The following is a 68,432-nucleotide window of genomic DNA, read 5'->3' as shown; positions in this document are numbered from 1 at the left end:
AGGTAAGAAAGACTACATTGTTCCTCTATCTGGCAGAGCAACCGCCAAGGGAGAGAGAGGAGCCGGGGGAGAATGGAGGGGAGCGTGTCTTACATAGCAAGTGACCATTACAATCCTTAACAAAAAATCCCCTCATTGCCCTGATCTGCAGCACTGTGAACAGTGAATTCACAAAGGCTGTGTGTTATAGAGAAACTGCCCCATTGTGCAAAACTTTTCACACAATTCCCGATGATAGAGATGCATATTTATCGTGTTGTAGAGTAATTCATATTTATTGTGTTGTAGTGTGTGTACAGCACTGGCAGCCTCACAGTGACAATGATGATTTTGGAACCAATCTGGGCCATATTAAATATTTGGCATCTTTCTTCCTCTGTTGCAGACCCCTTGCCGCGTACATTGTGTACAACACAATGGTTAGATTCACTCGTTCATCGATGGCACCAAATCACTTGAAGCTGTTATTTCAGCTTCTGTGTCAGACGCATATGTTAATACTTTGTATAGGATTCAAGTATTTGTTAAAGCAAGCAGAAGTAAACACATGCTTGGAGAACTGCTCGCAGAATTTCTCAGAAATGTGAATCTGAAAACCGATGTCACAGTCATTTCTTTCCTCGAACTGTAGTCGCTGAATTAACTTGTTAAACAGAAAGCGGGAAAACACACACAGACACGCATGCACACACACACACACACACACACACACACACGCATGCACGCATGCACGCATGCACACGCACGTCTATCTATCATCGTACAAAACATTTTAAATGAAAATGAAAATTTTACACATCTGCACAAACATCCAGAGAAAAGTTGTAAATGTGATGATAACTACATTTGAGTTAATTAATATAACATTAAATATACACTGATGGGCTACAGTTACAAATTTTATTCAGCTGTACATTCACAAGCTTTGGGAACATGGATGGTTTTGTATGGCCCAATATAATATCACATCCCACTGAGACATAAATCACAGTGTTTTCTCATTGTTCTAAGATGGAAAAACTAGGTGGCTGACTAAGTCAAGAAAGGTGAATGTCTACCAGGAATCAAAGAAGGGACTTCCCAACCCAAGTTCCTAGCACCCAGCCCCTGACTCAACCACTGCCACAGCATGCCAAAGAGCACCCTGTTATTACTGCAACCACAGTGGTTTTGAATCTGGACACAGTTCCCAGGTCAACGCCCACATTCCCTGTTTGTGTTTGTTTGCTTCAATTAGTCTTTGACATCTCTGCTTTCCAGCTTGCCTGAACCTTTCATGGCTGTCAGAGTTTACTTATTGTGTAGCTCAGTTCTCCAAACAACTGTGCTTAAAAAACAGGCCAGAGGTGCTGGCTGGGAACTGCCCACAGTTGAGTCGCTCAGGCTTAGATTTGCTTCATGTGTGTTACGTTTTGTATTGACGCTAATCTGAAATGATTTGTCTGCTGTTCTTTACGTGGTCGTTAAAATGTTCATTAAAAATTAAGGATTTGTGGTATCTCTGGTTTTTTTGTAGTATTCAGAAAGCTTTAGCAAACATGAGTGGGAAAAACCGCCTCATGACCAAAAAAAAAAAAAAAAAAAAAAATGGATGTGTGCAATGGGTTGTGGTATCAAAAGGGGAATATTTTTGGAGGCAGTTTCTGGGAAGGGAAAAAAATAGAGAGGGCAGTTTAAGTTTTTTCTTTTTTTATATTGATTGAGAAAAAACTAAAAAGCTAAAAATTACAAAAGGGGTGACATGTATCAGGTAATGTGTGCAGCCGTTAGTGGGAATATGCAGATCGGTATCTGACTGAAAATGCAACCCATGTTATAGGATGTTGTTACACAGGTATCGCTGATACCGATGTGGCAGACAGAATGAAAAAATGTGCATGAAAGTTGAAAGATTAATAATCGTTTTGGAAATTAACTGGAAGCGCAATGGTCTGTCGTTCACACAGCATCAGTAGCTCTGTTTGTCACGATGGTCACACATTACCAGACATAAGAACGAGAAAATGAGGAACCTGAACATGCAGCATCATTCTTCTGAATGTCTCAATAGTGCCTGTGCTTATCTCAAGATGTTCAGATAAAGATAATGTTTTGCAACAGCAGTATTGCGTTGCCTGATTATTTATTGAGAGCCTCTTTTATTTTTGTGCAAGCGTGTTTCTCAAAAAAAAAGTTGACATGCCCTGTACAGTGTGAACTAACAGCGAATGCAATGTGTTGCAGTTTTTGTACACATCTATATTTGACTGAAAACGTTACAAAAACGACATAGTTTCAAGTACTAAACCCGAGAAATGTTACTGCTGAAGAATACAAAGCAACGCTTTTCCAAAAATATCTCGACGGGGTGTTGCATCACCGGGTCTCTTCAAGAGATTCTTCAAGCTCTTGGGAACGGAGGGGATGAATTGCTTTTCTATTCTTACTTCATATATGATTCCATTTGCTCAATTGCTTGGAGCCTCCTTTGTGTTATTCTTTGTTTAATAATACAGTAAGTATTTTATGTGCCATGTATGGACAAGCAGGCCAGTTTAGCAACTGTACTCTTTTACTATGGAGCCATGCTTTTGTAATAGTTGCTGAATGTGATTTGGCATTGTCTTGCTGAAATAAACAAGATGTACCTGAAAAACGGAGCTGCACTGGCCGTATATGTTTCTCCAAAACCTGCATATATCTATTTGAACTGTGTGCTGATAACAAGCAGAAAGAAAATGGTGCACATTGCTGTTTCTGGATTTTTTTAAAAATTTATTTATTTTTTTGAATGGTAGTATGTTAACTTCCATTTTTTGGATGCACAACAAGCTGACTTTACTGGAAATGTTTTTTCAAAAGTCTCTCCAAGCACATCCAGTGATATCCACTGCAGAATGTCATTTTTAATATTGGCCTTTCTCTGAGTTTTCTGATTCTTTTATATGATCTCTACCATGGTAGAAGATGAGATATACAAATTCTTAAACAAAAGAAATTCTCAAACTGTTGAAGCAAATGCCTACTGAGCCTCCACAGAGTGTTGAATCCATCTCCAGTTTTCATCTTAAACACTCAGACTCTCTGGGAGCATCTTCTATGTTGCTTACTTATTACCAATCTGTGTGAGTTGTGAGATATTCCATCTGTTTTTAAAAAATAAGCATAAGAGCATTTTTCATTTTTAACTTCTAATATTCGACTCATTATAATGTTTAAAGTGGTTGCAATTTTCTTTTTATTTAGGCAGTGCATCACATTCCTCTGGAAACAGGTTGTGTATTCTTTCGGTCAATGTGCTCTTCAGAATGAAAGTCAAGTCTGGTTGATAATGAACACATATTGGGGGGGGGGGGGGGGGGGGGGGGCAGGGAAAGGAGGATGTTGGTTGGCGGAAGCTCTGTTTTACACCGATAAAAGGAGCACTTGATTCATAGGAAGGGAACTGCTAACTGCTGTGGTTGCTGGCATGTTGTGGCGAGAGGGAAACAGCCCATACTATTAAAATACTTCACTTTTATATAATGCAATGTTATTATTTTCTAGTTTTAATCTTTTACGTAAAAAAACACTGCTGATAATTTTAAAAAATAAGGTAAATACTTGATGAAACTCGAAAAAAGCTCCTGAAGAGAGATTATTAGCGATCAGTTTCCTCACATCATGCTTTTCCGGTGCAGACTTTATTATTTAGGATGTTTTCATGACAGAGTAGTGGTGTATATGTTTAATACCACTTACTTTTTGTAATAATCAATCCAGTTCTTTTTTAGGTAAACTGAATCAGTACCATATGCCATCCAGAAAACTTACAGTCATTATATACAGTAGGTATTTTGTTTCTGTTTATTCATTGTATGTGTTGATTCATCATTCAACTTTCAGACATCAGTCAGCTTTGCCAGTCATCGTCACCACTGTGATGCTTTTCAAACACAAAAGAATAAAAATAAGTTTAACTTTGCGGATGAGATGGCATGACAATATCAGGCGATATTTAACCTTTTAGTATGAGCTAGTTCAAGGCAGTATACAGTTTCCTCTCTGGTCAAGGCAATTTTGAAATCGTAGTGGCTAAATTTGTGCAAGCATACTGCAGTGTTGCAACATTTCATAGTTTCCCACAGTCCTCTTGTGAGCACGCATAAGAATAGTTGGTATCTCCTCACAATACACGTTCTGCAGTTAAATAATGGCTGGACATTATTTGCTTTTCAGTGATATTTGAAGCCCAAAAATATCCTACAGTAAGGCCAAACAATGATGTAATTTATGGAGTTAGATAGAGGGAAATCCCCATCAGCCTGTGTTTCCAAATGCTTCCCAGAAGTGGGAACTAAGATAATTGGAGTTGGTTAAATGTAGGAGGATACTGAAAAAAGATGTTGATGAGTACGAGCAAGCTAAAATGGCTTGTAAAACGAGAGATTTACCACTAAGTCCTACAAAAACAGCAACCACCTTTAGTCATTAGGTTTAATTACAGTAAGCTCTGCAGGGATGTGAACTCTAAAATAAACATCCTGACTTACACGTGTTTTTTAAGAAGCTCATACAAGCTACTAAAGGCATTTACATGTTTGGATTTCAACCACAAATGAATTTTTAAGTTCTATTGTAGTTAGTAATCTTCATAGTTTGAAGTTTTACACAGTAACAGGAGACAGTCCGAAATTACAGTAATAAAGTTAGTTAATATATTGTTTAGCTTTACGTTTGGGCCATTAAACGGTTCAGACTTTTCCGACTTAAAGGGCAAATGTGTTATAACTACAGGCGAGTCTGAAAGTACTTCTTTATTAACCACATCGCTTTTGAGGCTGTTTGCTCTGCAGTGAACTGATCTTTGCCCTGCACGCACAACATACGGCACCGCGTCAGCCAATAGGAAAGAGACTCATTTACTGTACGTATTACGTAGCCTAATGCTGCTAGCCCGGTAGCTGGTTTGCTAACAGGAAAGAAGATGGATTCTCCCATACTGGTAATGTTAGCCCATTTATTCATTTCTGACGATGTAAAAGCCACCAGCGTTATCTCATTAGTACTTCACATAAGTATTTACTAGCAAAATGTTTCTCGCGGTTTTGTTTTGTAGAGTCAGGCGAATAATCCCAGTGCTAACTACAGTAAACGGGTTGGCCGTTTTAGCTAAGGAGCTAGCATCTTTAAAGTTAGCTCGTATATGCGTTTGTTGATGATGTGGAACTGTCATGTCTCCTTCACGATTTGGTGATTTAGAAGTCTTTTAAATAACATTTAGACTGATTTTGTGACGCCAGTCGACACCCAATTTATTCAATTTACTTGCATAGTTTTGATAGTTCATGTTTATTATTTAACATACGAGTTGCCACATTTTTAAAGAATTAAGGCGAATTCGTTCCTGGGTAGGATAAACAATGCCTAACGTGTGCTGTCTTCACAGGAACCGTCCTTATACACGGTCAAAGCTGTTCTCATTCTGGACAATGATGGAGACCGGCTTTACGCCAAGGTATGAATTTCAGACATCTGTGCCATCATGATACTTCATTATTATTAACGCCGGTGAAATGCCAAATAGTGATCTTCTGCGAAACAGTGAATACTGGACAAAAATCACTGCTGATATTTAAACGCATGTAAATTAATTATTGGCCTATAATCTGTCAAACTCTTGTGAATGGTGTCAAGTTATTTTGAGACTGCACTAATTTTAATTCTGATTAAATATTCTGAGTTTGTGCGGAGGGGCCCACAGGAACTCAAAGAAAAATCATGGAAACACTCTTGCTCTGAAGTTAATTTTTAATTGCCACCTAAAAAAAACCCCACCAAAAAAAGCAAAAACACTGCCTGATTCTGTAAATTCTCACATAGCTACATTAAACACAAAATTCAGTCCATAACAAATGCTGTATTTTTTTCCTGATTAAAAATTATGTGCTAAACAGTTCCCAGTTACTTTAGAAAAGTGTAAACCTTTAAAACATGTATGACTCACTATTGTCTCGTTTTCTCATTTTGGGTTGATTGTTTGCAAGAAAATGTCATCATCTAATAATAAAAATGAAAACTAGTGAAAAGGATGTAATTTTTAGACTAATATCTAAATGTGACTTAATTTCTAATTTCTGCAGTATTATGATGACACGTACCCGACAGTGAAGGAGCAGAAGGCATTTGAGAAGAACATATTCAACAAAACGCACAGAACAGACAGTAAGTCGTCTTTACACTGTTAAAAACAGTTACTTTGCCTCAATGCATACCTAATATCGAGCATGGTTGTTTTTTTTATGCCTCTTTAGGTGAGATAGCACTACTTGAAGGCCTCACTGTCGTCTACAAGAGCAATATAGACCTTTTCTTTTACGTGATTGGAAGTTCACATGAAAATGAGGTAAGTTTAATGACCATAAAGTTTTGTAATGAATCCTTTTTAAGTAGGAGTTGAAACTTGCTTATGTTGTGCTGAGGAAAGTGACAGCACATGCCGAATATGGATCCTGCCTCATCATCCAGTCTGTGATAGCCTGAGTAATGGTGTGAATCACGGTACATGAGCAAGTTTTGACTATTATTGTTTTGCACTTGGAACCTTATAATTGCACTAAACCACATAAGAAGTTTTCACAAGTAAAGTCCATAAAATTCCAGGTGAGTCCAGTGGAAACGCTGCCCTTTCTCACACGTGGCAGACAACTGGAAATAAACAGAGTCATTTGGTTCCTCATTATTGAAACATTTCTAAAACTACGCATGGAGAAAATGTTTTAGTTAACTTAAAAAAAAAGGGAGGGGGGCTTTTGAAAAACACAGAAACTAACTGAAAAAATTGTGTTTGCTTACAAAGCTAACTAAATTAAACTTAAAAAAGTCAGCTTTACTCTTAAGGGTAGTCACATTTTATTTGTTAACTTATTAATATTGTAATATTAATAAGTTAACAACTTGATAATATTACAATACAATAGTACTCTTTAAATCTTACCCAAAATAATAAATCTTACCCCTGAATTATTATTATTATTATTATTTAATCTTTTAATTGTATTTATTTTTTGTTATTAAACTGATAAACAAACCTGAAGATTTACAAACCAAAAGAACTACATTAAATAGATTTGAATCTATTTAAATTGAATTGAAAATAAAAATGAAATAAAAAATTAAAACTAATGAAAAATATAAAAGTTTAATAACTCTGACACAGACTTCAGTGGGTAACCTGGTGGGTAAAGATCGTCTGATGACGTGATATTTGCGTTCACTTGTGCGCGTCGCAGGGTAGAAAAGTTGAAGGCTACAGCACACGTGTGAGGCTGAGCCTTAATTTCCATCTTCATTCTGTAGTTCAGCTTTTGTTATATAGTAAATTATTGAATTTTAAGTTTTTCACTCCCTCCAACTTGGTGTCAGGATAACCCCCCCCCCTCCTCATATGTAACTTTGTATTTGTCTTACCGAATAGAATTTTAAAGCAAATTGTAGAAGCGTATAATTTGCTATCATGATTTGGCTATAAGCTGCTTTTCAAATGTATTAGTAGTATTTTGTGTCCCTGTTTTTTCTCACACGATATATGCGACTCTAGCAAATATGTCCTAAGTAAACCAATATAAATAAAAGAAACTGTTGAACCTTTAGTAACGAATCAAGTGTTTTAGCCTCAATAAAAAGTGGCTTTTATTTGTACACTGTTGTAATTTAAGAACTGCTTATATAGTGCACCGATTCTGATGTGTTCTTTTGTTTTCAACAGCTCATGCTTATGGCTGTTCTAAATTGCCTTTTTGATTCGCTCAGTCAGATGTTGAGGTATGTTTTTGCAGCAGTTATTTACAAACATACAAACTTTTTTAAGGCACATTTTTTTTCACTAAAATTAACGTGTATATTTTTAACTGCAGAAAAAATGTTGAGAGGAGAGCTTTGTTGGAGAATATGGAGGGACTCTTCTTGGCTGTGGATGAAATTGTAGATGGCGGGTGAGTAAAACTAACCTGATAATTCTGATTCTTGTCAGTCATCTTTTAGAGTTTTACATCACTTTGTCTCCCGTGCATTTCCTGCAGGGTGATCTTAGAGAGCGACCCACAGCAGGTTGTGCATCGTGTGGCTCTTAGAGTAAGTTGCTCTCCTCTGAAACATTCTGCCAATTTTGACATCGGTTGTTTCTGCTGCTAAAGTAATGTAATTGTTCTTGTAGGGTGATGATGTGCCTTTGACAGAGCAGACAGTCACCCAGGTGAGAAAAACATTCGAACTCTGATCTTCTCTCTCCCATAAAGTTTTAAGGCTCCATTAGTTTATTGACTGTTAAAACTAATTTCTTCAAAACCTGCAAATGCAAGGTCATTGCACTCATTCTCATCCATGCTCGCATTTTGCATTGTGTCATATGCACGTCAGGGTACATGACTACTCATTTGTTCAGTGGTGAGGTGGTAGGTAGCCAGCGGTGGTTCCTGTCTTTTAGCTCTTACATGTGTGTGTGTGTGTGTGTGTGTGTGTGTGAGCTCTTCTTGATTAATGCTGTCATTTAAGAGGCCTGAGACTGGCTACTACCACCCCTCCTTTGGCCATGATTAATAGCTGTGCCCAGTCCCCATGCTTTATGGTTATGATTCGGCTTTCCTTCAGTGGATTAAGATGATTAATGAGCTCTTGCATATTTTCCTTCATTCATATCACTTGCTCATCATTTTTTTCTCTCAGGATTTCAACTTTATTTTAATTGTGCTTACTTTATCTTCCTTGGTCGTGCCACTTGTGTTTTTCTTTTACTTTTATTTGGTACTGTTTCTCCTAAGGGTAGCCGTTCTTTTCTGGGCCAGTAAAGTCGGACGTTAGTCAATGTGATCTCTTTGGTCAAGCTTGTGTTTTTTTCCACAGGTACTTCAGTCTGCCAAAGAACAGATCAAGTGGTCCCTTCTGCGATAAGAGTCATGGCTGCACCAGAATACCATCGAGCCACTATACAGCCAAGATTTCACAGCACTGATCTACATATTCCTTTTCCTCTGATTTCCACTCCTTCAGTTAACGCTGTGACAGTACTGACCGCTGGTTCAGTCACACTCCCAGGACTACTTGACAAAGTTTCATTTTCTGTTTTTTTTCTTGCACAGGCGTGCATTGTTTAACATGCTCAATGTGGGGATAAGATGTGCTGTACATTCCAGTAATGGTTGTCCTGTTTTTATTTCTGTTATGGTTTTTCTTTTCTTTTGTCTTCATCAAAGAAGCTGGTTGTTTATAAAAACAGTATACAGATGTAAGATGTTAATAAACACCATCATAGCTTGTGACAACATTCCACGTGTCTCCTTACAATAACAGTTGTGTCATTCAGGACTGCATCCTTCCACCTCCTCCACATTACTGTAAAACAATCCAGTCAGTTTCTGTCCCTTTCATTTACGTGGGTGTTGTGATTAAAGTATTATTGTAGTCATTAAGTTCTGTATGGGATCTTCCATCAGCAGATACAGTTAATAAATATCTGACACTGGCATGGGAAAAGCCATGATGTGTCCAAACACTACCTGTTTGTATGGTGTGGCTTTAATATTAGTTAGTACTCTGTTGCACATAGACTAAGAGTCGTGAACTGTTTGTTAACATTCATAATTCTGTTTAGCTTGCTTTTAACAGCTTCTGCATTTCAGAGTTGAACATTTTAAGTGTTCTTTGTTCTTCAACGCCTAAATACATAACAGAAGCTCAAGGGCTCCATCTCCTGGCGTTGGCAACAAAGTGCAAAAATACTGTGAACAGGAGGAGACTCATCCATGCAGGTCTGTTGTGGAACTTGCATAGTACTCGGTACTGTGACATGAGAAGTTTTATGGAGAAACCCCTGATTCATTTCTTTACTACTGAGAGCTGCTATGTGCACCGTGAATTGTGTGCTCCCATGTATGTACCCCCCCACCACCTTCATATGCTGAGCTTGTGCTCATTTGAATGCAAATGAAGGAAACCCCCCAGAGAGGAATGGGTACGAGTATAGGCACTAGATCATATTGGTACCTGATGCATATTACAAGAAAATGATATATCTGCATTCTTCCAGCGAGGTATTCCCATATGTTCCAATTCTGATCTTTTCAAAGTACTCTTTGTGAGCAGAGATTTGTGTTGGCTGTGCTGAAAACCATGTGCTTATATCCATGTCTAATCCAAACTACGTTTGGTAGCAGGCCTTATTAGAGTCTCTTCTCTCCTCGTACTTTAGATTACATAAATTATCCTGAAGCCCTTTGCATGCTGTGACAGGTCTCAGGTCATCGAGCTACTGTTTGTAGGCTTTTTCACAAGCTGTCATATGTCAGAAGTTTGCCAATGTTTCTGTTCTGGATATCTAAGTAATTTTGCTCAGACATCAAAGTAAGAAACTGACAGAGCAAATGCTCTTGATGTAGAGGTGTCTGTGGCCTGGAGGAGTTTGCTGAAAGGATCACACACATTTGTGGTAATGTTGGAATCCAGAAGGTAAATTAGCGTTCCACCTTTGATTTGCCCCATGGAAAATTTTATACCTCCTCCTGTGGAAAAAAAAATCTCGTGAGAAAATAACCCGAGAGTGTGAGAAGCAATTGTGATATTTGGATTAATTCAATGTTAGAAATAAAATATTTATGTTTCCTTAGCTCAAAAAAACGAAAGGAAAAAACACCTGAAACATATCAAAAATACTGTGTATTAGGCTTCGTGACAGCGGTTGTTAAAAAAACAACAGTGTGCGTGTGTTTTTGCCTGGATGCATGCATGTGTGTTGTCTTTACTAAACAGAGTAGTGCAGTCAATGAAAACGGTTATTGGGTGTGAGCTGTGGTCCCAGTGTCTTGACTTTGCCCCAGTTTGTTTCAGTCCTTGAATCTGTGGCTCTTTATAGCTGCACAGATCGACTGAATGGAGACCATGATGATGCTACTTGTGATTATTAAGCGTTTTACTGGATAAAAAGCAGTAAGAAAAGGAAAGGTAATCATTATAAATGGACTCCATTATTGCACCAGTTTACTGTTATCGCAGCGGTTTGGTGGTATAATGAGGACAGCTGATGTCTCTGTGTGTGGTTTCACTGAAGGAGGAGGAGGGGGTGGGGAGATGAAGGTTAAAGAGGATGAGGTTAGCTGAAGTAGACAGCAGTAAATGTAATTAGATGAAATCCCAGTGAGGGCACAATGCGGAAAAGAGAGGGTTAAACCAGATCCCCACCCAAGGTGCCCGTCCAGACCCTCACTCTTCATCTAGATAGCCCTGCAGCACCATCGGCAGCTCAGTGACGCGATTTCATCCACTAATTACAGTTGCACCATCATAAAAACCAGCAAGGTAATTTATATTAATTATATAGGAATGAGTATAACAGTTTGAAACGCCATGGCTTGACATGCTGTACATAACATGCAGTAAAATTGTCAGAGACGTGTGGGCTCAGAGCCTTGTAATTGATCAATGCATACAGTGAAAGAGTCGCTCAGCGTGTGTGTGTGTGTGAGTGACTTTCTGAATTAGAGTCTATAAATTATCATCATCTGTAAGCTTACAGACTCTTTATGTCATAGTCAATAGGCCCAAGCACCCATCCAATGGCTTGTCCTGCTAACCAGAAACAACACAGGGGAAAACAATGACAGCATGTTGGATGCAGTACAGTAAATGTATTAAAGGAAGTGCCATTATACTGTCTGAGCGGAGCAAAGGGCAAGACCAAATGATGTTGGATGACCCACTGTATTAAAATTAACAAGGCCATTTTACCTCTACTGCTTTCACATTTCCACCCAGTATATAAAATTACTAACATAATGATGCTGCTTTAGTGTTTTGAAATAAAATAATATGAAAGGAAATCACTCCCTCGCTGGCTCATTTTTCACATGCCTTCATTTCCAGTGTTTAAAATAATAACAAGAGACCATCAAAAATCTATAGCATCGCTGCAAAGGCAGCATTTAGAAATAGGTCATCGAAGGCTGCTCGAAGCACGTGCGGCTGCATGTGTGAATGCGTGCATGCAGAGAAGAGGAGGTATGGGCCCGGGCCTGCTCCCTTTGCCTCAGCAGCATTGTGGCAGCCTGGTGTGGTTTATGACCGCAGTTGCCCTCTCCGGGTCTGTTTATGGATTCCCATAGAACAGAGAATCATAGCCACTTCAAGGAAAGCCAGCCAAAAACAACACCTCCACCATTGCACTCTTGCCTGCTTTAGCCATAAGTCAGCCCACTATTTGTGTTTCCCAAGGAAAAAAAAAAAGTTTTCATAGTAATGACATAAGATGACGGTAAATTCTGATGCTAATGTTTAATTTTTTTTTTGTTGATGTAAAATAAAACTGTCACCACAAATGTGTCTGCTTTATTGGATGCTGTTACAACTGGGTGAAAAAATTGTGAGGTTTGTTAAGGGAAAGCTTTTTTTTCTTGGGGATGGAATGGCATTGCCTTTGCAGGACCGGTTACTTTATGATACCTGTAAGATTTATTACATGAAAATGTTCAACTTTGACAGGATAATGAAAGTGCACCACCAAGGGCATTGTTAATCGAGGAAATATTCCACCTGATGTGTTTTCCCTCTGTTGTTTTTCCCACAGTTCTCTTGTGCCAGAGCAGTGCATTACTCTTCTACTGAAAGCATGCTTCAGAAGAGTGATGGTGAAAATCCTCCGAAAATGCTGCCAGTGGCTGGATGCAGCAGGATTGCTGCGTCCAGCCAGCAATCGCATTGTGTTTCTTTGTTGCTGCACAACAAAAACTCAAAATCCTCAAGCACGGCTGTTCAAGTTTGTTGAGCGGCTGGGTCAACTCCGCCATCCTGTAAAGGTGCACAGCTGGCTCACATCTGGTAAGAGGATGTGCTCAACTGCCTCCTCCAGACCCTTGCAGGCAGGGTGCACTCTGGAGGACATGCTTCTGGTGATGCTGTGTCACACCAGTCAGAGGTTACTGGGTTACTGCGGCTATCAAACAGTCAGCACTACATTTTGGTCCAAAAATGATGCAAAATTGTGCTAAAGAAGGAACAGCAGTCATTTTCACTTGTCAACATCGGACTCCGGCATGCTGGCCGTAACGGTTTATGAGCGTTTCTGCTGGTGTTATTCAGCTCCCACCGCATCCGTCAAAGACTAAACATGGCTTACAGTTCATGTTTAGTCTTGTTTTGCATGGAAAAAAGAGGATCCTCTGGATAATCCACTCTCTTGTACTACAGTGTAAGTGTGTGAGTGTGCAGGAGCTCAAGAATGTAAAGAAAAAGCATTTTCTGTGGCATACCTCTAAACCCCCAGCTTGTTCCCTCCTCCCTCTGTCATCTACCCTTTCTCCCCTCCCTTCCCCGTGGATTCCCCAACCACACCACAACACCGTTAACAGAGCGGCCCTGACAGATTTACTGCCATCGTCTTTCCATTGGCCGCCAGCGTGACAGCTGAGATTTAATGCTGCCTTCTTATTGGCCAAGACCTGACAGGTTAATTTATAGGTGCACTGTGATTTGATGCCTCCTGCCTTTGAAGTGAGTTACAGCTCTGTCGCTTATAGGACACAGAAACGGTGTCAGGTTGCAATCGTAAAATCTTATCCCTGAAGGGAGGTGGCACTGGAGTATAATAGTCCTTACATCATAAGAGCAGAGGAGACTTTCTTGTGAGCACAGAAGGAAGAACAGAGAAATGTGTGGTATGGTTAAAAAAAAGACCACTAAATTTCTATTGAAAATGATTTACATAGATCACAAAGCAATATACTTAAAGGGATAGTTCACTCCAAAATGAAACTACATATTTTACCTTTGCCGTGTACTGTTTTGTTGTGAGTCGGCCTGGTTCTGGGTGTAGATTTCTCTGCTTTCTCTGGAATATGAATGCGTGAACTAAATACCTCTGTGTTCAAATTCCAATAAAATACATTTGAAAGAAAAAACCCAGCAGCGGTGATCCAAGAGTCCTGGCAGGGAATAGAAAGAGACAGCATATTTCTCCCATAATGGCGTCTCTTCATTGTTAAATCAGAATCAAATTTACAATCCTTCTCCTCATAAACAAGGTCTTGAATAATCAGGCCCCATCTTATCTTAAGACCTCATAATACCACATCAACCCCAGTAGAGCATTTCACCCTCAGACTCCTGGCTTACTTGTGGTTCCTGGATATTTAAAAGCAGAATGGGAGGGTTGTCTGTTTGTTTGGGTTTTCTCTGTATTATTGTAGCATCTTTACCCTACAACATAATGCACATTGAGGCCCCTTTTATTATGATTTATATTTTATTAGTATAATTAAATTGAATTGAATGTAATGGAACTGAATTCCACTGCGTCTCTTTCTGTGCTTAGGCTGCTGCCCTCATGAACTGGCCAAAGATAAGCGCAACAAAAGAGATGGATGAACTGTGTCTCTTTCTAGAAATATAGATCTAGTTAGTCAAAAAAAACAAAACATCTTGCTGTGAGCATTTACTTTTCTACCAAAATACACCCATCAACCGCATGACTCTGCTGACAGAAGGGTGCGTCGACTCGTAGTTAGAGGCTGTGACACCATGACAGGATGTAAACATTGATGGGTGTCCCCCTCAGCTTAGCTGTAATGTTAGAAAGCTGCATGCTACTTTGCGAGTTGCTACTATTTGGGTTTCTTTTGAGTAACTGGATCAGGATTTCTATTTAGACATAGTGCTTTGAGCAAGGCGAGTGCCCTCTGGTTGTGTTATATTAAAAACAAAGGCAGCCATCTCTATAACTGGTATGTCCCAAACTGGGCTGCTAACAGGTAAAGTGTTCGTTTAATCTTCCTGCCTCTGATTTGATGTTTTCCTACCTGAATATGCATAAAAAAACAAATATGGAATAAATAAACTTATTTCTCACCTCATTTGTTTAAGCTGTTTTCTTTCTACTCTCATTAGACATCTCTCACATCCAATAATGAGCAGATTTTCAGGTGACTCAGGGGTCAGAAGATCATAACTGATGGAATAAATCACTATATCGCTAAGCTGATCACCAGCAGCAAACTGCCAAAGTCACTTTGGAGTCTGACTACTATATCTGCTCGCTGCAGCCCCAGTGTTCGTGCAACACCGTCATCTATCTGCAGCCTATCTCTTCATCAGCCTGACAGTCAATCCTGACAAGATCAAGAAGACTGAGAATGTGGCCCTGTAACAGCCTTGACCCACGGAAATCTCTTAAGGGTAAATAGCATGACTGCCCCTGCTCCGTCTATCAACCTCTAGTGAATTCATGCACCGTTTCCCTTGGAAATCAAATCCCTCTCTTTACTCTCTCACTTCACACTTGAGGATGTCTGCTCAAGTGGAAAATTGTTGGAAAATAAAGAGACTGAGGAAAGCCCTGGTTTTGCCTTGTCAAGTGGGATTGCATAATTTCATAAAAGACCTTCTGTTGAACTCGATAACTTGGGGTTACACAGCATGCCCTCTGACATTGTGCCATGTCAGTGAAAGAAAACAGGCTTTACATCTTTAAAGAGACATGATCCCTCTGAACTCAGAGGAGTGATGGATTGTTTGAGTGTGTGTTGGAAGGGGTTGAGACAAATATACCTGTATAGAGTTAACAACAAGGTCTTTTCTGTAGGATCATGTTATTTGTGTCTGTTCTGTAATATATACATATGTAAAAGGCTTCTTTTATCAAGTCTACAGTTTGGAGTTCATGGAAACGGTTCGGTTGAAGCTTAGCATCTTGATAACCTCACACTACAGAATCTCCCATGTGTTTCTGGTCTTTGGAACATAAAGTTAATGGCTTATCAATATCTTTTCTCAGGGCAGTGATCGCCAAGGATCTCTGAAACTGAAATATGTTTTTACAGCAAAGAAAACAGTGATCTTGAGTGAAAGAGACAACATAGTCTGAGGCTATACCAAAGCACAGCAGTGGATTGAGTTGCCAGTGTTCACGATGTCAAAAGATCACCAGAATTGTCATTAGTCATTGTGAGGGAGACATGGACATTTGTACCAATTTTCATGGCAATCTATCAAAGCAGTTGTTTAGACCTTTCAATCAAATCTGTAAACGTCTCGAGCAAGTTTTAGAAAAGAATTCCAGGTGATAACTGTAGTGGTGTTAGAAAGAGCATATTTTCAGATACTTTCAGATTCATTTTTATTTATCTTTCTGATTGTTGTTAATGCAATTGGCCATTTTACATTGTTTCATTTCATGTCATGACCTATAATGCTGCCACGTCTGCTCCTCGGCAGAGCTAAACCATTTTAACTGCTTAGAGAGGAATAAGAGAAGGATGCTGTTATTACTCTGGGAAGGATGACATGATAGACAAAGCTAGTAGTGTTTTTCTCTACGGTCAACAATGACTAGCAACCAAAAGCTTTCACATAATGTAATAGTTACATACCACAGACTCACTGGTGTGAGAAGATTGAAGGCCTCTCGTGTTAGGCAGGCCACCTGCTGGACCTGCTGCAAGGAGTGAAGGAGAGATGGTAAATCATGAAATCTGAGGTTTTTTGCCTTTGGAGAAACGAGGCAGGCATTTGGCAAAAAAAAGGGGAAAAAGGGGGAAAACCCAACTGTAAAAAGACTGAAAGGCATTTCTTCATTTCTTGGCATTGAGCAGCATACAGGGCGCCCTATATGCTGCTCAATGTATGAGATCATGTATAAGTTGCTATGAGTCACGTTTCGCCCCAGTTCAATACATCTTCATTGTTGTTGAAATATCAAGTTATTAGTCATGCTATTAGCCAATGCTAGCAAGCTTCTTTAGCAAGATGCATCCATAAAATCTATATAATGCAACAACACTCATATTTGCTAATAAAACACTACAGTTTCCCTCAGCAAACCGTAAACACAAACTTTTTAAGCAGTCTACGCTCCACACCAGCCGCACTCATTTTCAGATAAACGATATTAAAGGAAAAGGGTTGTTTTCCTTTAGACTTCCACACGACTGGAAGTCTTTTTGCAAACAAAGATATCCTGACAGAACAACATTTGACTTTTTCTTTGAAAGCACTGTAGCAGATGACCAACATCAGCAGCACATACTGTAGGATATTTGAATTGATATAATTCATTTATTCCTGTTATATTCTTGTTGAAACCAGCGGACGCTTTGCTCTCTTCATCTTTCATTTGATGTGTCCTGGCAGTACTGGACGAGCCTGCCAATTAGGAACTCAGACAAAGTTGTGACTTAACCCTTTTTTGTCAGAGTGGACATTTTTGACTTGACAGGCACAAGTTTTGATTAGAAGCCTTAAAAACACGTTTCATGTGTCCCAGTAAGACACCAGGACCACTAAGACGAGGCTGGTAAATGAAACTCATATAACTGCCAGGCAGTCGAACTGTTTTCATTAACCCCACATCCAGTTTCTCTTATTTAATTAATTGCATATTGCAATGAGGGAATTTAGAAAATTCAGCTCTCAACTTCTGACCGTTCCCGGGGTTCATTTTCACGTATGAATATTCATGATTCGGATCTATCATCGCACACATGGGCTGAATACAAACTTTTCCCTCGTTACCCGTCAGACGGGTGAAAGCTTTCGCTCCTCTTCTCCTCTGTGTTGTATTTTGAGTACTGGGAATGATGTGCCGAGGCTAATTAATCTTGTTGAGTTGCACTAATTAAAAAAGAGTTGGCAGCCATCTAAATATGGGACAATATGAAGCATGACATGACTGAACGTTCCCATTAGAGAGATCGTTTTGAGGTGGGCAGACAACCCCTTTTTAACTTTCACAAGTTACTAGACTTTGTTAACGGTGAGAGTCGTGCACTGGCACCCTATGGACGCCGCTACACCAACTTTGCGTACGTTTTGGAAGCCATTTTGTCCATGGATTGGCATAAGATGGCTGCCTTTGACTAAAAATGTTCGTTTAATTCAGCAATTCTTTATTTCTGCCCCCGCTGAAGTTATCATTTTGGTGCAGGATGCCTTTTGGTTATAACATAAACCAAGAATCGGCTGCATAAATAATTTATTCTTGAATAATAGCTCCTGGTATTAGAGAATATTACAATATTTGGTAATCATTAATAAGTAATGCATTCACACTTTCTTTGCTCGTTGTTTGACAAGAACTTTAGATTAATGTCAGACTCTTTCATGTAATATCAAATAATAACTGAGCGAGTGTGATAAGTCAAATTGATGTTTTTACTCTCAAATGCATGAGAAAGGCAGGGTGCACCAACAGAGTCATGAATTATTGTAATTTAAAGGTCTTTTTTAGCCGTTCTTTACATTTCTGCCGTGGCCCCGTGCTTCTGCGTGAACGTTTTAGGACGTGTTCACTGAGGTGTCACAGAAAATGGGAGTAACCTGGGCAAAGGGATTGAAATTTTAATGATGAGCAGCAGCACCGCACGCTGACAGTCATGGTACGCCTCAGACAGCTTAAATATCAGTGCTAATTAACGCAGAGAGGTGGGCTGTCACACGCATGATGGATGTTCGTAGGGGGCAGATCGTTGCTTTCAACCAACCAGCGATTCCTTTATTAATCAAAGCCTGAGATGAAAAGGCTCTCCCACACCTCGGGGAGAAGGAGATAGCAGGAGCTATTGTTAGGAGGGTTTGAGTCATTTGCAGCAAGCCTGTGATGTGTTTGATCAGAGGGCAACCAAACATTTGTAGGAGACAGTGGCTTTCTGCTGCTGAGCACTTGTTTTCCTAAACCTCTGAACCACCTACGTGATGACACGAGCCCCAGCGTACACAGTTAGCTGAGATTTACCGGTTGTTTGGGAGATTTCAGTTTGTCAAGCCTATGTTTTTTTCTGCATCCATCTGAGGGGAGAGGTGAGCATGTAGAGAACTGGCCATCAGTCTTAAGGAGAGCTCTCCTCCCTGATAGAGTGAGCCAGACTGAGGACGAGGCAGCACTCCCACACTTTACCTCTGGACTGACTCCATGATCAGTCTGTCGTGCAGAGATGATTTCAAACCTAGATGATTTCAGCACTTTGTGCATGAAGATGGAGTGTTATCTCCCCCTCTCTGATCTCCTCCCCATCTACCTCACTTAAGGAGGTCCATTGTTAAGTGCCGGGGGCCTGTGGGTGCTGTAAATCAGTCTGCAGAGGGAGGGGATGTCTCCCATGGGGGAAAGCGCACACTCCCAGCAGCCTTCAGGCTGATCTCATCCTGCCTATCCTAATGCTGTGTAATTAAAGAACTGGTCAATAGCAAAGAAGGTGCTAAAGGGTATGATCTGCACTTCCTATGGTACAACTGATGTAGCAATACCCATGCAGCTCGAATTACAGGGCAGCAGGATGGAAGAAATTCTTCCCCATTCTCTTAAATCTGGCTAAAGCCACAGAGGCGTTTACGTCCATTTGATTGGGTCCTTTGGAAGAAATCTGTTAAACAAATCATCTGTATGAACGACTGTTGTATATTTCACATTTCTTCACTGCAAACTGCAGGTTTTGAAATTTGATTTGCCAACTCTGCTCTGACCAAAAGTGTATTTATGGGAAATTTTACCTTATTTTTACAAGAAGCAGAATTTCCAAGCAGATGATTTACAGAGTTTAACCCCAGATAAGGTTTATGCCACAGCTGCCCTAAACTGAATCAACAATATCGGTAATTACCGAAATCATTAAAAGAAAAACATTTCTGTGATGGTTAATCCACCGGTATGAACGAGCTCTTAAATAATGCTGAAACTTAATTATTGTTATCCATGAATTTTCTATTTGTTTGTTTTACAAAAAATGTAATCTTTGATTTATTTATGACTTCTGAGAGAAGTCCAGTGTGCCGGCTAAAATTTGGGTATAAAAACATGAATTCAGTTTGTTATTCGCCTACCAAATAAAAATAACATTTTTAGCTTAGAAATGGTCCTTTGACATTTTCTATAAAATTTGGTAAAATAATTTAACCGAGGTTTTCTGTTTTTTTCTGACAGATGGCCTGATAAATGTGTTAAACACAGATATGTTTGTATGACATATTCACCAGATAAGGTTCACTGAACACGTCCTCCATTGAGCGTTTACTAAAATACATCCCATAAACTAAAAAAACCCCAAAAACCAAACACTTTTACACAGTGCAGGTACCATCAGTGTCTTTGCATTAGGGAGTTCTGTAAAGACGCACTAAATTATGGCCCAGGTTTTACATGCTTATGTGTAAGAAAACGTTTGCTTGTTGAGTAATTGGTATGTTTGAGATTCGGTGTGTTTGACAGCTGGGTTTCTTGTTGTTCGCCAGCTTCACACTGAAGTCAGAAGAAGCGACGCTTTTGGTGTAAAGGAGGCAGCATTCTTTGAAACAACACACAGAGCACTGTGCTGAGGTTTGTTTCCATTTCCATGAACAGGCTGGGAGGAAACGCTCACATGGTCATGGCTGCCACCTGCTGACATAACTGCTGCATTACTTACACAGATGAACATAGCAGACTTTACAGACTATCCTTCAAAACTGTTATTAGAAAATCGCCCACGAGCCCTAATTTCCCTCGGGATGAATAAAGTATTCTGATTCTGATTCTGAACCTTTGCTGTAAATATATGACCAATACCAGCCGTTTAAAAAGAAACAACTTTATTTTTACTTTGGGCCCAAAACTCCATTCACTACAGTGTGAAACTGACTCGATGTCACTCCTGGCATAACAAAATATAGGGGCTGATAAAATAAAAACAGATAAACAAAAAAATATTATTTTCCAAACAAATGAACAAAAGATCCTCCAACAAATACATGCAAATGAAAACAAAATATCCTAACTAATCACAGCTGCTGCACTAAAAGGGCAAGTGTGACATTTTCAAACTTTTGTCCTAAAAGCAAGCTTCGTGCTGAGTCACCATGGCCTATTGAGCTATAATAAAGAATAACAATGATCAGACTAAAGGTTAAAACATCATCAAAACTTTGATTTGCCTTTGGAGTTTAGGTCCCATACATGCTATTTTCTAGCCCTAAAACAATTTATAGATATATATATATTAACTTCATAAACAGTAGACAGTCAGCAATGGGCCCAAACTCTTCTCACATATCTAAAAGTCTGACAGAAACAGATCTACCTGTCTATTATTAAAAAAACCTTTCGTCTAAATAATAGTCATCTACAACTGAACTAACATCTGCAGTCCAGTGACTTCACAATATACAGGCCTGAAGTTTCATATTGCCAGTAATCAACATACAAACGACCCTCAAAGTTCCACAACAAAGTACGACTTGTCATCTTCACTGAAGATGCTCAGTGTTAAATGACATGGAACTGCATTTAGATCACACTCAGTCAGGCAAACACACAATTCAGCAGTGAGAATCTGTATAGAGCCAATTTATATTATGACCTAGTTGACCTGGGCCATTCACACAAGTGCTGAAGAAAAAGGTCCCCAGTGCACTCGTGTGAAAAGCCTCGAGCGTTGATCCAGCTGCATTTAAAAAATATTACGAGCATGATTCTGACAATATTTCATAGATATTTAAGTAAGAGTAAACCTAAGGATTTACCAAAATACAATGAAGGGAATAAAAGTCTTAAAGTGAGAACAATCTCTGATCACTGAACAGGAAAAGGCAAGACAGCGGTTTCTAGGAAGGGAGCGTAACCACAATGCATTCATACGGCAGGTCATTTTACAGAAGCACGTCAAGAAAAACCTCATTCTTTGCCACACACGGGTCATCCCTACATCCAGTAAACATCAGCTTCAAAAAAACTGGAGCTCCTCGAAAAATCTGTCAGCTGTTAGCCAGTGTAGGTCTTACAATTAGGGCCATATGCCTTTAAAACAAGGTAGAACTCTAAATGTGTTTGCCATGGTACAGATACCATCTATCCAATTCAGCTTTAGTGTTTGTTTTGGTTACCAGTAGGGACGTGTAGTTATTTTTCCAGATGTACAACAGCATGAACAGCAGATTAAAATATTTTGATTAATTTAAGACTTGTGCACAGAAAGAATACGGCACATAAAGTAAAAATGTTTGACTAATTTGATGGTTTTTTTCCTCTCCAACAATCTTTAACATTTAGATCAGCGGCATCAAAAAGGTCATTAAATTTAGCTTCACGTGTGTTAGCGACCTACAGTATTTCACTGACTAATCACTTCCTCGAGGCAGCACACAGAAAGCCTGCTGTGACCTTTTGCTTATAAGCTGCAGCCGGTACATAATTAGTAACAAAAGAAACACAAAACAAAGAGGACGTTTTAATGCTTCATGGTTTTCTGTCTGTCTACATTAGCGAACCGTTCGTTTGAATTAACAGGCAGAGTTGGGGTTGACTGCAGGCTGAAAGCACGGAAGGTGCTGACTGTCCATGCAGTCACAAATTTTGTGTAATCTTCATTTATTGCCGCAATACGATGTCCGTGACTGCAAATGAGTCCGTTCCCCAATCGCCTTCTTCCTGGATTCTAAAGTGACAGTAGGTTAAAAAACCATAAAAATCCACTATGAGCTGGTGAGAGCAAACTAAAGGTTGGCTGTGGAAAAGTTGGGCTATTTTCAGGTCACCACTCCAAGGTGTGATGTTACTGAGCTGCAGACTGATGTTGGGTCTCTATGTGGAAGTTGAGGGTCAGACAGTCAGACGGTTGCTCGAAGGATGTAGGGGGCTCCATGAGGCCGGATGGGTAGATGAGTCCTGGGAGTACTGGCTTTCCTCTTTGCTCATCCCAACTGTACACAGCCGTCGGTGTCTCAGAAGCCTGTCTGTCCGTGAGAAGTTCTGAAGCAATGCAAACAAACATGTGGGCTTCAGCCAAAGTAGCATTTGAATTAGGGTGGGGTAGTACATTTCCAGCAGTTTTATTTGGGTTATGTCTGTCATTTTTCTGTTGCTCATTTATTGGTGTACCTCCATAAGAATTCCACTTGGTAAATACTTCACTTGTAAAACAGTTGCTAAAGTGGTTCAAGTAGAGATCTGCACACAGAAACTGGCTGAGATTCTGATCAGAATTTAGAATCGAATGCCTTGAAAAGCTTACACTGTCTGGTCGATGCCAAGTGCTGTAGAAAATCTCAATTTCCATTAGGGCTGGGCCATATCATACCGTTCACGGTAATACCGGTATAATGTCGGGCATCGATAAGAAAATGAAATATCGCGATAGAATATGGGTAAAACGCGCATGCGCAGTGCCTTTGTTTTCATACACATATGGCGGAAAAAGCATGGCGGCGACAGAGAATGAGAAGGGCGAAAGTGGATCGTTGAATGAAACGGACGAACCAGAACTGGTTTGTAAAAATGCTGCAGCTTCAGTGGTGTGGAACTGGTTTAGCTTTCCCCCGTCAGATACACAACAAAGCACTATTTTTGGTAGCGCATGCTAGCGGGCCGTCGTTGTTACCGTGTTGTTTGGAAAATGCGGAACACTTAAAATCAATCCTTTGATTTTTCTGAAAGTCGACAGAGCCCCTTATAATCCCGAGTGCCTTATGTATGAACTCTGGTTGTGTTTACTGACCTCGAAACGATTTTATGTGCACGGCGCTGGAAAATCTGTCAAATGTTTTAGTACGACTTTGCTAAGCTACGAACCCGCACAGCTTGATGGGCATTACGGCAATAATAGGCGGAGCCTCGCGGAGTGATACGTACTGTGCTTCAACATAATGTTACCGTATTGTGTGTGTATAACCTCTTTTTAAGTTTTGTGGATGTTATACATGGTTATGCTGAGGATATGTCGGCCAGTTTCCACTGGAAACGCCTTTTGGTTAAACTGTCAGCGAGGAGTTTGCACTGTTACAATTTTATATAACTTTAATGCACATAAACAGCTGCTTGTTTAAGTGAAAATACATTGGATTTTTTTTTTTTGCACGAATAAAGTTGTGGAGTTGTAAAGTATTTTGTCTCGTGTCAATTATATCGTCAGTTACATCGTTATCGGAAATTTTCAAATGTATATCGTGATAAATATTTTTGGTCATATCGCCCTGCTCTAATTTCCATGCACAACCGATTTTAAATATAAAGAGGAGCAAAGATAGATAAATTAGCAGCATATGGCTAGTTTTTCACTTGCACTGCCCACATTACAGATTATGCACCCTAAACATTGTTTGATTGCTTCCTTTAGGCCCCCTCCCTTGGTAATTTTTGTTTTTCCAGCTTAAAACTAAAATATTTCTATTTTGTTTTTCTGTGTTCGTTTTTGTTTCAACACAGCGGGCACATGCAGTGCCATGTCCACCAATACATCTGCAATCCACTGTTGTTGGAGTGATTGAGACAAGCTGAAAATCTCTTAATGCAGGATCTGTTCAAGTACACCAAGTATATTAGTGAAAAAAAAAAAAGTATGAATAACCTGATGGCAGCGATCGCACTGATAAGGCTTTTCTCCGCTGTGCACCCTCTTGTGCCTGTCCAGGTGGTAACGCTGAATGAACCGCATATCACAAGCATCACACGCAAATGGCTTTTCCCCTGGAAAACAAAACAAAACCCACACACGGGGAAAATGAATTTAATCATCGCTGATTTCACAAAAGACATCTAAATCTAAATTACTGCGTTAAAGTCTGGAGACACCTCTTTGATGAGAAAAGGGGTGCAAACAAAAACATAAAAGGCAAAAACACACTTTTGGCAATTCTAATGAGCTTAATAATTGATATTAGATATGACCAGCTTTTTTCAACTGAACTCTCTTAGACAAGCACTCTTGTCATTTCTTTATGCAGTCTTCTTCTTCAAGGACACACAAAGCTCTGCTTTGGATGTTGGCTGCTTTTTGTTCCGTTCGCTGTCAACATGATCCACACTGCGTCAGTAATGTTGAGGCCAATCCGAGACTGACAGTGTTGCATTGTGCGTTTTTTGTGCTTTTACTGCATTGGCTGTCAGTTTGGGATTATTGAAGCCACTACCAATGAGATCATTTTAAGATGGTACTGTATGGTGGATCAAAATCTGATGTTACTTCTCTGCTTTCAAAATTCCATCAATTTTAAGGAGATCTGCAACAGCAGTGACTGAAACGCAGCCCCAAACCATGACAGAGCCTCCACTGTGTGTTAAAGATAGCTTCAGACACTCTGTTGACCTCTCTGTGACCTACTCTGTACATTCTGATGACAATTTGAAACAACAATTTCAAATATGGATTAACTACTCCATAAGTCCTGTTGCCTCTGATTTTCAGTGTAGTTCTTGTTTGATTTGACATATCACAGCATTTTCTCTCCATTCGCCCTCCTAAAGAATCTAATCTCGACACCCAGCCTTCCACCAATTTCACTTCTTGTTCAGCAAACAGTTCAGAGAAGGTTCAGATGCATCTGCCGGGTCCTGTGTCAGGTCTTCGCTGGATTTGTCTTCCATTTTCTTCATGAAATGACTTTCAAACACTGTTCGTATGCTACAGATAGATTTTTAGGACTACCATCTTTTGTTTCCCACTTTTTCAGTTTCCTCATTTTTTTCAGTAAATAGACTTTTTTGGGAAAGACCTGTTTGGTCTAAATACTGTTTTATGCTTGTCAAGCTGTGTCATTACTGGCCTTTTTTAATAGATTCAACTGAACAAATGACATGATTTTAAAGACACTATTTAAATTGGTTCTTTCCTAAGCTGTCTGTTATGTGTAGACATGACAGGGGTTTATTCTTGAGCTAGATGCCCTTTTCATGCTTTAATGATTCATACTCAGTGTTATGTGGCTTAACAAAGGAAAGAAACCCCACCCCTCTGAAAATCAACTATGAGGACTAGGGCTGCCACGATTTGTCGACTAGTCACGATTACGTCGACTATCAAAATCGTCGACGACTGATTTAATAGTCGACGCGTCGTTTGAAGCTTTGTAAGATCCCAAAAGACGCAGGAATAAGTGGCAGGATTTAAGAGTGTAATAACGGACTGAAACAGAAGATGGCAGCACTGCATGTACAAGGATGCCAGCTACCGTTAAACCCCGAAGAAGAAGAAGAAGAAGCAGCTGTGTCCCAGAATTCATAGCGCGGCCCAGCTCAGTTTCCAACAATGGCGGCAGCTAGTTAGTTTTAATATTACTCTGATTATTCTTTCTGGGTCACAAAATAAACATTTAACATATTTTCAGGCTTGAATGTAGCTGTGTAAACCTCAAATATCTGCTCAGTTTATCAAGACACCACATATTTTCAAAAGCGCTCCGACGTTTTCGGAGACGTCTGTTACCCACTAGCTCGATAGCTAGCCGGGGGCAAGGCTAACTAGAGCCGTGAGAACACCGGACTCCCGGCAAATCGTTTTCAAACCCACCGCCGTCTTTCGCTACTCAGGTTAAATATATATGAGTCACTTAGATAACTTACAAATGTTATTGTTTGGCTTTCTTTAGTATTTTATTTGTTCCTGAGTAAATCAGTTTGTCTGAGATTAAAGTTATAGTTTTTGCACAGCTAAATAAACGTCAAGCAGACAGCTGATTATCAGAAGTGTGAGATGCTGGAGAATATACTCCGGTGTCCTGTTATATTTTAGATAGCAAGGAGTTTATTAAACTTCACCGAAACAATCTGCAAATTTCATTAAAATTTAATAAACTATCATCTTGTCTTTATTTTTAGTTAGCACCTTAAAAGCTTAAAGCTGTAAGCTAATGATAGTTATATAAGAGCAGATGCTGCTGGTGCAATAAGCTGTAGTTTTACGTCCAGTGGATGATGATCTGATTAGTCGACTAATCGCATAAATAATCGGTGACTAGTCGACTATCAAAATAATCGTTTGTGGCAGCCCTAATGAGGACTATACTGAAAATGAGTGAAAAAGCATCGATGTCCAAAGAAAAACTTGGAAAGACTGGAGAACTACTGCTCCGCCTTCTATAGCCCATTGTAAAAGATTATAACAAAACGTGGCTCCTCAGAAGCAAATTATAAAGAAAATGATGGCAAGATTTTTTGCACATTACTTTAGTATGAGTCTTATAATTGAGTTACAAATTAGGACCAATGCAGAACTCAGATCAACATACAAACTTAGAAGAAGAAACGTGGAAAAGACACATTTTACAAACTTGTCAACCAACCTCTGAAAATGCATCAAAACTGGTTAAAGGAGCAAATACTAAAAATAAAGGAAGTTGGTGGGTGTTTTTAAGCTTATTCTGAGCAACATCCTCACAAAGACTTACCTAGTTGACATACAAAAAAAACATAAAATAAATGAAAAAATAGTCCAAATGAAGTAAAGAGGTGAGGGTAAGTTCTCACCTGTGTGTGTAAGAATATGCCTCTTAAGGTGGTAGCTGCTCCGGAAAGCTCCATAGCAATGATCACAGATGAAGTTCTTCTGGACTTTCAATGAGCTGTCGTCATCCATATCAACTGATGGAACTAAATGCTATAAACGTGAAGACAATTAGATGAAATTAACTTAAGAGCAACAGTCTGTTCACTTTCTAATTTCAGTATAATTTTAACCTTTCTTTACCTCCACTTTTACTTTGTTGGCTAAACCGGATTTTTTGTGTTTCTTCTTGGGCTGCATATTCTGGTTTGCCTGCATGCCCTTTCCCTCAATTATCCTTGATGTATGATAATCTCCATCTTTCCGGATGAGCTTTTGAAAGATGAAAAAACGTGACAACAGGCTTCTGTTAAATGCTGCTTTGCAACCTGTGTACATTTGTCAACCAACGACTTAAATTGGCTTATAAAAGCAAAACTGTGAAATAACATCAGCAGACTTAAAGTGAGTTATTTCTCCATGCAAAATAAAGACGCATCTCTCACCAGGGGTGGGCAGCTCCCAGTTGATGGATGGCCCATGTGGCTGTGATGTGGCTGTCCATGGTGCACCTGGTGGCTGTGGTGGTTCTGGCTATGCTGCGAGTGGGTTTGGTGGCTTTCAGGACTGGTCCTTTGCCCCTGACCCAAGGGTGACATCATCTTCTTTTGGCCTGGGATGTTGTTGGCTTGCATTAGGGCCATGCTGGACAGCACTGCCTCGCAGCCCAGCAACCCAGCCTGACAATACAAGCAAAATGTCGTTTTGAAAAAGAGGAGATTGCAGGACTCCTCACGCAGCGAGGCATCAGAAGGAAGGAGAGGGGGACTGAACAATGGGAGTAACGGATACATGCATACGATAAAACCATGATCGTGATCTTGAGATGAAGGGACTTCCACTGACCCATTTCATATGGTCTCGAACAGAATTGCTGGAATGGTGTGTCATCGCCGTGCTTTGAATGCGTGTGTGTTTGTGGGGACAGAGGGGCTTCACTCGGGATGAGGGGTGACAGATGAGACTACACCCTCCAAAATCATCAGGGGCAAAAGTCTGAAAATAAAGGCATATGCATATATGACTAAAAATGTATGTGCAGCTTTAATACGTGCTGTCTATCAGACAGGAAAGCACCAGTTGCTCGGTACATGGCTGACAGAAAACACAACAATAAAAGGTAAAATGAGAAAAATGATGGAGATGAGGAAAAAGCTCGTTATGCACAATGCAACTGTGTAAATAATTCATTAACCAAACAAATCCTTCAATGACAATAGCCGGTAGTTGAATATAGAAATGATGCTTCTTTTTAAATGGTTTGCAATGCACTTTAGTCCAAGTGTAATGAAACACACACCTGTATCTACCTCATACAGCTGCAGTAATAAAAAAAACATCCTAAATGAAGCAGGAATTTGTTTGAAAGTCTTTTTCATGCACATGACAGAGAAAATTAGAAATCACATTACAAACACGTTAAATCAGTGTGGATTTTTAAATAATTACATTTATCAAAATATGTTTAAATCTGATTATGTTTTGTGTGTTTGTGAGAATTAATATCAGCGGATGTTTTAAAATGAATTTTAAAATAACAAGATATAAGTATTAGTCTTGAAAACCCTACACACAAATGTGGCTATTAAATCAAATCAAATCACTTTTATTGTCACATCACATGTGCAGGTACACTGGTACAGTACATGTGAGTGAAATTCTTGTGTGCGAGCTTCACAAGCAACAGAGTTGTGCAAAAATACAGTAACGTAAAACAAGCAAAATATAAGAATGGCTAAATCTGAGACTAATAAATATATGTACAATATATAATAGTATATGCATTACTGATTACAAAGGCTATGAATGACGCTGCTTCTGTCATACATGTAAAGGCCATAAATACTGTAAAAACCAAGCTACTAGGAGGTCGGTATAGCTCATTGGGTTTGGGGGGGTATATGTATATGCAGTGGCTTAGGTTCCAGTCTGCCTTGAACCCTGTGTGCTGTCCTGCTCTCTTACCCTCCTTTCTTGTCTGTTCTACCTGCATTTAATACTCGTGTATTAGATAATAAAATACATACAGCAGCTTCCCAGTCAGGTCAAAAGCTGGTGCTAGAAGTACTTAAATGATGAATGCATACAAACATGCACAATAAATGGCACGATTACTGCATGATCTATTATGGTAATGTAAAGGGGGCTGTTTCGACGACCCAAACCCACCCATACAGAAAACTCCATAATACGGGCAGAGATTTTTATTTTAATTGATTCGACCACATCTATTATTGGAAAACGCTTTGTTTTGCGATTCATTTGTAAGCTGGTGGGTTTATTCTCTGATCGATCTTACAAAGATCAAACAGTTAGCAGCAGTTAGCTAGCAACGTATCCCAGCTTTTTTTTTGGGGGGGGGGAGAGAAAGTAAGAGGTTTATTTTTCCGCTGGGGTCACGGGACACGGGACAGACAGCTTTGTGTATTTCCGCGGGGGTCTGTATGAAAGTGTGCCGCACGCTGAGAGTCCCCGCTGAATGAACCGAAAGCAGAAAGCAGCTAGCCAGCCCGGAGTTGGATTTTGGGACAACTCTTGTGTGAGTGAGCGCCCACCCCACCCCCCGCCCCGGACAGCACAACAACAGGCAGGGCGTGCAGGCTCCGCGCCGACCTCAAAATAACGCCGCCCTCGCGAGCTACAACTGCTCCAAACACACGGGCACCAGAAATAAAACGTGTACAGAGCCGCGAGCGACGTGCTGCACACTCGACCGCTTACCTTTCGCTTTTCACAGTGCTGAAGATTAATATTTCTTGTCGCACTTCCAATTTTTTCTCAGTTTACAAACACTGACAGGAAACACCACCGGAAGTGCTCCCCGGGGAGAGTCCTGATTGGTCGTACGCCAAGACACGTGACCGAAGCGGAGTGACCCAGATTTGCGGCCATAACTGTAAGGTGTGCTGCAGAAGTTTTGTTTAAAGGCTTTGTGTCTGGCAGACTTTATAAATATTACATTTTGACTGAGAATACTATTTCTACACAAAGAAAGTAATTTTTTTTGCTTAAACCTAACCAAATAATTGAATAATTAATCCATTACAAGACCAAACGCAGGTTCTCAGAGGTGACGATTTGTTTTATTGTTTGTTTTACATTACACTTACAGAAAGACATTGTGACCCTGAACTGTTTTTCTGAGTAAAAACAAAAAACAAAACAAAAGCTCCCAATCACTTTTCTTGGAATCAATAAAAAAAAAAAAAATCAGTAATTAGTTAGGTATAAAATGTAAAGGGTAGGCATTCTCCAAAAATGTTTTAAACTCCTTTACAATAAAGAACATGGTGATATAAAGTTTGTAATACCAAGTAACCTTTATTTATTTATTTATTTATTTAACAGCTGTTGGAATCTAGGAAATCAGATATTGAAATGAACACAATTTGACTTGTTTGTTGTTATTTGTAAAATTACAATGACCAGCATTAAACGCACAATCACATTTTCTGAAGGGCAAGGTGTTCACTTATGGGCTTTGTCACAGGTCCTTTCCAAGTCTTTCAATTTCATCAAGGAAGAAGTCCATGTCTTTCTGGGACAGTAGGGGAGAGAATACAGTCACACGGAAAAAGTTGACCTTGTTTCCCAAAGGCTGGTAGCCGACCATCATAGTGCCTTGCTTCATCATACATTCCTTGATGACAGGAGCTACCTTTTAGCAAGAAAACAATACACAGAATTAACTGTACATTTCAGATAATGGGCACACTACAAAAAATGAAGATGCCACATCTAAGTACATGTCAATATGTGTGCAACGGAAGGAATAAAATATCTCAAATGTGGCGGCTAATTCTTATTCAGCAACAGACAAACTTACTTTTGCCAGTTTCTCCTGGTAATCTTCAGTTCCTTCCTTCCCTCTCAAACTCGGTGGTATGAACCAGAAGCAGACATTCACAAACTCTGGCTGTCCGCAGAGACAAATGCAAGCATGGTAATGACATTTTGCAGGTAAAAAACTCAGGTATGCTTTATGAAAAATGTATGAAATTACCATGCTCAAAAGCTGGAACCCCTCTCTTTTCTTCATCTGCTCCACCAGATATCTGCAAGAGAAAAATTTAGCAAAAGACCCAAAAAGTAACCATATTTAAAAAAAAAAAAAAAAAAAAAATCATATTTCTAACATATTAGACATAATTTATTAGTTAGTGAAAACCAAGAGAAAGACAACTGGTTTCAAGGGGTCTTAACTGGATGTGTAAGGCTGATCTTCTGTTAGAATGAGACAAATCTGACTTTACGACTTTACTTGAAGCTCGCCCTGTGACACATCCTTTATTTACCTTGCATGAATAAAAGCCTTGTCTACACGCTCTTCTAAGCCCATGGAGCCAACAGCTTTCCACATCAACCACAGCTTCAGACAGTCCACCTTGCGGCTGCATTGCACAGACTTATCCCCAATGTCTAGGTTCACATCGTAGAACTTATCTTGCTGGAAGAGGTATGTGGCATTGGCACTGTGGCACTGCTTCAACAAATTCTGGAACAAAGTCAATGATTGTCAAAAAACGTACAAACCCAAACTTTATGATTATTAATTCTGCAGCCTTTAAATTGTGAAGCCAAACCGTGGTGTCCTTCAGGAGTAAAGCAGAACACTGCAGGCCAGCCACCAGCATCTTGTGGGGATTCCATGCTACTGAATTTGCTCTTGTTATACACAGAAACAAACTCTAATCAACATCACAGCCTTACACTGTATCTCCACTCATGTACAAGCTCATGTACATTTTAATACCTGTCAACTCCTTTCATCAGATGTCTGTGTTTCTTAGAAAAAAGCACGCTCCCTCCCCAGCAAGCCTGACAAAAAAAAGATAAAAGATTCTCACAAGGTTCACAAAACCAAGTCTCGTCAACACACATCAGTCTTCCACAAGTGCACTCACATCTACATGCATCCACAGCTTGTGTTTATCACAAATATCAGCTATGTGATCCAGCGGGTCAAACACACCCTGCACTGTGGTCCCTGACATGCAGCTTACAAGAAATGGGACTGCACCCTAATGGAAAACACACAAAAATACAATTAGAGTCAGGAGATGATGATTAAAAGCTACATGTTACATTTGATGAAAACTAGCTAAACATCAGCAAATCTACCTGAGATTTGGACAGCTCTATTTTTTCATCCAGATCCTCTGGAATCAGACGACCTCTGCAGCACAAGAGACAGCATTTAATTAGATGAAAGGTATTATTTTTACTTGGCACAACTCCAGGTTACAATAGATCAAGGTGTAACAATTATTTCAATACAGAACATGAATCTATTATTTACAGCCCCAATCAAAAGTTTAAGATCACTTGAAAAATGGCAACTCTGTTGTGCCTGAAAACGGCCTGTTTCATTTTAAGCGTTGTTTTCAATATTTTGAAATTGCTTTGTCTCACTCCCATTTCTTCTTGTTGCATTTTGAAGCTCTACTTGGAACCTTGTTAAAATCCGACCATGCAAAATATGATTTTTTTGGCCATTTTTCTAGTGTTCTTAAACTTTTTATCGGGACTGTATTTTGAATAATTATTGAGTCTATAGAAAAGGTCATATAACATCTGCAAGTTGAGTTTTATGAGCATTCGTTTTGCAATTGTATAAATTAAGGACAGAAGAAAATTCAATTTCTTTAATGCTCAATATTCTTTCAGCGGGCAACTGATAACTAACAAGTCATCCAAAGCATCCAAGATGGCAGCGCACACGGACGCAGCAGCTTCAGCCTCTCCAATTAGGCGTTTTTCTTTCTGCAACGCAAAACTTACCTACAGTCATCTGGAATTATGCAACATCGGCTATAACAGCCAGATCCCCGTTACCAGTGATTATCAGAGGATCAACAACATCCCCCCGGAGATAGCGAGAACACCGGGCGCTCCGTGGATTGTTATCGGCTCTGCCAAGCAACCCAGGCGGCGGACAGGACGCAAAAAAAAGCGGGGCTGCCGGTCAGGCGTGCGAGCCAGGCTAAAGAAGCAGCCTTTTAAACCACCGCTTCCAAGCATCTTCCTGACCAACGCACGCTCGATCGTCAACAAAACAGACGAAGTGAACCCACTTCTCCCCGCACAGCCACTCGTCCGCGACTGTTGTGCCTTGGTCGTCACAGAGACGTGGCCACAAGAGGAAATTCCCGACGCCTCGATGCAACTAGCGGGCCGCACAATGCACCGCAGCGACGGAAAGGCTACAGCAGGTGAAAGCAGAGGTGGAGGTTTGTGCATTTACACACATAACAACTGGTGCACAAACACCAAGATAATCACCACAGTCTGCTCCCCGGACATAGAGACGATGTCTGTCGTGTGCAGACCCTTTTACTTGCCTAGAGAACTGCCTGTAGTGCTAATCACAGCAGTCTACATACCTCCAAACGCTAATGTTAGCTCAGCCCTGGCCCACCTGCACGACTCGATCTCTGAACAGCAACGGAGATATCCAGAGGGAGTACACATCATCGCAGGGGATTTCAACAAAGTGTGCTTAACAACCGTGCTGCCTGCATTTGTTCAACATGTGACATGCCCTATGAGAGGGAATAACACACATGTTTACTCAAATATCAACCAGGCCTACAGATCTGTTCCCCTCCCACACCTGAGCATGTCCGACCACCTCTCTCTGCTTGTTGTCCCCTTATACACACCACTCAGTAAAAGGACAAAGCCCACAATCAGAACTATTAGCACCATTTCTGAGGAAGCTCTGGCTCAGCTGCAGGACTGTTTTGCCCTCACAGAGTGGAGTGTCTTTGAACATGACGACCTAGAGACTCACACAGCTGCAGTGCTGTGTTACATCATGTATTGCATTGACACTGTCACCACGGAAAAGCGGTTCCGCGTCTACCCCAACCAAAAACCCTGGATGTCGAGTAAGGTTCAGGCATTGTTAAAGGCACGTAACTCTGCATACAAATCTGGGGACCAGAATATGTACAGAAGAGCAAAAGCAGACCTTAAAAAAGGCATCAGAGCAGCAAAACTGGACTATTCGAGTAGACTGTCAGATCAGCTCTCAGATAACGACCCCAGAAAGGTATGGGAGGGCCTGAAACACTTCACCAATTACAAAGGCAGTGGGACAAATGCAGATAACATGGACATCTCATTAGCAGAAGAACTAAATAACTTATTTGCCCACTTCCAGAGAACTGTAGACACCCCTACCATGCACACTGCCCTGCCCATAGCCTCTGATCACAGCCCACACACATTTACCCTCCAAGAACTCCAGGTTCACAGTTTGTTCAGAGCAGTAAATCAGAGGAGAGCTGCTGGCCCTGACGGAATACCTGGGAGAGTGCTCAAAGTCTGCGCTGACCAGCTGGCTCCTGTGTTCACCAGACTATTCAACCTCTCCCTGTTACACTGTCCCTCACTGGCTGAAATCTGAAACAAAAGTCCCAGTCTCCAAGTCCACCATGCTCAGTGGCCTCAATGATTACAGACCCATTGCACTGACACCTGAGTTTGCAAAGTGTTTAGAGAAGCTGGTCCTATAGCTCATTAAGGACTGCCTCCCACCCAGCTTTGGTCCACCGAGGATATAATTTCCACTGCCCTCCATTCTGTTCTGCATCACCTGGAGAATCCTGGGGCTTCAGCGACGATGCTCTTCATTGATTTCGCTCGGCTTTCAATACCATCACCCCAGACACTCTTGGACTACAAACACATCCGCCTTAGTGAAGAAAGCCCAGCAGCGCCTCCATTTCTTGAGGGTCCTGAGATGGAACAGGCTGCAGACTAGTGTCTTTCTACCGAGCCACAATTGAGAGTGTGCTGGTGCACACTGAAGAGACTCCAGAGGGTCATCAGAACTGCAGAGAAGGTGATCGGCTGTCCACTCCCCTCCCTGGACTCCATTGCCACCTCTAGATGTCTCTCTAGAGGCATGGCAATTATAAAGACCAACTTCGTCCTAACCACCACCAATTCAACATCCTGTCCTCTGGAAAGTGGTTCAGATCCATCAGGTGCAAAACATACAGACTAAAGAACAGCTTTACAGGGTTCTTATTATGATGCCCATGTATACACCCCCAACAGTGAATAATGTAACTAATACATTGTGTATATAGTGTTTTTATATTCTTCTTTATATATTTCTTTACTTTTGCACCTTTGTGGTCTTGCTACCTACTTTCTCTGTGCAAGCAACTGTACAATGACAATAAAAAAGTTCAATTACTTGTCGTCCACTTTCACAAAGATGACGTTGTCCAAACCAATCCCCAGAAATGCAGCGCCTTTCTTTACAGAGTAATGGCTCTGAAAAAACAGAAGTATGTCTGTTTCAACAGTGTCATGAAGTTAGAAATAAACCTGATGAAGCTTCCATTGGATCAACAATACACCTTGACAAACAGGTGAACAGTCGCCCTCACCTCTGGAGATGTAAAGATGCTTAGCCGTGGGAGAGCCCACACCCCCTGGCTTTTGACCTCTGGGAAGCGTTGATAGCGTGCGAGGTTCATGGCATACATGTTGGAGGTTGAGCCCCCCGGACAGAAAATCCCATCACCCTCTGTCCAACCAACCAGCTGACGTAGGCCCCTGAGGACCTCGTTCTCCATCAGCACAAAGACTGGGGCTGCCTCATAGGTGAAGCTGCAGTTGTCACAGAAAACGTCTGATCATGTTATTTGCTGGATTAGCCTCGTCTTCATTTTATCTTTCAGTTTGTAAATCTCTGCAGCGCTGCTCTATGAGTCAGGAAACCTTCCTTGCTTACGAACCAATATATAAAAAACCCACAACATTGTGAAATATGTCATCAGCATTGGTGCCAAGAAGCACCACTCAAACAGTGCACCCAAACATCCTTTTGAAACACTTTGACTTTATATTTTTGCACATGCTTTCTAATAAATTCGGTTTATTAAACACTGATACACTAAAAATATGCAAAATACCTAAAATAACCTCACTGTTGGAGGTTATTCTTTCTGCTTATTCCTATTTCTAGAGTATTTCTACAGTTTGCTACCAAAGCAGAAACTCTGATCTCCTTTGATCAGTGCCTAACACATTTTATTGTTCAATATTCTTACAGGCTTAACCTTCCATCCCCTCAATATTTATCTTATCTGCTCCTTCTTACAGATTAGTGTTGAGAGCCTCAGTGAGGAATCTTCCAGCCAAGGAATGATAGTCCACCCCACCGTACTGTTGATTAAAAAAATGTGGGTGACCTGAAATTAACAAAAGAAATAGTCCCTTCAAGATCGGACAAGTGCCTGTTTGTTTAGCTCATTTTTCTACTTACTTGTTTTAACGCTGTACTTGGCAACATCTCTTACTCTCTGGAGGAGCTTGTCCCGTGGCTCTCCTGTCTCTCTCACCCCCAAATCCAGGAGCAGAGCCAGCTCCTCGGGCTCTTTCCACTCACAAACCTGCACGAGGAAAGTGTGGATTATGAAGTTTGTTAGCTACCGCAGACAGGGAAACTATTTTGTGCTTCACAAGATACCTTCTGTTTGACATCTGTGCCATTGGAGAGCACTTCCTCCATAATAATTTTGAAGGCTTCATTTAAGAAGAACTGGCCTTCAGCATGGTCAATGAGAGGCTCATTCAGGTCACGGAGACTAGCTTGTTCCATTATCTCTTATGTGCTGTTTAAAAAAAACATGAATACTTTTAAATTCAAAAGGTGTGATAAGAAACAGACACATGGTGCAAACGTCATACTACTAACCTGAGAATGGAGACGGGTTTGTGCTGCTCTGAAACCAGACTGCAGAAAATGGCTACAAAGCAAAGGTAAGGTGGCAAAAGAGGGAGGGAGGCAACCTTTGTCCCACACTTCTAGTTAATGTTATCTGAGCTGAGAAAAGACAATGGGGCACACACATACACTCAACTGTGATTTATGGGCTCACAAAAGTTCATTTTTAGAAGGTCAATATGCTTTAGTAAGTCATAAGTCATGTATAGCACTTTAATGGATAAAACTTTTGTGGATTCATGAAATGATTCTCATCAGTTCACAACAAAGAGCATCAGATTAGCTTGTGGGTGAACATTGTTAAAGGCAGTCGTTTTACTGTGATGAGTTATGGAGTGTTATGCAATAGAGGCTGTATATCTGCTCTGATATGCATGAGAAGGTAAATGAATCTTAAAAGACACAAGTCAGCCTCTACAGAAACTCTATGAAACATCAATGCAGGAGCAAAGCGATTCCCAGATTGCTCAGACAGAAAACCTTCATAGTTTTACAGAAAAGAACTCCTAGGATTGCTTTGTTCCCAGTTATGGCTTCTTTTCTTCTTCCAGCTGTGATTTTTATTTATTTACCTTTTTAATGAGCAGCAACAGCTAACGTTTAGGAGAAGTTTGCAGCTAGTCAAGGACGAATGTACGGTCATCAGCCACCTCAATAGGTACACCCGTTCAACTGTTCGTCAATGCAAATGTCAGCCAATCAAAAGGCAGCAACTCAATGCATTTATGCACAAATGGTAAATGGCCTGTATTTGTATAGCGCTTTTACTCAGTCCCTAAGGACCCCAAAATTCAGTCATTCACCCATCCACACACACATTCACACACTGGCGATAGCAAGCTACATTGTAGCCACAGCTGCCCTGGGGCGCACTGACAAAGACATGTTCGAGGTGAACTGTTAAAGTTCAAATTGAACAACAGGAGGACAAAAGATGATTTAAGTGACTTTGAGCATGACGTGGATGTTGGTGCTAGACGGGCCGGTCAGAGTATTTCAGAAGCTGCTGCTTTACTGGGAGTTTCCACCACGACCAGGGTTTACAGAGATTGGTGCAAAATGAGAAAATATCTGGTTCTATGGGTAAAACAGCACTGAGAAAAATGTAACTGATGTAATCAACACGTACCAGTGGGGTGACAGCATTACCCCATCATTCTTTTACGGCTGAGGGGTAAAAAAGCAAAAAAAAAAAAAAAAAAGGATTTCTATAGTCTCTTATGTTTCTGGGACATTCAGTGATGCTTTCGTCTGTGGCTGAACTTGCTGATCTGGTTACTCTGGTGATTAAATTCAAATACCAAAAAAACCCCCAAACATTTACACACCAGTTTATCAGCCTTCAACTCGATTTCACACCATTTTCTGTCCAATCACCTGTGCCCCATTTGCAGTGGCTCAATTCTTAAACACTGGTTAAAAAATTAAAAATAAAAATTTTTTATTTTATGGCAGTTGAACGAATAATACAATTACAAAGAGTTATTTCAAGTGGTACTAAGGTTCTCCTGCTTCTGTCCTTTGCAGATGTTTTCCATGAAAGAGTTTTGAAAATGTTCTTTTCTCTGCTGCTTCATGTGGACCGCTGAGCTTCATCCCTAAGATGAATAATCCCAACATAAAAAGAAAATACCGTTCAAATGAAGTAAGTACAGCTTGCTTTTCATTATCTTCTCAAATGAAAGGTGAATAAAAATCATACTACATATACCACAACAGAAAACAGACATAAAAGCAACTCTTGTAAGAGATTTCATGAAACTTCTGGCAAAACTTCTATGACTTTCCTACGATAACTGTTAATGCATCATTTAAAAATGTACAGTATAAAGTACAGTAGTGCTAAATGCAGAGTAGTAAACAATAAAATCTTGTTCTTGTTTAAGCCCTGATATTTATGATCTGACTTGTCAGTAAAAACATTTCCTTTATACTCCAAGCAAGTAATCAGTCAGTCTTCAACAGGAAGTCGATGCTTTCAGGTGGCAACATCCACTCTCCCTGACTGAGAAGTGAATGCAGTTGAGTGGGTGTGGCTTTTTCCCTCTGTGAGTTACGCCAGTGACGCAGCATGGCAAAGACTCGCTCCACATGGAGATTATGGTCCTCTTCGATTTGCTCCAGTTTTACAGATGAGATTTCCAGAGCTTCTCTGCCAATCGCCCTCCAAGATTTGCCGATGGTACGGGCCACAGACATCAGCTGTTTCTCACTCACCATGCCAGAGCCTGTGGGATGAGGCCGTTAAAGTATGTGACTGTTTTACAGAGTTTGACAGTGGAATATATTTCAGTGCATTGCCACTCACCATTGTTGCAGATCCTTTTGTTTGGAATGACATCTGGTATCTCAGGCGCTTGTTTTCTTTTTTCTGAGGTTTCTTTCCCCCCTTGGAAGTGAAAAAAAAATCTTTATATTTATAGATCAGAAATAGAAATCTAACTGGAATAAAAGATTGCTGAAAACGAGCAAATTTTAACCTACCCGAGGACCGTGTGTTGACTTTCAGTTTGTTAATAAAGTCAAGCCTTGGGAAGGTTTCTTGCAAGGCGTTATCCTTGAAAAGCTCCAGTAGTTCTTTTGCTGCTTCGGGACCTCTCTGTATGACGTGATCCAAAAGCTCTGTCACTTTTTCACTAGGAGTGCGGCAAGATTTCACGTGCTGGTAGGCGTGAAGAGGCAGCAGACGGCGAGCATCTGCATGCTGGAGTACAAAGTCAGGATCGGCACTTAGGATTTCTATAAGCTTTGGCTTCTGACTTCTGAGTAGCTGGATTTCCTCTCCTGATTCCTCAGCCATGACTGATTTAAATCAACTCCTGGCAAAACAAGTTGATGAAGACCTCTTTTAATAAAAGTATATGTGACATGTCCAACAAACTCAACCAAAAACCTTTTGACTAAATTAAACTTTCAAAAAAGTAAACAGCTCCAACATCCATCCATTCTCCAACATTTCTAGTGGTAATAATTGTAGCTGTGACGCTATTCTGCTAAATGTGCTGCAGACAGCAGGGAGTGTATTGGAACCAGAGTCAGGGTCCCTCTGCTGGTCAAATAGGCAATGACAGCATGTCTACATTCCCACAAGCATTCATTGCCTTCTCATTATTTTAAAAACAAAGACAAAGAGTTTTCAAGTTGCTGCATGACCGATAGCATGTGCATCAATGCTTATATATCTGTTCTAAGCCAATACTAGCCAATGACATTGCTCACTTGATATACATCTATCAGGCTCTAATGCAACACTTAATTGTCCTGCACATGCCTGCATAATCACTGCTAAACATATTCCTGGCTGCCTTTTAATTTACGTGGCTATGGAAAAATGTGATATTCTCACATTTATTTTAATGACTCATTCAAGTCTCTCCAATAATCCAGTGGATGAAGAATGTACAATGGGAAATATTCAAGACTGTTTAAGATATCTAATAAATAAATGTTTCAATTTTGCAGCTACTTTTTTAGTATATAAAACTGTAACATTTAACATAAATTAACATGTAATATGTAACATAATATGTTATAACGTGTTGAAAACCACAATCTCTGATGACAACCTCTGACAAAATAAACTCACCGGCCACTTCACTGGGTATACTTGTGTGACTGATCCTTAACTCAAATATTTAATTAGCCAATGATATGGTAGAAACTCAGTGTATTTAGGTATGTAGATACAGTCAAATTCAACCTCAGAACAGGGAAGAAAGTTTGGGATTTTCCCACAAATCCATGTTACATTCCTCTAAAAGTCGAGGGGATGCAGGGAAGTAACAAAAAGTATCTAGGTTGGGGCAAAAAAGAGACAAGGAGGCAAAAATATAGATGAAATAGTTTTTTTTTAAATTAATAACTATACTAAAGAAGACAGACAAGTCACTATATGCATCAAAAGATTTAATGCATAAGAGCACATCAAAAAGGTTAAATGGTTAAAAATGTCCTCTGCTCCACAGAGCAGGCATAAGCAGTTAAGCCATATGCAACTCAGCTCACTACAAAGGCTCTCCAGGACTGGAGCTCACCTGATCCCTGATCTTAAGTACTCAACGCCTAATTGTTGAATAGAAAGGACAGCAGAGAAAGGGCAGCATCTACGGCTGGAAAGAGAGCAAGTCATGCCCAGCCATGGCCCTAACAAGCCATCTTTAGAATTTACAGAGAAAGATCAGAAACAGAGAAAGTATCACGTGAGTGGCAGTTCTCAGAGATTAAAATACCCATTTGCATCGGGTCATTGAAATGATTTAATAGAAGACTATAAAACATTGCCTGATCTGATGAGTCTCAATTTCTGCTGCGACATTTGGATGGTAGGTTGAGAATTTGGCAAAAAGACAATAAATGATGAATTTAGGCACCTTGTAGTGGTGGAGAGCCTACCTATACAACATCTCAAACTGGTTAGTTGAACATGTCAATGAGTTCACAGTACCCAAACGGCCACCAAAGTCACCAGATCTCAATCAAACAGATCACCTTTGGGACGTGGCAGAATAGGAGAGATGCATCATGGATACGCGGCAACTGTGTGACGCCATCACGTCATTATGGACCAAAATCTCTGAGGAATGTTTCAGCACCTTGTTGAATCAATGATACGAGGGGATCCCACCCACTGCTAATGAAGTGAGTGGTGAGTATTTCACACTGTGATACACGGGAGTTGAATAGTGCTTATCTTATCTGTAGCTTCGGACATGAAGAAAATTAAGTGGCATTAATATTTTTTTCAGTTCAAGCATAGACCAGTAACTGTAGCATTGTTCAAATAAGCGTTAATACTGATGTACACAGATCAGAAATCACAGCACGTGCACAATCACTGATCAACTTTTTTTCTTTGCCTACGTGACACGACCACGTGCTTACAGAGTTTATTACTTTCAGTGCGTGAAGGACGCAAAGCCTTTGTTCTACATCCAGCACTTCAATTCGAAACCCCTTTAATCTCTGCACTTCCTGGGTTTGTGTGGCATCTGTGGTCGATCACTTCCAGATGCGCTTTACAGACTCGCTTTCATGCCCCAAGCAGGCTACAGGCGGAACGTATTTGTGCTTTTCTCTTACCATTTAATGCAACAGCCCCAATAACACAGATGGTAAACAAACGCAGCGTCACAAGTTCACCATCGCTTCTTTTCTCCCGCTGCTTTTCCTTCCTTATTTTATCCGGTCAAATCATTTCCGGTTATTTCTTTCACTAGCATTTTATTTCTGTTTGCTTCCATCCAGTGGGTGGATGATTTAACTGCAGGAAACCGCCCCAGCTCTGAGCATTTAGCGTCACCTGGTGGAGATGCTTACACATTGCACTGCAGTGACATAAGTGTTCTATAATCTTAAATTATACTTAATTAAAAAAAAGTATATAAGACTTTATTATGAAACAGAGACATTTCAATAAATACAAAAAGAAGTGACTAAAAGAATTATATGGGAGGCATAAAAAAACCTCAGGTTATTAAGGAGAATAAGGCAAAATTTGCACAAAAAACTCTGCAGCTTTAAAAGCTCTAGATTTTCTATGTTATAAAGAATAATGGCTATAAAAACAATATACACAGCCACTGCATATGCACAATGCAACACAAAGCAACAGAACTTAAAGTGGATATAAATAATGCAGCATGTCTAATGATAATTTCTTTAGTACAAAAATGAAAAGCAGCAGGGGAGGACAAAATATGTATGTTTAGTTTATTTTGTTTCTTTAAAATTAGCTCAAATTCTGTGGCCAGAAAAACAAAATACACTCACTGCAGCTAAACTGTAAACTAAATAGCTTCTCCACCTGAGCGCCTCCTCAGAGCAAGAATCTCTAACTCTCACGTCGACACGGAGAAATGTGTTGCTGGTAATATTGTGAAAATGGAACGCTGTAAACATGGGAATAAATATTTGATTGTTTTTGGTTGAGCAGAGTCGGCTCGTTGCGTGCATACCAAATAGAACGTGTGCCTGTGTGTGTTTATTGGATGTGCGCACTTGCCAGGTATCATGAATGATGATCTACATTACAGTACATCCAAGTTTAATGTATCAAAAGGCACCTGACTGTTATTGGACAACAATTATCGGGAATCACCAGTCACACATCTGCTCAGCCTATTTACAAAGCTCCAGCTCTGGGAAATGACAAATCAATATCTTATTCCTGAACAGATATTTGCTTTGTGTGAGTGGAAAAGCCTCTCGAGCCCATTTCATCCATACACAGTATACATTCTGAGTCACTGTGTGTATTGGTTGTCTGAATAAAACCAGCTTTTGCTTCGCCTACAGTGGGTGGAAAGACTAGAGCAAATCACCTTATTTATTCTTACCACTGAGGTGAGGCTTCTGTGTTAGAGAGAAATTCATCTTCCTTTATGTACTACTAATGACTTTATTATGTTATAAATTTGAATTATATCCAATCTTGAGCTTCAGCGTAGCAAAGCTAAAAGGCAGCGATCTGCTGATCTCAGAGAATACATACACCGACACTCAGGGAGCTTTCAACTTGAAATGCTGTACAATGTGCCTGCAAAGTGTGCAGTTATTCATTTTGCATCACATTACTGCAGCACAAGTGGAGCATACTCTGTTTGAAAATGACAATGAACTTAGTTTGCCGCTGATCAAGCACGATCCCACTCACACCCTGGTTCTTTGGAGTGGCAAACTCCACTTGTATGTGCATGCTAGTGGTGGATGGTATAATAGCTCCAACTCTCCACACTGCTGATGGAGAATAATGCAGTTTCTGTATGAGTGGCTCTGGCTCTATTCTACAGACCTCTGCACCTGGAAAATTGGGATTTTTGTAGATGAGTGTGTGTATGTGCGTGTGTGTGTTTATTTATGCATGTATACAATTGAAGAGGGAGCCAGCGCAGCAGCTTATCCTCTCCATGCCTTAACAGAGAAATTTAAATTTACATGTAAAGTAAGTGACGAGGGAAATCAATCTTACTGACAGACTTTAGCGCTCCGAGCCACAAGGGACAAGACGGAGTTGGGTCTGCATTTGTGTGGATCAAACACTGCTTTGTACACTTGCTGACAGTACACAAGCTGGGACTTTTATGTTTAGACACTAACATGCACACAAAGCTCCTTCACAGATAAAGTTGTTGATAAAAGAAATGGCACTCTTTTGTTATAACTCAGATATGAGCCTGCAATTTTAAGGGTTCTGCACCAAACTGCTATTCACTAGTATGACTGGATGTGATGAAGTAGGTTCACTGTTTTTTTCTTCCCCTTGTATAATCCACTGTTTATATTTTTTGCAGCCGACTGTAGTACAGATGGACCTCTGCACAGGGAGGCCTTTGATATGTGGTTCCCCCATCCCTTCCCACTGACACACACATACACACCCCGCTCCCAGGATGGGGGTGGAGGGGGTAGAGAGGGTGGAGGGATGGACATATATTTGAGTGGCTCTGACATGTCTGTTTGTTTAACGTGCATTGTATATGAAAGACCAGAGTGAGGGAGGAAAGACCATGGCAGCAGGGCAGCCAAACAGAGCAAACACGCAATGCAAGAGATAGAAAGTGAAAGAGGGCAAAGCAATGCTGCTGTTTACAGCTGGGTAGACAAACTGTAGGTGGAAAGCTTCAGTTTTCAGCACAAACACACTAGATTTAGTATCACAGGCTCAACTCAGACTGTTAGGTAACTCTATCTGAGATGTTATCATGCCTTCTTTTAGAGGGAAGAAGGGTTTAATGCTGGATAACAGCAGGATGACCATCCATTACCATTCATCATGTCATATATATTCTCTCAGATCAAATATATATGAAGCTGTTGTTCATTATGGGAGGAAGACCGTTTGCAGAGGACTTATAGATTGAGCCTGTAATGTAATTGACAGATCCATTAAGGCTGATAGAAGTGTAAATAATTTACCTGTGTGTTCGTGTGTGTTCGTGTGTGTGTTCTCCTCAGCACCCCTACTTAGAGTTACTGAAAAACAGCAAACACAAAGGCATTTTCCCTCCTTTAAGTATAACGAAGGGAGAAGACAGTGAGTCTGACAGACAGAGCAGACACATTTTCAGACAGCATTAAAGCCACGAAGGAGCTCCTGGAGGAAATGGATGTGTATGTGTTTCTGAATGTGTGTGTGTGTGTGTGTTTGTGAGTGTGATGTAGCAGGAGGCTGAGAAAGATTTTTTGAAGGAGGTCAAAGGGGAGCTTAAATAAAGGAGGAAGACAGAGTTGAAGAGTTCAAAGGAGCAAAAAATAGTCACTGCTCCAAAAAAGAAAAAAAGAAAGAAAGAAAAAGCTCTTATCGCATGAGATCATCCAGCTAAAGTCACCCAGAGAGGCAGGTGTCGGCTGATGTCAGCGTTTAATATTTGCTGTAATTCAGTGAAGTCAGCGACTTGTCGAGACCTTGTTTGCAGGATTCATTAAGCGAAGTCTGCGGATAAGGTAATCTGCCTCATTACATTAAAGACAAAGGCACAAAGTGAAAGAGGAGAGGGAACATTTTGCTTTGTTGTGGCTCTACTGCAGTGTGAGCTGACCTCTAGAGGGAGCTCTTATCATTCTAAAGTATCAAAACGCTTTTAGCTGGGTGATGCACTCAGCTCATAATTTAACCATAGCTTTTGTGTGATTTGAGCCATAAAGCTCAGGCTTCCCTCAATCCCTAAGACTCTTTGTTTTGGGCCATGAGACGACACAAAGTCCCTCTGGCAAAAGAGGGCGAGCCAGGTTTCTGGAGCTCCCAAAAGATCAGTGGCAAGAAAGAAACCCACATCCTGCTGGCTTTGGAGTTTGGTCTGTCCTAAACTCAGTGACCAGTGTAAGAATTGGAGAGACTGTGAGAAGACTTGATGCCTGACTTTTTTAACCTCTGGAACACTGAGTAAACATTAAATGCTGGGACTTAACACTGAAGTATTTTAGGCTTGCTGTGTAACCTGGCAAGTATACACTCTTTTTAATGAGATATTTGAGGCAAAAGAAAAACATATGGCTCATCCCTTTGATTCCTTAGTAAGTTCACTGCTAATTACGCCACATAAATCTGTATTACATGTTGTTAATGTGTGAGAATGAGGTTCCAGGATTTTACATAATCACCATATTTGGAAAATAATTGCTACCTGTCTGTGCCCTTATGTTTAAAGTCTGATGATATTAGAATTATGATACAATTCTGAACTTTGATGCTATTTCTGCTGATTGCTTTGAAAGTGTGAACATAAATTTGTGTGTGTGTGTTTTTCTTGAGCCAAACTTGCCTGCATGCTGTTTAGTTTCTTTATGATTAATGATATAATACAGAAAACTAAAACTAATAAGATTCTGTTTTTGCAGTTACACACTAGTTATTGCAGGCATACACCATTATGTGTACAGCGGCCACACACACACCCCTCCATTTCTCCATTTTCATATACATATTTATTGAACTATTGATGTTTTTCAGGCTCCAGTGAAAACACTGAAAGAAGTATTCATTTTATTTGTGAATGAAGCACAGATAAAAAGCATTTGGAGGCAAAAGAAAAAGGAAATCCGAACAGTACAAAGGGCTTATTATTGAACTGTTTCCCCCTTGTTCCATCAAGTGAAGACCAATAGTTTTGAAGGCTTAAATGATCCTCTGTGCTCATCATCAACTGAAAGAATCTTTGGAACTTCACTGATCTGATCAATACTGGCGCTGATTGAGACAGAATTAAATTCAACGCGTGTGCTTTCATTAGGAAAATGATATGACTTAGCCAGATGGCTTTCATTCTTTTCAGTCAGCCTCCAACCATCAATGCTGCTTCCATATGCTCATTTCTGTTCAAGTCACCACTTTCAAATAACAGTGTAAGTGTTGGGAAAACAGCAAAATCAATGACCGGGTAAAAACCCTACACTGGATATAATGTTTCCCTCTTATGTTTTTTTCCCCACATCACCCTGAGCTACGTAGGCTAATTAAACTCCAGGAAACAACACAAACTAATGACTTGAGTGATTTGCCCGTGTGTTTGTGTGTTTGTGCAGCCAGAGCTGTGAGGTGGCGTCTATGTCTCTGTGATTTTAAGTGCTTGTGACAGCCGTCACTCTCTCCTGCTGTGTTTCCACTCCACACTGGTGTGAATATGTGTATTTGCGCCTGCGTGTGTGTATAATCATTTTTTGGTAGACCAGATATGCCAGTGATTCATACTTGTGTGTTGCATCACACCCAGCATCCCCAGAGGGAGGAAGTATCTTAACTGATTCAACTGAAAAAACATCTCTACTTCAGAACCTTTAACAGGATGAAGAGTTAAAACATAAAAGAGGTGTGACATATAACTACTCAAATATGCTTCTAGGCTGCTGCCCCCGCGACCCGGCCCCGGATAAAGCAGAAGAAGATGGATGGGTGGAATATGCTTCTATGTTTACTTCCCTGCTTGAGGAGTAACGTAAAAAAAAACAACAACTGACAACTTACTGACCAAATAATTATTTGCTAGAATTTTGTGATGAGTTCAAATACTTTATGAGAAATTATAGGAGAAGCATAAACTCTTGAGGTAAATAATAAAATTGATCTTGGATTTGGAGGTCTTGCATTAGGCATAATTGCATAGGACAGTTAAATGTCACCGGGGAAGAAACACAACATGGGAACAACATGCCAAACATGTCTCTTCTGCTAGGATCTGTAAGCGAATGTTGCTGTTATGTTATATGCACCACAACTCCCAATGGCGCCCATTACAACCTAGTGTTAAGAAAGCTAATCAATATATGAATGACTTAATTCAAAATGAGAAAATTAAGTGATGATTCTCCCCTAGTATAAAAGATGGACATACCAACATGACGTCACCTACTTGTTAGTGAAATTAAGATATGAAATCACAGACATTTTTCACCAAGTCATCTTGATCCGCTAACTCTTTTCCCCTTGAATGCCTAATAGGCGTAACCCTAGTTTTCCTTTCATAAACTGAGTGATTTCTGTTATATTTCAGTCCTGCTTCGAGAACAAAATGAGAAGAGAGATGATGAGAGAGCCTTTATTTGTCAGTTGCAGGTCTTTTGCCCACAACCGAGATGACAGACCTTGCCGACCGTACATACAATACAAACATCACATTGGGGAGACAGGTCAGGCTAGGTAGCGAGGAAAAAAACATCGAAATGTGCAACACAAAAGGATAATACAGCAATGCACAGGTATCAACACACCATAACACAATAAACACAGACAGCAACATGGGAAAGTGTTCCAGTGTGTACATCTGATCTGGGACCGCTGCAATCTTCGACTGCGCCTCCAGCTGACCCGATGTCCACATCATGGGGGAGGTAAGCGTTGGAGGTAGCGTTGGATAGGGAGGGTGATGCGTCAGTGAGTGCTTATCAGTATATGTATGTGTGTGTGTGTCCATAGTTCTCAGCTGAGAACTATGGACAGTCAAAATGATTGACTGTGCATCAGGTAACAATGAGAGTAATCTCTGCATATACAGCTTACCCAGCTTACCCCTGGAAAAAACCCAGAACCTCTTCTAACCAGTCCCGTCTTCTGATATATACTGACGTGTCAAAGCTCAACATTAAGGGTACAGAGGAGGTTGTCAAATGTCGTCTTTATGGGGTTAAAACTGGATATGAGGCGGAGCTGACTGTGAAACCGGACTCTCACTAATTAATTACTTATCAATTACCACTCATTAGCCAATGAGCATTTCAAGGATAATCCTTCTGTCTGAGTAGAACACTCATAATTTATAAAATTGACTTAATGTTCGATTCAATATGACCTGAAGCTAGTGATCGAGCCCATAAAGTCATCAGCGAAGTGTTTACTGAGGTCACAGAGCAAGCCCCCCCCCTCCCAGTGGCCATTAAACAGAATGCAGGATTAAGGCGTGCACATCCTGAAGCTGCATCCATCTTTTACACTGTTTTTGTTCTCTGTATGTTCACTCAAGTTTCATTCCACATTGCCAATTCATGCAAGTCAGACAGACGGTCTATTTTCTTGCCTCACTGCTGAATCTCTGCCCACCTTGTTTTCCTGCTTCCACCCTTTTTCTGCTTAAAAATTCTAGAAACTGAAACTCTCCATACAAGCTGTGGTCATAAAAACGTAGATGCACAGACTCGCTGCAATTATTCAATGTAAACAGATTTTAAGATGTTTCATCGAGCACATTTACTCTGTGCTGCACGCCTTTGTGCATTTTAAGCAGTCCATGAGAGGATTACAGGGCTCTACATGTGGTTCCTATTAGGGGTGCAACGATACACAAAATTTACGGTTCGGTTCGGTTCGATACTTTGGTGTCACGGTTCGATATTTTTTCGATACAAAAAAAATGTTCATGCCTTTTTAATTTGTCATTTATTAAAATTATAAATATATATTTTAACTCAAAAGTACAGTTTTTAAATTTAACCCTAACCCTTGTGCGTGTTTTTTATTTTGACAGCGAATGCGCACCTGCGGACCACTTATGTGCAGCCCTGGTTATTTAGCTCGTCATATTGCAGCCACAGAAATTCTTTTGTCCATGAAACCATAAAGCTGCACTTTCTTTTTGCCTTATAGTCTGATTTGTCATAACTTCTCAGTTTTGTGGTAAGCTTTTCTTTGGCTGTCACTTCTTCACCCTGACCAGTCTTATTTGGCTCAGCAGAACTAAAATATATATCTGTCTGTGAAGGTCATCGTAGTCAAATATAAATCCTGCTGCTTTTACACACGCACTCACATAAGCTCAGCGATTCTCTGCGCGATCAACCTCTCACATGTTTAAGCTGCGGGAGATTTCACTTGTCATGTTTGCATAGTAAGCTAACGATTGATAAGACGATGTCAGAGGAATTGGTGCACAAATTATCATCACTCACAGATCAGTGCTGTCATTGCAAAGTGAAAGCAAAAAAACAAGCGCAAATTCAAACGCGATTTCAATATGTCACATATTGACAGTGGCTCACCGATGCCAATGACATAATTACCCAGCTACATTTCTGAAAGAATGCAAAAGCATTGACATATATTTTTCCTACAATAGCCCGACAGGCAGGGCAGAGATAGACTTTGGTAGCCCGACTGAAAAAAATCGCTAGCTCCGGGACGTCGGGCTAGCGATATTGCGAGCCCTGTATCTGATTGAGGAATCACTCATCTTTGGAAAAGAGAGTTTATTACAGAGAAATGTCTCTTTCCAAAATAAAAGCTATACTATCCGCTTCTTCTGGGCTATATTCTCAGCAGCATATTAAACATATAAGGAGAATCATGTGCTAACAGCTGTCTAAATGACTCGGCTAAAGTTAGTAGCATGCTTGTTGTTTTTGTCTTTGCACTAGGATGATGTCGGCGTAAATGTGCAGTCATATTCGTTGTGTTCCCACTAGTGCTTTCAGGTTAATCTCGTTGAAATGACCTTAACGCCACAACACGGCAAATCTCCGTTAACGAGCTACCGCCGATCGCCCCGTGCATGGGGCTAGACGGCCAACACGTTAACGAGCTAACTGCGCTAACACACTAGCTCCCACCCATGTAATTGAGCATTGCATGGCACATCCAACATACTGTTTTACTTTAGTGCATGACTCGCTTACCTTCAGGGTCATACGTCACATGAAAACCAAAATAATTCCAAACGCCAGATCTGAATGAGAGTGCGGGAGGTCCATGTTGTAAGGAGAGCTTAACTTCTGTCTCGCTAGCTTGCCCTGCGCTCTTCCTTCTGATGATGCTGTCTGTGTTGAGCGCTCAGTGAATCTGCGTTCGACTACTCCGCCTAGGCTGCACTGTCGAGCCTAGGCGGAGTAGTCGAACGCAGATTCACTGAGCGCTCAACACAGACAGCATCGTCAGAAGGAAAGTTGATAAAATAAATTAAAAATTTTGTATTGTTCGATACATATGCGTACCGAACCGAAAGCACTGTATCGAACGGTTCAATATCGATACGAATATCGTTGCACCCCTAGTTCCTATGTGTGCTACTGGCTGCACCCACATCCTCACATACCTCTGTCTTACTGAAAAACTGAAACTGTCCCCATAGATTTCTATCCTATAACCAGACAATCACTTAGTGTCTGGCTGTGGCCTGCAACCCACACACTGCACTATTCCTCACTCGGCCACATAAATGGTATATTATGCAATGGGTGGCCTACCTCAGGTCATTAAGATGCCCTCAGTCAGCAAAACTGGCACATCTGAGTGTGCTGATCAGCCTGGCCCTGTGGTTGGTGGAGGAATGATAACTGCACGCTAATTAAAAAGCCATTCATTGGAGTGAAAGGCCAATTAAAGGCCTAATATTTGATAAGACTCTCAGCTCACTCAGCAGCAAGCCCACCTGGGAAGTATTTATTAAATGTTAATGGAGACTGTAATTAATATCCAGGGTGGATTAACGCGCAACTGAATATCATTCACATTCACACAGAGGACGGGAGAGGGGGTGACGAGTTCGAGAGAAAGAGAACAAGTACAAATGAGAGAACGATATGTAACCTAATATTCTGCATTTGTAAAAAAAAAAAAAAACATCTCTCATGCAGATGTGCCATTCATCGGGAGCATTCCCACCATGAAGCATAAAGTTTTTTTTTAAAAACAGATACAGAAAAAAAGTCACAGAAATATTAAATTCCTTGTTGCAGCTCTCGTTTTCCATTTTCTAAATATAGAAGCCAGTTAGAGCCTGATAACTGGGTACTTGTGCCTCTGTATATTTCTATCCATGCTAATGGGCCATCTGACTACAAAGGGTGTGTGTGTGTGTGTGTGTGTGTGTGTGTGTGTGTGTGTGTGTGTGTGTGTGTGAGTGAGTGATCGTGTTTACATGAGCTTTATTTTTTTGGCTGCTCCTTCTGAATTCAGTTAATTGTGATTACTTGTTTAATTTCCTGTTTTATTTTGAAATTCTGATTTCATTGTTGCTACACTGGTCAAAAAAAGGAACACTCCAGATGAGATCACGAATCTGGTCCATCCAGGGCATCACTGAACTCCTGGAGAGTCTGCTTACATTGTTGTTCACCAGTATCATCCCACACCCACTACACCAGGGTAGGTAGTCTGATAATGGGTTCAAAGATTTCATCCTGATATATATATATGTGTGTGTGTGTGTGTGTGTGTGTGTGTGTGTGTGTGTGTGTGTGTGTGTGTGTGTATATATATATATATACTTTACAGACATTTTTGCATGTGGCTCATATAGAAATTAGAATTCAAATTCCAAAATTTGGTGTAATATACATGACACATAATATTGCCAAAACTATTTGTTTGTTTGCCTTCACACACATATGAACTCGAGTGCCATTCTTAGTACACAGAGTTTAATATGGGAAGGCTCCACAAGTGAGTGTGTTTATGGCAATTTCTAATCAGAAGTGCGTTTGTGAGGTCACACACTGATGTTGCATGAGAAAGCCTGGCTAACAGTCTCCACTTTAATTCATCCCAAATATGTTCTGTCTCTGACTCTGTGGGCACCAGTCAAGTTCCTCCACACTTAACGTCCTCATCCATGCCTTTATGGACCTTGCTTTGTCCACTGGTTCAGTCTTTTTAGAACAGGAAGGGGGCAACCCCAAACTATTCCCACAAAACTGGGAGCATGAAACTGTCAAAATGTCTTAATGGTAAGCATTAAGAATTCCTTTCACTGGAACTCAGGGTCCGAGCCCAACTCTTGAAAAAATCCCACACCATAATCTCCCCTCTAGTAAACTTTACAGTTCGCACAATGCAGTCAAACAAGTGCTGTCCTTCCAGCAACTGCCAAACCTAGACTAGTGCATTTTGTTGTAATACCACTAAAGGCTGATTGTGGAATATTTAGTACCAAGGTGCACAGGTGGCATCCTATCACGGTACTTCACTAGAATTCACTGAACTCCTGAGAGCGACCCCGTTGTTTCACAAATGTTTGCAGAAACGCTCTGCATGCCAAGGTGCTCGATTTTATATACATGTGACCAGAACACAGAACCTTCTTGCTGTGAGGTAACAGTGTTAAACACCACCCACTGCCTTTTCAAAAAGATATGTTTGAAATGTAATTAGTATCACAGTAGTCAGCAACATCGGTCTTTTTGTTACAGAAATGTTTTCTTTTAGCTATAATTTATTTCAATTTGTATGAAATTATCTTTTTAACGATTTGAGTTTTGTGCTTTACGTAAGCAACTGTAAGCACTGAGAGCACAATTTTAAAAAATGTAATTAGTGCCATATATAGGCTACTTGAAACCTTTTGCTTTATTTGTATTGTATGTTGCATGAAAAGAAAATCAGTTCCCTGCTTGGCTGTGTCAACTGCCCTTGTTTCTCCCTCAGAAGATGGCCTCCATTTATAAGTTGTTCTTTTTAGAAAACAGTCCTCATGGTCTTCCTAAGTAGCACAAAGCTTGGGAGAGATTCACAGACAGCAGAGGACAGGTCAGGTTGAACTGTAAATAACCGTACACGGCAGAATGATTTCCCCCAAGAAAATACCTTTTGCTCCTTCGTTTTTCTGCCTACAAATACCTTCGTTTATTGCTGTTACTCTGAGCTGAGTTACTGTTTTACACGGTCTTGGTTGTCTTTCATTAACTTCTCATTGTGATTAGCTGTTTTGATTTTACTTTGACCTTGTTTACATCTCTCCAACAAGTCATTAGGAACTATATAGAGTGTCTTCATTACTGATGGCTGCTCTATTAACCAAGACTAATAGACATGGTCACAGAGGACAGACATGCCAATAGCACTAAAAACGCTAAAGCTAATTATCTAGTGGATTGGGGGGCTGGAGTTAAGGTTATGGCTAAAGACTGAGGGTAGAGTTAGAATTTGGTGAGGTTTACTTGACTTTTTCCCAATAAGCTGTCAGCCAGCCAACGATGCAGTGACCCTATGTTTCAAAAAGGCTGGATGTTCATTGGTTTGGGTGGTTGTGTCTCAGGGGGTAAAGTGGGTTGTCTGTTAACTGGAAGGTTGGTGGTTCAATCTATGAGAATGTAAGGCGATGAGTGCTTAGGCTTAGGAAAAAAGCACTTGTATGGTTGAATGAGGCATGTAAGAAAATACATTGAGTGAAAAAGTGCCATATAAGCGGTAGTCCTTTTAATCTATGCTCAGTGTGTGTTATTTTGACATGTTTCAGGTTTGTGTCTTTGTGTGTATCTGCATATATTATAAGAAACAAACACCATGAAAAATATAAAACTGAGTTAATAACATTTATCTTAATACCATCAATAATATTCATAATAAAGCAACACACCACTGATTTTCATATTGCACACATATGTTGCGCTAGTGTGGCTTTGGATCAGTGTTGCCAACTCCTCAGTAAGGAAAATCGCTATTGGCTGTCCTAAAAGTCGCTAGAAGTCGCTAAATGACGTCATCGCCTAATTTGCATAATTGGTCATGCTAATGTAATTGTAACCTATGTTGTTGGAGAGAGAAATAACATCTTGGAAGAGACATAAAGTCAGTAAAAAACGTCCTAAATGCATTTAGAGTTTATTTGGAGCTACAAATTAAATTTCTTTTAGCAATTATTGTTTTTTAATGTCACAATTCCAACCCTGCTCCTTTGGCTTGGACCAGCAAAAGTGACCCGAAATAGGCACTCTGGGGTAGTTACTTTGTGTGTGTGTGTGTGTGTGTTTGTTTATTAGTAGTTTTAAACCTTGTGATCGGCAAAACAGCATAACAGTAAAAGAACTGACTGAGTAAGAGAAAAGTCGCTAAGGGGGTCTGAAAACTCGCTAAATATAGCGACAAAGTCGCTAAGTTGGCAACACTGCTTTGGATGCCTCTTACATGTGCAGGTCCTGCAAATGAAACCAGGCAGTATTACACGCACCATTGAGAAGAATCAAGGACTCAGTGGTAACCAGTAATAGTTTAATTAATCGATGTATGTGCGTTCCTGAGCATGTGTGTGTGTGACAGAGCTTGTGAGCGTGCATCACTGCATGTTCAACAAACTACATAAATGAAGTGTGGTCAATAACATACACAGCTGTGCACTTACAGTTAGTGTAAATTTATTGTTTCCATGGTCAGTTAGCTGTGTATGTGTGTGCGTGTGAACCAGCGTTAAGACCACAGTAACCAGTAAATCAAACAGATACAGCAGACAAAATGTTAAAAAGTCACTATAGAGGTAGTGAGCCAAGATGGATGAGACTATTAACTGATATAAAGTAAGAATAGGAGGGAAGGCAAACTCCAAGAAAATCAGCAGGAAACGGTTGCTGAACGGCTCTCAGATCAATACTAATAACCACACACAGTGTATGACTCCTCTCATCTCTAATAACTCATATGGCGGAGAGAAGCACACACGGCGAAGAGAGAGGCTAGAACACGGAGGCTGTTAAAGGGGAGGCGGAGAAAGGAAATATGGGTGTAAAGTTCAAATTTGTCTGCTTTTGCTCTCTCCGTTGGTCTCTTGCTTTCTCAGCCTCTCCCCCAACTGTTTAATAAACAGGCAGGGCGGGCAGACAGCCATGTTTGAGATGCCACTTCATCACTGTGGAAAAGCGGTGCCACCCATTTCCACCTCCTACAGCACTCGCTGAGCTCACAAAGCTACAGTCATATTGGGAAGATTAGAGAAGTGTGCGCGTGTGTTGTTGGAGAGCCATACAATTTGTGGTGAATTAGATTGTTCTAAAAGCATCTCTCAATAAGAGGCTGGTGAATGCGTTTGCCCTAATGGCCTGCCTTTTTATATTTCTTTAATGAAGTTACAGAAGAGGAGAAAATGGTCAACCCTGCCAAGCTCCTCTACACATGCACAGCACTCTCCATTTTCTTCCTAAACAGCAGTACAGGCATTAACCTCAGCTAATTCTGTTACCAGAGAGAAACTGAAGCTGCATAATGCTTATCTTCTCACACTTCAGCACACAGGAAAATTTGCTTCTGTGTGCGTGTGTTTTCTCTCTGTGCATGACTATGTCAGCTGAACTTACCAATGCTGTATCAAAGCATAATAATGTGATCCCAGCTTTTTTTTAAATGACAATCCCATTTCACCCAGGCTTCACAGCTTTGGGGAGATTTCAGTACCTTGCTAAAATTCAAACATATTCACGCTACGTTGAGTTGAAACCTCCCCGTGAAGGAGAGAAAGTGTAAGAGAGAGGCACAGGGGCAGGAAAAAAAAGAAAAAGGGTGGCTTATGTAATGTCAGATGAGAGAAACTAAGCACATATGCAGGTGTGTGTACATTATTGAGCCCCGTGGGGAAATTGCTCTCTGCATTTAACCCATTCACTCAGTGAAGCAGTGGGCAGCCATTGGGCGCCCGGGGAGCAGTGTGTAGGGACGGTACCTTGCTCAGGGGTACCTCAGGGTAGCTGCTAAGGGGAATCGAACCCCCGACCTTCACGATCATGGGGCAACCACTCTACCTACTGAGCTATCCCTGCCCTCACTGAGCTATCCCTGCCCTCGCAGGGATATCGCAGCGCTGCTGAGTCTTGAGTGGAACGATAAATCCTGGGTGCTATTTTTGTTAGGTAATAGATTGTTATCAACACAGCACAGTGGTGTAGTGGTTAGCAATGTGGCATCACAGTGAGAGGATCTGGGTTTGAATCTACCAGCTGGGGCCTTTCTGTGCGGAGTTTGCATGTCATCCTTTTGCCCGTGCGGGTTCCCTCTGGCTTCCCCCGACAGTTCAAGGACATGCATGCTAGGGTAATTGGTGATTCTAAATTAGCCATCTTAGTGACAGGCTGTCGATCTCTCCAGTATGTACCCCATCTCTTGCTCCGTGACAGCTGGTGTGAGCTCCAACCGCTCCCTGTGACCCTAAATTGGATAAGCATTTAAGGAATTAGATGGACTGATAGATTTCACCAGTATGCTGTTTGAAGAACCTCTTCAGAACATTTCCAATAACTGTGCATGTTGGAAATGATCTGATCTTTCTGGACTTGTTCTGATTCAAATGGCAAGCGACCCATTGTCTGCTGCATATACATGGAGCCAAATTTGGGGATGTAGCTTTCATAAGCCAGCCATTATGTTGAGACACAAGAGCAGATGGCCTCCAAAGCCCTGCCTGGAATTTGCTTCCTACAAACACCACGAGGACATATTGTCTGTAATATTTCTCAGGCATTACTTTGCTATGGCATGACCCTTGGGTATTAACAGAAATAAAAGAGCTGATTTGAATCGTCACATAAAAAGCAATATGTTGCAATTAATTCAAATAGTGTTTGTTGACGGCGATTGGATCATAGTGTGTTATCCTAGCAATCTGCTGAAAAGGACCTCTGTACTTGTCAACAAAAACCTGAAAGAAAAGTTTCGATGCTTTGAGGATTTGAATATTGACATAATTAGAAACACAGGCTTGAATGACGCACTACTTTTATGCAATAGAGGACAAATTTGAAACACTGACTTGGAACAAAAAGAGACGGGGTATAGTCAGAGCATACTACGTGTGACAGGTACTGCAGCTCAACTATTTTTGTATTGCTCCCTAAAAGGAAACAGAAAGTATTAGGAGTAGAAATAAAACAGGATCAGCTCCCGAATATGTGTACGACTCAGAAAAGCTCAAAGAGGGCTCACACCTTACAGGTAGGTGATTATGAGTTAAATCAAATTGAATGGGGTATATGAGGATTAGCTCTTGATCTATTTTGATGATGTACATTCTTCTGAACATTTCACTGGTGCACATTTTATTGATCCCTGCAGCCTTATTTGCTGATCAATAGTTTACCCTTACCCATAGATTTTCTCTAGGGCTATATTAAAATAGTACAACACCTCATAAAACAACAATGATGCATATATCTATTGACTTATCCTAATCAGTGACTCAGTTCTAAGTCATAAGCCATATATTCATATTTTACAGGGCCTAATGGGTTTATCTGTCTACTCCTGCTTTTCTCGTTCCCTCTCCAATATTGGTATGTTCATACTGAGAAGAATGATGTCTGACTAAAATCCCATTGATTTGGACACACGTGTCTGCTTGAGCGTGCGCATGGTGTCAATTTTCCATAGGTAAGAATGCATGGTTACAAGATACATGCAGGTTAGTCTTTGTGTAATGAAACCTGTATCGTTATGCCTGCGGTTCTAGTTCATGAAATGTATTTTGTGGGGTTGAAATCAATGGAAAAGCAATACTGATAGCAGCAAAGCTAATTTTGCATATTAAAACATACATAAAATTAGCAATGAGAGGAAGAGTGTAACCTGAGTTCCTTCTTTGCTAGTGTACATAAAGACCAAAAATATATTTTTAGGTGAATGTTAGTGAAAAAGAACCATCACGCTAAAATCATGGTGGTAATGCTGAAAAGAACAAGCTTAACATTTTAAATTGTCTTAGGAAAAGAAAATAACTGGAGAATCTGAGAGGAAACACAAGTGTGGGCCAGACAAAGAACAACTGTTTGAATAGTTATGACATGTGTCTCATATCTGTGCTATAAACATATCAAGAAAGCTAGCAGGGAGCTGAGAACAGCTTAGTTCTGTTACCAATAATGTTGTTAAGCTGTAAGAAGATATTCAAACGCTGGATGAAGCCAAAACAGGTTTTGGACATCCTCGCCATAATCTTGATAACTATTGATTCAAAGTCAGACCAGTGCAGCTGAAACCAAGATGGGAGACTTCAACGAAGCCATAAATATGTGTGGATGGATCCAGCCTAGTAGCTGTGAGTGAAAGTCTGTTATGTGAAATATTATGAGGTATTGTGTTGACACAAGAAGAGAAGGAAAAAGTGTTATACTCTATTTGGCTATAGGCTGTGTGTGGCTGCAGACATTATATCTTTATCAATGGATCACCTCATTCACCTTTATGCACTGAGCTGTTAGTAATATCAAAGTAACCTGTTGGTCGTTTTGACAGCAAACTGAGTTGTTTATCATGTTTTGTGGGTTTTGTGTGTAGCGAATTTAGATAGTTGCCTTATTTGTCCTTGGACGTTTGGTCAGATTAATATTTGCTGCTTTTCTTATTTCTCATAACTCTGTTCTTACTGTGTGTTGTTGAGTGCTTTCCTCTTTGAGCTCTATTTTAGCTAGTGATGAGTTTTTGTGGTTCGATATTAGCACCACAGCTCCACGGTGTTCTTGTTGAGAGAGTGGTTCATACAAAAAGACTTGTGTTGACTCACCAGCACACCTTGGTGCTTGTGATTTTCTGTTTCATAACATTTTGTCCTAATTTTTTTCATTTGGTTTCAGTATTTGCATTTGGTTCAAACTCCAAGCATTTTTTCTGCAGTTTTAGAACTACAGACCTTTATTTGTTGCTATAATGACGTCTGTGTATTCTAGAAAGTTACTTAATCGTCTGTAAAAATGATGTTTGCATGTGTGTTTGACATATTATGTGAATTAGTTTCCTTAATTATTTTTAAAGATTAATTTGCAAAAACATGACAAACAAGAAACAAATGAAGAATTAACAAAGCTCATAGGTTAATTATGAATATGCAATTTTCTTTCCAATGAAAAAAGTCGGACATTATTCCAGTTTTCTGGAAACTGTGTAAAAGTTTTGTGCCTTAAAAATATTTTTTGGGCTCACCTATTCTTAATGTGGCCATTCACACTGACAAATTTGCAGCATTTGTTTTTTTACATCATGTTCAATTTTTCTGATTTTCAAATGCGAATAAACAGATCTGACCAATCAGATCACTGCATTTGGCAGCGGTCTGCCTCCTCAGATGTGGTCCCAACTCTGTTTGCAGGAGCTGCTTCTGCCTTCTGTTGAGAACTGAATGAGTTTCACGGTGCATTATTTGGGGATGAATCGTTCACAAAACGTGTGTGTGTGTAAATGCACTACATGACAAATTCACATTCGAAAAAATGTTGAATTTCATGTTGTTTTTTTCCTCGGTGTGTAATAACCTTAAGAACTTTAATTGGCTCCATCATTTACTTGATGTTTTCTATAAAAAACAGACAGTTAAAAACCATTTACATTTTTTCCAGACATACACTAGGTTGCTCTCACAGATCTAGTAAAAAGGTTACTGGACAGAGCTATTTTTTTGTACATATAAAACCCGCCTATTGATGCATTGCAGTGTGTTTCACTTTGTCTAAAATGTTTTACATGTGTGCGTGGCTCTGTAATTGCATGTCTAAAATACTAAATGGTGATGTTACTGTGCTCATGTGTTGAGTTTCTTTAAGCACCTTAAATAATGAAGACTGAGCTGAGCAGGTGTTTCAACTGAATATTTTATATTTGTGTTTGAGAGAATGAATGTTGAAGAAAGGAAATGGGGAATGCCAAACTGGAGATTAGTGGCTGTAACATTAGCATTGTATATTATAACCTCAATTCCAAAGAATTTGGGATGCTGTGTAAAATGTAAATTAAACCAGAAAAAATGATATTCAAATCACATAAACCCATATTAAAAAGTACAGTTCAGTACCCTCACTCTTCTGCTACAAAGCTAACACTGTTAGATGCAGTTTGTGGTCGAGCATTATCTTGCTGATATATGCAAGGTCGTCCCTGAAAAATGCATTGTACGGATGGGAGCACATGCTGCCCTAAAACCTGCAGATTCCTTTCAGCACTGATTGTGGAAATTTATTTGAGGCTGTATTATATTATTATATACACAGTCACATGCCAATGCATGTTACATTTGGTTTCAGGGAAGGACTATCTTGCACAAATCAATATTCTGTATTTATATTGACCTCTGCGTTTCTAGGGTATATTGCTAAATTACTAAACTACCACTCTGATTGATCCTGCATCCTGGGATAGTTACATTTGTGGCCAGATGAATGTAGGCTGTGACAGATCAGCACAGAAACAGATTAATCTGAGGCTCATCGACTGGTTACCAGTCGTTGCCAATCAGCTGAAAACCAACTGATTCCAGCCACTTGCTGATCAATTGGTGCATCGCTAGCATACTGATAACCTCTGCATATGTACCTAAGCACATATGCAAATTTGATTGTCATATAAGGAAAACCATATGTGTTATTAATGTCATGCAGCTTCTGTGCATGCAGGTTGTATAAGAAATCATATATATATATAAATATATTAGTATAGTAAAAAAAAAAGGACAAACGTTATCAGCAGCACCTGTGTTTTCCCTGGTTTGGCAAAAATGTGTTCTGTGGAAAAGGTCTGTGCAGATATAAAATATTACTACAGAATGATGTCATTTATTTAAATGCTGTTGCTAAAATTAGGCTTAGTTAGTATTCAAAAGATCTTTGTGCAGATAGGATGATGAAAACACAACATGGAATCGTTTATTTTTCTTTTTTAGACTCACTCTATTGCTTCTCCACACAATATGAAAGTGGCATGTTGTGTGTGTGCGTGCACTCTTACTTACATGTGTGAAGTGGGTGAGGACAGGGGAACTAATGGTGACTTATTAACATCATAATTCAGCCAGGCAGGACAACTAATCACTGAGACCTCAGATAGACCAGCCACAGGGGGTGATGGATGACGCCCCTGTGTGTGTATGTTTGTGTTGGTGTGTGCTTGTCTCCATGCATGTGTGTGTGAGTGAGTGGCTGTGTGCGTCGGTGATAGATGGCTTGTGCGGGGGTCCTTTCACAGTGAGATGTCTTCTAATCAGTCTTAATGATTGGACTTCATTGATGAGGGGCATCGATGAGAATGGGATTGTAGGTCCCGGGCATGGCGGCAAAACTCTCTGAAACAAGAAACACCCAGCTGATATCCTCTCTACTTCAGGATTTGAAGAAATTATAACAGTAAACAATAAATCCCTATACGTGTGTGTGTGTTTGCATGGGTGCTACTGATTACTGCCGGTGTTCTCCTATGTGTCAGCTTTCTTTAGCTAGCAGATGGCAGGGCTGAAGAAGTTTTCACAAGCAACTCTATAGAGAGGTGTGTGTGGACTTCCCTTCTCCTGTCTTCTCCTCCTCTGTCTGTGTCTCTATCCATCTCTCCCCCTCCTCCCTTTGCGATGCCACTCATCCGTCTCGGGCCCAGTCAGGCTGTTTACACTCATTTAGCTCCAACTGAGGTGCAGCAGACCAGCCTGTTTGGTATTTATATCTAAAGAAAGAAAAGGAGTGTAAACAGGATGCAGAAGACTAAAACTGGAAAGAACATGTCCAAGATCTGCAGATAGGCGAGAATGAGATTGCCATCATGGTTTGTGCTCATTTTTAGCCTGCAGTTATTGTAACTAATGCAAGCAATGAAATTATTTTGCCGCGATAATTTAGCACATGTCAGATAGGAGTTATTCATAATATGGACATTTCCCCACCCTTCCCCTCTCTTTCTCTCCATCCCTCAGCAAGTAACCAGGGCCAATGGAAGAAAGGAAGAGACAAACTGAATTAGTGTTCTTTTCATCATCGTGACCAGCGAGTCGTCTGATAACCCTGATCTCATTATGAACGCTAATTGTTAAGTTCCCCCTGCTCTCTTCCTCGCTTCCTCAGCATACGCATGTTCAGGACTAAATGCCCATCTCAGTGAGAGGAAGCTTGTGTCTGAGTATTTACTTCCTGCCTGCTAATGGCACCAACTTCAGTTCCAATATCCACTTTTAGCATAATCATTCTGAGCATGGGTAGTATTACAAGAGATTGATGATGCGTTGAATGCAGTCTGGCAAATCTTCCAGCTTTCACATGCAACCATCTGCATCTCAACTCCCGTTCTTGCATGTTTGTTTAAAAATTTAATTGCACGTGTATCATTTATTTAGTTATTTTCATGCTGATTTTTGTATCTGTGTGTGTGTAATGTTGTCATAAGTCGTGATCGAAATAAACCATGTACACAAGTAAGTAATATTATTTCACATGCATATTAGCTGCTGCAGAATACACACAAATACAAATTCACATTCTGGTCCAACTATATGCAGAGTTACACACTGTGCTACAAACTGAACCTTGTTTTGTAGCCTGTTAATATAAAACCACTTGCAATAATCCTGATCATGAGATTTGTTTTCATAATCACATCTTACAGCAGACTAATGGGGCAGACGCGGCAAAGCCTGCCAAAGCATCCACAGGTTTTAAAAGGATTGCACTGTCAGTACATCCAGTGATACATAGCAAAAAAGGGCTGTTAAGAGGTCCTACATCCTACCAGTTTAAGTCATGTTAACGGTAATGGTAGTCTCATATGTTTCCAGAAAATATATTTCAAGTTTCAGCCTATAAAACCGCACCAATTGTTTTTTGCACTCTGCCTGCATACCCTTGGTTTGGATGTCCGATAAAGGTTTAGGTTTAAGATTAAGCACAGGAAGTATAACAAATGGACGTATCTAAAGGCTTTTTTTGCACCTTGCGTATTTCCACCATCGCCATCTTAGCTGCAAAAACACATGACAGGTGTTGGGGTGGGTTCTTTTATTTCCTTCCTCTTTTCTCATCTTCATTATCTTCCTGATTAGCCTTCTCTTTGTATGTATAGTGTCTTCTGTCTGTGCTTTTTTCACATCATGTTCTGCCTGGTAAGCATACTGCGTTTTACTTTTGTCAGCCATAAACAGCTCACTTTTTGTTAACTCAATCTGATTCATGCCTACTGAATTTGGGTTCTCATTTTTGATCTTTATGACAGTCTTCCTGGGTTAGCTGGTAGTTCAGCTGGGACTAGCAGAAGAACCGCTAGTGCTTTCAGCCTTTGGGATCTGTTGCCATCTGTCCATCTTTGGTTGGACAAAGGTTGATCGCTCTAGGCTAATTAGCACTCAGTTGAGAACTGCTTCTCTTCTTCTACAGTGCTTTGTGCTCTTCTCTGCTCCTCCTCTTCTGTTTTACAAACAGTGACAAACAGTCAGAATTCCGACTGAAGAGAAAAACTAACATGGTTTTAATAAATATCTGTATTTTTTTTATATTTAATTCCACAAACCTTAGATTTGCAGAAGGTTTGTATAGGTAGTCATAATACAGATCAATGTAAATACAGAATATTTATTTGCATTTATTCCCTGATATACTGTGTATATATTAATAACAGTATAATACAACCCCTATTTCAGAAACTTTCCAAAATGTAAATAAATCTGTACGAAGCTGATATAGTGCGGTAGACTGGAACATGGTTAATTAAAGCTCTTTATTAGTGAGGTCATGCTCATGTAATTGGATTAAATGTTAGTAATCACAGGAGGATCGGTACTTGCACTTGGTTTCACAAAACTGGCAAAAGACTGATTTGTGCACAGAGAATTTAACTTATGTGTGCTCAAAACTCTCACGTGTGTAGTAGCTGCTTTGGTGGATTTTTTTCTTTTACATAAAATTCTGTTGCAAAATATTCGTGTTCTTGGTTCCGCTAGAAGAAATCCTGAATGTGGGACAAGGGAACATCAGGCATCTTTTGATTATTGGTTTCCTCTATGTTCCTGCTGTGAGTAATGACCATGTGTTTTAATGGGGGTCTTACCAGTGTCCTGCTATTAATTAAAGCTTGATTGGAAGAATAAATTAATCTCACCGTGGTCCGCCCGATCAATAACCCATATGAGGGCTCCATTAAGCACCAAAGGCTGAGCACTCTGCATGTGATGTGTGTGTGTGTTGAAGGTGTTAGGAGAGTCAAATGGTTCTCTTAGATTGCAAGTGATTTTCGCCCCTATTAATCACAACAACCTCATCAAGTCACGGGAGGTTTATGTAAGCGTGTGAGGCTTCTCCATCCACCTATGCAAGTGTGTTCATGCCTCTGTATCTGCTGATTTTAATTTTTCCAACACGTTTAATTTAATTTGGAGTTTTTCATGTAGACTGCAAGGATGGTATTTCACACATGCAAGTCAGAGGAATTTGACATTTTTCACTTGAATCAGTCAAACCTCTGCTATGAACCAAAGGCAAATGGCATTTGCACATTTTAAAGTTCACTCATATGAAATGCTAATCCGGGATCCGGAGTCATTTTTATATGCAGGCCCAACTTGGGCAAAATTATTCAGAGAAACTTTATAAAGATGGCAAATATTGACTCATGATGAAAAAAGTGAGACACGTTATATTCAAAGTGATATCATTTGCAAACCTTATCTATCTCTGGAAAACTTAACAAGACATGACAATGGTAACCAGTTGAAATGGCACCTGTATGGACTCGTGTTAGGGTTTCTCAAAATTATTGAGATTTCTAAATGTAAAGTGAGTGACTGGTATATTAAAGCACATTTTGTATATGCTTACATTGTCGGTTTTTGATTTTTTTTTATCAGAAAAAGGGCAATAAAAACATTTACACCGTGACAGGTTTGGGTTTAGGAAAAAAACTTTGTAGTTTATCTATAAATGGAATCACTCTTACAAACTTTGTTGAAATAACTTGGTTATTACTTGTATATTTATATATACATTGTATATTACTTGTATCTGCTATGTCTGTGCATATTTTCTGCAGGTTAGTTATGAAACATGAACAAATTTGAAGTGAAGACTTCATTTATAAAGACTAATTTACACCATTGAGCTTCACTCTAATTTATTATATTATATTTTTAGCAGCCACAGAACTGAAGCTGTTAAGCTCAGTTTACATTGTTTATGAATTCATGTGTTCTCAGTAAAGTGTACTTCCAAAAAAATTAAAACAAATTCAGGAAGTTAAACTAAAAACCAAAGAAATTTCATACCAAACTAAATGTGAACCACCACATAATTTGAGACAAATACATGAATGCATGCGCTGTTACATTCGCTCTGAGTACAGTGTTGCTGTTAAAATCTGTTTTCTCACAGATTCACAGAAATACACAAACTTTACACTTTTATTTCTGTGCATCAAAAAGTTAATGGAATTAATGTTATTAGTGGATTAAAATGGGATGCAGCTACTTAGATGCTTTGTACACTGAGTGCTTCTAGCAAGAATGTCAGAACCCAGGAGTCACTCGCACTGGTGCACCCAAATAATTTGTCATATTCACAAACTATAAATATCAGTTGCTTCTGTGAAGAATGTGTCTAGAAGACTGCAGAGGTTGCATTTTTTGTTCACCAATTCTGCTCTTTCCATCCATCTTCACCTGTTTGCTTCTCAGAAGCATTACTGTACTAATACTAATAAGAAAAATCTGAACAAACTTTAACATTGATTTATTTCCCATATGTAATGTATCCAAATTAACATTCGTGATTTGCAAACTTCAGTAGGAGGAAGACAGAACAACTGAATAATGTGGCAAATTGTAACCTTATAGTATAAATGACACAGCTGAGGTAACTGGAGATGAAATATGAAAACTGAAAACTGTTCATTTCTCAGACTGTGACTGATGAACCTTTGCTTGATGTTTTGAGAGATTGCTTGTCTCTCTGCCTCTATTTGAACATTTAATCCTCCTTTCTTTGCCACATATGCTCTAAGTGAGATATTCATTGTGAAATGTACAGTCCTGGTGAGACGTTTACATACATTCATGAATGACATGGCAATTTTGGGCTTTTAATTATTTATTTTAACTGTTTTTTTTCCAGGGTGGAAGGATTGTACAGCTACACTATATTGCCAAAAGTATTCACTCACCCACCCAAAGCATTGAATTAAGATGTTCCAGTCGCTTCAATGGCAACAGGTGCATAAAATCGAGGACCTAGGCATGCAGATTGTTTCTACAAACATTTGTGAAATGTTGGAATTCACATGGGACCGTGATAAGGTGCCACTGGTGCAAAAAGTCCAGTTGTGAAATTTCCCCACTACTATTGGGATTGTATCAAAGAATTGTTCAAAGATATGCACATGTTGGGAAGGTCTCTTGGAGCCATTTATAAACAACTGCAGATTTTAGGTCCATCAGTTCAAACAAGTGTACATAAACAGAAGTTATTTGGATGTGTCACCCAAAAGTTTGGGTCTCCTCCCCAAACTTTCACCCTCAGATGAATGGAAATTAATTATAATGTTCAAGAACAACGCAGGAACCACACAGACTCAACGCTGCCATCAACTGGAAGTTGCTGGAGCACCAACTGTATTGATCAAAGTGAAGCGACTTTCACATCTCCATGCATTAAGAGGGCGTCGAACCAAGAAAGAAGTCCCTGCTACAAAATTGACACCTTCAAGCTTGACTGAATTTGTAGCTGTCCACATGGACAAGCCAAATGTCTTTTGATGAAAACTTTACGCTCAGACGAAACAAAGATTGAGCTAGTTGGTGACAATGACAAACGTTATGTTTGGAGGAGTAACGATAAGACTTTTAAAGGGAACACTAACAGCTTTCGAGCATGGTTGAGTTAGCATTTTGCTCTGGGGCCTTGACTACCTCCAAAGTCTTCAAGATCACCTCAAATCAACAACTAAACCACTAAAACTTAGAAACAATTGGATGTTCAAACAGGACAATGATCCCAAAGACAAATCAAAACGGGTCTTAGAATCGATAAAGCGGGCTAACATTAATCCTCTGAAATATCCGACCTCAACCCTATTCAAAATTCATGGACGATGATGAGTCTCTGCCACGAAATCAATAATGGGCATCAGTACCCATTACTCTTAAAGCAATAACTGAACAACAAAAATGACCATAACTACTCAACGTAGAAAAGAACTTTGAAAAGGTCTAAAACGGGATAACTCCATACTTTATGAACTCTTTATATAATAGAATAAGGAAACACAATAGATAAGCTGTATAAACATTTGATAATAAAATATACAGTCAATGTGATATTAGTATTTCATTTATTTTGTGTAGCTCTTACAGGTTTACAGGTATTTCTGAGTAAACATGGATTTTCATTGAGTTCTTATACAATATTTGATCATTTTAAATAGCAGATATTTACTGTTACACAAATTTATGCAGTATCTGTCTTATGCTCTGTGTCTTGTATTTGTAGACACACACACACATGCGCACGCGCACACACACACACCACGTAAGTCTAATTTTAATATTCACTGGACTGTTTCACCATGAAAGCTTTCACAGATTGGGGCTAGTTAGACAGCAACACAAACCCCGAGCAAACAGGAGTGAGTGCTTGTGAATGCACTCTTTGTCATGGACTGTTGCAACGCTTGTTAGTCTAGTAAATTGTTTGTCTTGCTAATGATTCATTTGTTGTAATAGATGTTTTCCTTGCAGCCCAAAACGATGAATAATCAAAACCTCTCTTTAGTTTCTTTACCGCATCATAAATATGCACTCTCGTCATTCTGCTCTGCATCACATTGCATTTCAGCCATATTTACACCAATTTCTTACATAAAGGTGTCAAAAATGATATTTTCATGTTTTGTTTCCCATTTTGTTTTGTGTCTGTGTGAACATTGATGGTATTGTGTGGCTGTCACGCTTTAATGGAAAACCTTGCTTGGTTCCCGCTACCTCATTATTTGATACACCAGATGAGAAATAGCTTTA

At 40.0% G+C, this 68,432-nt stretch overlaps 4 protein-coding genes across 5 annotated transcripts; 1 reads left to right on the top strand and 3 right to left on the bottom strand.

The window, feature by feature from the left end:
- Positions 1-4,706: 4,706 nt before the first annotated feature.
- Positions 4,707-9,280, top strand: copz1 (COPI coat complex subunit zeta 1). The gene is made up of 9 exons (XM_085444067.1): positions 4,707-4,963; positions 5,408-5,476; positions 6,102-6,183; positions 6,273-6,364; positions 7,727-7,782; positions 7,875-7,952; positions 8,040-8,091; positions 8,174-8,212; positions 8,860-9,280. Exons 1-9 carry the CDS (start codon positions 4,946-4,948, stop codon positions 8,905-8,907), a joined length of 534 nt encoding a protein of 177 aa, XP_085300193.1. The 5' UTR covers positions 4,707-4,945; the 3' UTR covers positions 8,908-9,280.
- An 11,259-nt stretch (positions 9,281-20,539) lies between these two features.
- On the bottom strand, positions 20,540-30,088 carry znf740b (zinc finger protein 740b). 2 transcript variants are annotated; one of them, XM_085444107.1, is made up of 7 exons: positions 29,997-30,088; positions 28,122-28,271; positions 27,722-27,955; positions 27,420-27,548; positions 27,200-27,329; positions 24,306-24,424; positions 20,540-22,711 (listed from the first exon to the last, which is right to left on the bottom strand). In XM_085444107.1, the coding sequence occupies exons 2-7, from the start codon at positions 28,164-28,166 to the stop codon at positions 22,562-22,564; spliced, it is 807 nt and encodes a 268-aa protein (XP_085300233.1). In that variant the 5' UTR covers positions 28,167-28,271; positions 29,997-30,088; the 3' UTR covers positions 20,540-22,561. The 2 variants fall into 2 exon arrangements, with proteins under 2 accessions (XP_085300233.1, XP_085300234.1); XM_085444108.1 differs by lacking the exon at positions 28,122-28,271.
- Positions 30,089-30,345: 257 nt separating this feature from the next.
- Positions 30,346-37,081, bottom strand: csad (cysteine sulfinic acid decarboxylase). Its single transcript, XM_085443282.1, has 14 exons — positions 36,994-37,081; positions 36,766-36,910; positions 36,562-36,688; positions 36,397-36,487; positions 35,681-35,903; positions 35,485-35,564; positions 32,397-32,451; positions 32,180-32,296; positions 32,029-32,093; positions 31,859-31,940; positions 31,571-31,770; positions 31,279-31,330; positions 31,102-31,191; positions 30,346-30,933 (listed from the first exon to the last, which is right to left on the bottom strand). Exons 2-14 carry the CDS (start codon positions 36,895-36,897, stop codon positions 30,760-30,762), a joined length of 1,488 nt encoding a protein of 495 aa, XP_085299408.1. The 5' UTR covers positions 36,898-36,910; positions 36,994-37,081; the 3' UTR covers positions 30,346-30,759.
- Positions 37,082-38,334: 1,253 nt separating this feature from the next.
- LOC146683942 (uncharacterized) lies at positions 38,335-42,212 on the bottom strand. The gene is made up of 4 exons (XM_085443283.1): positions 42,103-42,212; positions 39,508-39,842; positions 39,332-39,412; positions 38,335-39,251 (listed from the first exon to the last, which is right to left on the bottom strand). Exons 2-4 carry the CDS (start codon positions 39,821-39,823, stop codon positions 38,971-38,973), a joined length of 678 nt encoding a protein of 225 aa, XP_085299409.1. The 5' UTR covers positions 39,824-39,842; positions 42,103-42,212; the 3' UTR covers positions 38,335-38,970.
- Between the last annotated feature and the right edge of the window lie 26,220 nt (positions 42,213-68,432).

This window comes from Copadichromis virginalis, linkage group LG20, assembly GCF_057382275.1.
Source record: "Copadichromis virginalis isolate Kocher_CV1m ecotype Utaka linkage group LG20, C_Virginalis_male_GT1.1, whole genome shotgun sequence".
In the NCBI taxonomy this organism is placed as follows: domain Eukaryota; kingdom Metazoa; phylum Chordata; class Actinopteri; order Cichliformes; family Cichlidae; genus Copadichromis; species Copadichromis virginalis.
The sequence above is the reverse complement of the archived record's forward strand: the minus strand, read 5'-3'. Positions and strand labels throughout refer to the sequence as shown.

What these genes read in the sequence shown, in the direction of transcription:
- znf740b (XM_085444107.1), bottom strand. Translation starts at nt 28,166, where the DNA reads ATGACACACCATTCCAGCAATTCTGTTCGAGACCATATGAAATGG. An exon ending in CTGGGAGCTGCCCACCCCTG is followed by an intron (nt 27,549 to 27,721) that starts GTGAGAGATGCG and finishes ATCTTTCAAAAG; the next exon opens with CTCATCCGGAAAGATGGAGA. An exon ending in CCAACAAAGTAAAAGTGGAG is followed by an intron (nt 27,330 to 27,419) that starts GTAAAGAAAGGT and finishes TCACGTTTATAG; the next exon opens with CATTTAGTTCCATCAGTTGA.
- copz1 (XM_085444067.1), top strand. An exon ending in GAAGTTCACATGAAAATGAG is followed by an intron (nt 6,365 to 7,726) that starts GTAAGTTTAATG and finishes TGTTTTCAACAG; the next exon opens with CTCATGCTTATGGCTGTTCT. An exon ending in GATGAAATTGTAGATGGCGG is followed by an intron (nt 7,953 to 8,039) that starts GTGAGTAAAACT and finishes CATTTCCTGCAG; the next exon opens with GGTGATCTTAGAGAGCGACC.
- csad (XM_085443282.1), bottom strand. Translation starts at nt 36,897, where the DNA reads ATGGAACAAGCTAGTCTCCGTGACCTGAATGAGCCTCTCATTGACCAT. An exon ending in GAGGCTCTCAACACTAATCT is followed by an intron (nt 35,904 to 36,396) that starts GTAAGAAGGAGC and finishes TGACAACTGCAG; the next exon opens with CTTCACCTATGAGGCAGCCC. An exon ending in CTGATGAAAGGAGTTGACAG is followed by an intron (nt 31,941 to 32,028) that starts GTATTAAAATGT and finishes GTGTATAACAAG; the next exon opens with AGCAAATTCAGTAGCATGGA.
- LOC146683942 (XM_085443283.1), bottom strand. Translation starts at nt 39,823, where the DNA reads ATGGCTGAGGAATCAGGAGAGGAAATCCAGCTACTCAGAAGTCAGAAG. An exon ending in AGTCAACACACGGTCCTCGG is followed by an intron (nt 39,413 to 39,507) that starts GTAGGTTAAAAT and finishes TTCACTTCCAAG; the next exon opens with GGGGGAAAGAAACCTCAGAA. An exon ending in CAAAAGGATCTGCAACAATG is followed by an intron (nt 39,252 to 39,331) that starts GTGAGTGGCAAT and finishes CTCATCCCACAG; the next exon opens with GCTCTGGCATGGTGAGTGAG.